We start from the raw sequence: 72089 nt of genomic DNA, 5'->3' as shown, positions 1-72089 counted from the left end.
ACAGGGTTTGAAGCAGACAAAGGATGTATATTCACTTTTCCTTAGGTTAGCAGGAATATTCATGTGATATCTTTCTCCCAAAGTAAAAGAGCTCCTTAGGTCATTCTTTCAGTGCTCTAAGGTTGGAGCGGCAGATCCCTGCATAGCTGCTGGGCAGAGGAGGGTGAAGTCTGGCACAGGGAGAGCATCTGCCCTGAGGGCTCTGGGCTGGAGTCTGGGAGCCAAAGCTTTTCTGGGAAAGTTAAGCAGAACCCTTTCAGAAATGCTGCCAAACCTGAAAGCTCGGGGGGGGGGGGTCCTCCAGCAAGTGTACCTGCCGGGCACGAGCTGCTCAGTTGCCTGAAGAGTCTGGAAGGTGAATAAAGAGGGTGGCCCTCCTGGGAAGTGAAGGCATCTCCCCCAGCAGTTTCCCAAGGGACTTCTGCAAATCCGCCACCTTGTCACCTTGAAGCTACAGACCTATTTTAACATCCTCCTGGTTCTTGCCCTGATCTTCCCTACAGGCGCACAAGTTCCTTTTGGATACAGGACTTAACCAGAGAAGAAAAGGTCTCTGGCTGAATCTGGGGTCATCTAGACATGAGCAAGTTTTATTTGGAAGCACATTTCTCCATTCTGGCTCTGACTGCATTGGTAATTTTTGAACTTCGTCTTGGAGGGGGCTGTTTTTGCGAGTTAAGCTGCAAAACACTGGAAGGAAAAGGAGCTGCCAGAATATAGAAGTGCTCTGACACAGAGGTTTTAATTCTGAAAGAGGAACTTGGTAAGGCTGGTAGGGAAGCTGGTGGAGTTTTTCCCTATATGCCACATTGTAAGATAGTAAAGCCATTGCCTTGGGTGTTATCCAGAAAGGAGTTGAAATCTGACATTCACTTGTGGTATTGTGAGTATGAAATCAAAAGCCAGCCAGCTCAAGGCCATGTTGCAAGTGATGTTCACTGCTGGAGACAGGGTACAGGCACAGACAGACCATTTACTGAAACCACCGTGGTCCTTATATACTGCGTAGCCACTGCAAAATACAGTCTCTGTGGGGAACGGTACCACGGAGAAAACACTGGGCTGAGAAAGGAGGAGTGAAGTAGCTGGGGGAGCTCATCTCTTGGGCTTGTCCCGAGCCACATGAGTTGCATGTGATGCCCATGAAAGGCTGAATCAGCTTTAAGCAGCTGTTAGGTAAATCTCCTCTCCCCTGAGGGCACACTCAGCCTGGGGTGGTTCTGGCAATCAAAGGCTCCTCTCTTCTCTTCCCTCGGTTGAGGGCCTTATCATCAGCATCTCAGTAGGGAGTGGATCTTCTGCTGAATAGAAACAAAGGCTTGGCTTTGATCATATGGTCTGGACTAATCTTCCTCTGTCAGGCAACTGTTTTTATTTATCGCTGCCTTCTTAAATGCCACTATCTCAATCACAACAATGTTCATTTAAACACCTGTGCAGAAAGGCAAATTATTTTCCAAAAGTAGGAATCTGATACTAAGTTTAGGAAAACACGTAATCAAAAGCTTTTCAGACACTATACATTTGGCACTGATTAAGAAGTACTATTTATAGTGCCAAAAGGTAATCGGTGATAAAAGGTATCTTTATTCCCATGTTATAAATGAGGTAACTGAGGCATGGAAGAATTAAGTGACTTGTTCACGGTTTTATTAAAAGCTTTGGCCATGGCTAGGAGCGGACACATTACTAACTCCAGCGCCAAGCCTTTTTAGTGTCTTTACTACTTTTTCCTGACAAAAATTCAGCCTCAGTTGAAGATAGGAAAATTCTGTGAGAACAACTTCAGAAAGTTTCCCGTAAGCAGCGAACTATCAAATCCTGTGGATTTGCATCTTGAAAGCCAAACTTCTCATCCTCAGCAGGCTCCCATGACACCAGCACCTTTCTTCCTCCCAGCTCCCTCCCACATCTGCTTCTCCCCCTTGGCGCAGCCAGAGCCCTGGCAGCTCTGCTGCTGCCAGAGAGCTGCTGGCGATATCCATCCTTCTCTTGGGGAAGGAGGTGACTTTGGGTCTCTCTCTTCTGCACAGCAGCTGACCTTCATGGGAAACTCATCAGGAGAGTTGCCTCTTTGCAAGCCCTTCTTTGAAATGTGGTTGGATATGTTCAATGGTACCCGAGAGATTCCAGCAGGCTAAAGCACCATCAGGACTGAGATAAAGTGTCTGACACTGCCTGGAGTGGTGGGAAGCACTGCAGATGTCCCATTCAGCAAGCTGCTAAGAGGTGTATTTTGTAAATAGTGTGGTTTACTAGCGCTGGCCCTATTTATCTTCCAGGAGATGGCAGCAGGGACTGACCTCTGTTGTGGCACTGCTCCATGGATGCTGCTCAGCGGTGTCAGCTCCCCAGTGTGTGTGTCACTGCCCGGAGGCCACAAAGCCATGACTACCCTCAGCCACAGGCTGGTGGCCATGTGGTGGAGTGCCACCTTATCCCAGCACAGCCCCTGGGGCAAGCTTCTAGCTGCTCTGAGGTTTACCTCTCACCTTTGCAGGAGTGGCAATAAATTGCAGTGACAACCAGGATTTAATAGAAGTCATTAAAAGGCTACTAATTATACAGTTGTTTTCACTGCTTTTCATAGATGTCTTGTTTACTGGCTGAGACAACAATACTGATAGGATATATACAAAAGGGGGAAAGCAGCTTGGATTTATCAGCCTGCTCAGCCATGGACTGTGGTCCCAGCAGAACACATACTCTCTTCAATTGTATTAGTATTACCTATACCTGCTAAAGGGTTACAGTTACAGGTACTCTGATGTCTTTTTCCCTTGTATATCATTCTGTGTGGTTAATTATATACATTAGTCTGCCTGATGTGGGAAGCACAGCAGAATATGCCCTGGCTGTTATGAAAGAATCAGGACATTTAAACTAAGTAATACAGCCTGAGCAAGAAGCCTCAGTTCATCTTATGGCATCAGCACAGCTGCCCTTCTTAAGGTCTTTCTGTCTACATTACACTGAAAATAGCACACTGCCAAGTTCAGTCCAATAGTAGAGACTATGACAGCACTTCAGACATGTTTTCTGAACAATAAAGAGCTTCTTTCCATAGTAAAAATTCACATTTCCTTCTTTTGCACACTTCGGTAGCGACAGTAATTGCAGTAGCTAGGGGCAGGGAAAGTTGATTGCCAAAAACTTGAAAAACATTAAAACAGAAAAGTGTGACCTGGCACCTGAGAAGCTGGGAATGTTGGATCAAGATCCATACATAGAATTAAACTACAGAACAACTATGAGACATCTCTGAAATGACCATGGAAAAGGCAAACCATGACCACAGGATGCATCTACTGAGGTACGTCCAGGAGACAGAGGGAAATGTGAACACCATACTGCAAGGCCTTGCTTATGCATCCTCTGAAATCATAAATATTACTCTTTTCACCTGTATACACGCAGTGTGATTTCATACTAAAACACATAAAGAGAGGAACTACCATAACTCTTCAGGCATGGCAGCAGAAACTCCAGCTTCAGGCAAAAGAAGTCCATAAAATGCAATTTGCACAGCCTGGACATGTGAAGCTTTATCTCCTTATATTTTTTAATCTTTTATCTATTTATCATCTTTTCCTCGTTTTCTCATTTGTTCTTCCACTGCTCTCTCTCTGTCTCTCCTCTTCCACCCCCGCCACCCCCCCCACTGCCATCCCCCCAGCAAGCGGTGTCACTGCTCACCTCCCGCTCTACCTGGCCTCATTCCCCAGTAAGAAACAGGACAACTGAAGAGCAAAGGGCCCTCCGTCATGCAAAGGGCCAGTAAGGAAATGAGATTCATGGAACAGAAAGTTCAGAGGAGGCCTCTGCTCTGGGCTGAGGGCAATACTTCATGAACGACAGTGCTGTACAGCCTGACAGTGCTGCCTATGCTGCCGCACAGCAGTGAGGCAGAGACTCAAGGAAGGTGCCTGAACTCCTCCTTTGTAGGAAAAAAACATTATGAGTGAAAACGTGACAGGCTTGCCTATGATAAAAGGAGTTACATTCAGAGACACAGGTACTCCCTCCCAGTTGTATGTTTCTTCACTACCTCTCACATATCTTCAGCACTCCCAGATTTGCAGTCTACGACTACCATGAAGCCTTCAGTTTAAGAGGCTCTACCTTCAGTAATTCAGTTATTAAGAACAAAACAAAACAATGACAAAAACCCCACCTTGCCTTTGGGCATGGGGTTTTCTTTAATGTCTAGATACTTCTCAGATCCTTCTGACAATCTTGATAGCAATCAGCTCATTACTCATCTAGTGTTTCAAAGTTCCTGCCAATAGAGAAGAAATCCAAGCCTCAAAATTACGTAGTCATCCTAAACTGCATTACCGTAGTTTGGAAGGGAAAACTAGTCTGTACCAGACCTCATTTCAAGGTGAACTGCAATAACAGCTCAAAGTAGCATTTAGACCCACAGCAAACTAAACTGTGGCTGAATGCAGTAAAGCATGCCTTACAGCAGAGGATTGCCCCAATCCCTTGCCCCATCACAGCAGCTTCACATGATCATGATGGGTTCAACAGGGCCCATTAGCTGTGATCTATTTCAAGGGTTATTTCCACATATGTATTTGAAAGACAGTTCATACGGAAGTAATCAGGTACATTGCATGACTCCCCTTTTAGTTTCTTTGTGTCACCTGCAGTTCATAGTCACCCATATGTTTATCTTAGTCAGGTGCTTTTGATTAAATGGAAGGACAATGCTGGACTGTGTCTTCTGTACAATGGTGACAATAGAGCCCCTACAACATTCTATCAGCCCCACCGCCTCACTTTAAATCACAAATGGGCAAGGTAACCATTTACACATCTGGGGCAGATAAACAGTTACATCTGCCTGAAAAGAAGATGAAAACCATGAAGGGTCATTCTCAACTATTCACAAACGGCACTCAGTGCCTCACTAGAAGAGGTTTTTCCAGCACAGCATTTATTAGTGGGTAACTCTGACCTCAGAATATCCAGAATTACCCATGAAATTCACCAGTAACCTCAAGCACCTTAGAAGGGCTTGTTAAAGGCTTGCGCTGCTCTCCAGCGCCCTGCCCCAGGGTGTCCTCATGTCACAAACAGATTGATCTAGTACGTCTTTCCACTTTGAAAAATAGTCTGTAATAGAAGTAGAAGGAAAATGCTTAGAATAATGTTTCTAATTGCTGTTTCAGCATACTATTGTTTGTTTGTTTGCATTTTCATAAAATTTTTAACATACGTGGCTTCTTTCTTAGTTACTCCTTTCTCATATTTCCTCTTTAGAAACACAAGTGCCATTTTAGCCACAGTTTGTGGGCAAATATTTGCTTCCATTTCCTTTTGTTTCATAAATAGTAATGTTGGTTTGTAATCCAGTTTTGGTTTTGTTTTTATGTTTGGTTTGTTTTGTTTTTACAAAAGAAATTAAAAAAAGCAGGAAGCCCCAGATAATCTTGAAATGCATTTCTTTATGACTATTTCTTTACCCAAATATCTCATTTATCCTATTTGTGTACATTCAGAAGTATTTAACACAACTGGGATAAGGTGTGGGATAAGGTGGTTATTTGCACAGCATTTGCCTTTTTTTTTTTTTTTAAGTTTTATGCTTTCTCCCAATTGACATGAGACATGTAGATAAGACATCAACAAAAAGCCAAACAGATCAGCTTTCGGCTTAGGCAGCTTGAGCTCTTCCAAACTGAATATATGCATAATTTTTGCTAAAGCGTCTTGCGAACTGAGGTGGTTCTACTGGCTGGGAGTTTAAAGGCAAGTTCTTTACAAGGGTCAGCAAGTGTGGAGAGTGCATGGCTGTCCTTTCTCTTTCACCCACTGCAGCCATGTACAGAAATCCACTACCTTTGTTCATTCAGTGGTCAAAGATTCACTGGATAAGAATTTACTGTTGATGAATCTTTAAGCCATTTGCTGCCACTTACTGGATAACTAGACATCCTGCTTCATAAAAAGGGAAAAAAGAAGCAGAAATGGGCTTAAGATGAAATCCACAGTAGGCATCGCCTCAGGCCAGTGCCAGTATAAGAAAAATGTCAAGGGCAAAATGAACATTAAAGTTGTTCCACTCACTGGAGACTGAGTTCTTTGTTAATGAGTTACAACTATAAAATGCTTGTGAACTATACTGCCCTATTTCAGTTCCTCCTTCCCCGTGCTGGCTGTGCAACTCTCTTGGGAGTGGAAGCAGGCAATCGGTGCATCTAAATGAAATTGGATCCATTTGCAGAAGACTTCAGAGAGAAAGTGGCACCTACCTGGAAGAAGAGAGTACCTTTTCCTCCCATTTTTGTTTTATTTCCACATGATTTTGTTTCCTGAGGATGCCAATGCTGATAGTACTGCAATTTGCTTAATGAAATGAGAAGTTTGTTCTGTTTTCGTGTATCAGCTGGAGAGTTTTAATCCTAGCTGCCTTTAAAAAAGAGATGGTTAAAAGAACATTAGAGGCTGCAAAGGCAAATATTTACAAATAGTAGCCAAGACTGAGAGGATAGAAACAAGAGAGTGCATTTACACTACAGCCTAGTCTTTAGTCATGCAAGAGCATACTGTTTTGATGGAATCGTTCCATAACTGGGAACTTGATGGTGAGGTCCAGCCCATGCGTATTTGGTTTATCCTCACTTTTCAGTCCCTCTTCCCTTACCTACTACGCATTACTGAAACCTTGATCTGAAGGCAGAGGTATTGATTTCTTCCCAGGCTGTCCTGCAGAAATGTTACCTTATTATCCAAGCACATCACAATCAAAAATTAATTTATTTTTCTCAGCAGCTGTCTGGGAGGAAAATAATTGCTGTGAATTTCTCATTTCACAGCTGACAGCTGAGATGTAATCAGCAATGTCCACAATATTTTCATAAATGAAGCAGCCAGCTCTCAGGCAGGCAGTCTGGAAAAGAGAAACACCACTAGTAGCTGCTTTTGAAGTCTGATTTTAGCAGCTTGTACAAGGTTTCTGTGACAGAGCCAAGGACTGAGCACGGTTCTGCACCACAACACCCGTTTCCTTGGCTGTGCCTCTTTCAGCTCCTTCAGCTAGTATGGCCAGGGTCCAACAGCTTCCTGCAGCCAATAAACCTGATCCATGACCAAAACAGATCTATGACGTCCATCAGTTGAGCTGGGATCTCAGTACAATACAAAGTGATCATATATTTAAAACTTATGGACTGGAAAGACAGCAGGTGTCTGAATTTCCCTTGTGTATAGTAGCTTTGGGACGTCGGCATTTCCATGGATCTCACTAGCCACATTTTGAGGTTGGCTTTTTCTATTTCTTCCATGGCCTTCTCAGATCCAAGCAAGAGCTTGTCCAAGGAGCAGGGAGCCACCCTGCCTGTGCTGCCTGCATGGGCAGGAGAAAGCGAGGAATGCTGCAGTGTGGCTTGGGAACAGGAGATGGGGAGATAACAGCAGCTGCTAGGGAGTATGTGCTGAGGGAGGTTCCTTCTCCTCCTTTTTGGGCTCTGGGTGAGGACAGCCTGGTGTATAAACAGCCCATGATGTCAAAGGTGGTGTTTGAGCTTTGCCTGAAGGCACAGCCATTGTTAACAATACTGCTGGACTGTTTTCTGGTCATAAAATAGAGTAGGTCTTACAATGTGACAAGCTTTATCATTTCTTGGATGCAAAGAAAGCTGCACACTCACTGCATGGGATGGTGCTTTTCCTGCCTCACTTTGCATTGACTTCACTCGTTGCATGATCAAAGAGCACTAAGAAGAAAAATAAAATTTAAAAAATCCAAACCCTCAGCCCTTCGAAACTGTCTTCTATTTACCTTTTTCTGCTGCTTTTTAAAGTAAACCTTGAATGAAAAATGAATTGCTGCAACTCCACTGAGCTTTAGCTTTTCCTTCTGCCAAAGACATAATGGAAAAGTGACTCTTAGCAGGGAGAGGCCATGGTGTCCAAGGGGAACAATATGTCCACTGCAATTCCCCCTCTGAGATACCCTTAGGAAGTGTGTTCTGCCAGCAGATGCCAAAGATAAACCATACAAAATGCTTGACACCACATCCACCTGGTTAACAGCTTAGGATCAAAGCAGAAGAGACAATACATACTGAACTACATACATACACAGATGGAAAAGGGTGTTAGGAACAACCTAACTGGTTAGGGGTATCTCTGTGCATCAACTATATTTAAATTCCAGATTAATATGCAGCTACATTAACCTAGAAGCTCAGGGACTAGAGGAAGGATGCATTACCTACAGAATCATAGGCACTACTGATGTTTAGAAGAAGCCTGAGGTTTCTGCAGTGATATCCTAAATGCCACACGGAACTATTTCAAAACCACATGAGGTCTGAAACCCATGGCCTGTCCTCCTGCAGCTCATGCACCGGTGGGAGGGTCTAGCTGTCATTAAAACTGCAGACATCAAATTGGCTGCCATGTCTGGCAGGCTGTGTTTTAAAAACCCTTGACACAGGAAGGTCAGCATGAACTAGGTTTGATACAGATGTGGTTATGGACGTGCTGTGAGCTTCAGATGCAAGCTGCTGTAAAGCTAGAAGCAGATGCAGTCAGCCCTTCCCAAGGCTGAGCTTAAAAGCCAGGTGAAAAGGCAGATTCAGTCATTTAGCTGCTCCATCTTAGTGTGAGGCCACTAGGACTTGGACTCAAACCTCTAATCTGAAAGAGGCCCTGTTGGGCAGCTGTGCTCAGCATCTGTACATCCATCCATCCAGAGGCAGGAGACTGTGAACAACACAGACATGGGGAGCCAGGACAGAGACACTTGCTGTTCTTGGGACTTTCAGGCCTCTGAAGGTGGCCCTGGGTTTCTCTTATCTGGGACATTATGCAAAGGAGAAATTTGACAGAAATGGGACAGCAATGTGTTTTGTTAACCTGTATGACTGTGATGTTTGTCTTACCTTTTCTACTTAAGATAACAACTCTCCTTCAGCAATTGCTTTCCTTTAGTTCTAGGTGGATTGGTTTGACTACAATGAGGAAAATACAAACAAAAGTTTCTCAAACGAGTTTTCTTCTGCCTTATTTGCACTCCAGGTCTCTGCCTTGTAAACAACTTTCCCACTCCAACTTATGCATATTCTTGTCAGAATCGATTTACTTTGTCACAGTTATTTTCAGGCCTCGGATTTCATAGGGAGACGTGCAAGATGAATACACAGCTGTTAATTTGGGAATTGTCTTCTTTGCAAACACTGGTCAGTCATTTTACATGAATTTGCATTTAAAACTGAAAGGAAAAAAAAGAGCAAACTCTAACTAAATTTGTATCGGAACTCTAATACATATGTAGAGAATGATTTGTAATTTCTTTTAATTTTGAGGGCCAGTTCAGAACGTGATCACGACCATTTGTTATAGGTTTGTGTCTCCTAATCTCCTCACAAACAGGTTTTAACATAGAACATTCAGCTGATCACTGCTGACTGGCATTCCCTTATGTCCTTGATCTTGGTGTTTCCTATGGAGAAGCCATCCCTCAAAGTTCAGGGGCTTGGATGGCATTTAAATCACCTGCACATAACTGCTGGAGCCAGGTCTTTTGCTTCTCCGGGACTTGTTTCTGCTGCCCTGAAGTTGCAGGAGTGCTGTAAGCCGAACACACCGGTCCCAGCTGCATTATTCCATGTCAGGCAGCCCTCCAGTCCCTGACCAACCCTAAGCTCTGAAACGCACAAGGACTCTTTGAATTCCTCCTTCTGCAGGTGACTCAGACGATGGGAATTCAGCCTCACGGTAATTCACGCTCAGTTGCCTTTCTAACTTGTCCTTTAATTAACTGATACGTGCGAGAAAACTGTTCTCCTAGCCATTCAAAATGTGGCTATTCAACATTAATCCATGGTCTTTTACTGTATCAACAGTCACCAGCAGAAATTATTGCAGCTACCTGACTTGGATCGGTTTGGACAGAAGTGAAGTCACTGCAAATAAAAGAACACTGTTTCAGACCAGCCTCTCCTGTGATTATAGATTTAAGGCCAAACCAGTCCTGAGTTACCAAAATGTCATGGGACACGGAGGCCTGTTGATTACACGCAACCTGAGCTGGTGAGGGTGGTTATCTTAAAGAATAAAACAGGTCTGTTTTCTTGAGCTGAACTCTGGTGGGAGTATTTGCTAAAACATGTAGCCCCAACCCAAACTAGTGAATAGCAACATACCCAGATAATAGACCTGAGTCTCTTCCTTCAGAATCAGTTAGATGCTCCCTCTCCTCCTAAGCTCTGATTTTGTACAGTGTTATTGAATATTGTTAACCACCCACCATATTTAATTCTGGAAATGACTGTGTTTTACTTATGGGTGAAAAACATACGATGTTGTAGTTTCGTGTTTAATTTTCTTCACCAGCAAAGCTGGCTGACAGGCCTGTCCGGAGCTGCCTGTTCCCACCCCCGCGCTGCTAGCGGTTGTGCCAACACTGACAGTGTGCAGCGGTGCCTGGCAAACCGGAACACTGAACTGCTCTTTAGCTGCATTAAAAGACCTCCAAAAAAACCCCAAAACGAAACACATCCAGGGCCATACTGCTCACAAAGAAAATGTAATGTGAAACTATGGCCTCCCTCAACCCCACCCTCAAAATAACTCCAGTTCTTTGATGAATAAAATACACTGAGTTTCCTCACTGTGACTGTTTTAATTCTGTTTCAAGATGGAAAATGTTAGCACACCAGGTTTTTATAAAGAACAGACATTCCATTTCCTTATTGGGGTCAATTAAACAATTCAGGTTCTTTCAATGCAGTAAAAGCAGTATTTTTAATGGCAAAAAAAAAAATGAAAATAGTGATTTTCAGTTGTAATTTTGAACCCTATACATTTTTTTTCCCCTCAATATTTTCCTTTTTCCTTTCCTTCACTTATTTTGTGGGGGTAAATAAAAGCTCAAAAACATGCAAATATAAGCTGCCTATCTGACCTGTCTTATCTCATCTGGAGGGTTTCCCCATCTTTGGCAGAGCTGAACACAGGAGTGAGCCATGTCCCTCCAGCCTCTCCCCTGCTGCCTCCCGAACAGTCAGAGAGAGGGATGCTGGCATCTCACGAAGAACCAAACACAGATGGACCTGAAAACCTCACCTGTCACCAGCACAACTCCTCCCATCAGAGGAACCCCTGTTTCGTCTTTTCCCAAAACGGTTTCCTTCAGCTCTCTTGCTCTCCTAGTGGAATTGCAGGTTGACTCTATATCTCTGTCCTCCAAAGTGACACAGCTACAGGCCCTCTCTCCCAGCTTCCAGCACGTTTTACCTCTTCTCCCCAGAACTGCATGTGTCTCCACCCACCCACCCGAGACCACCAGGCACCAGGACTTCTGCTCACCCACTCCACCTACAGCCAGCACTCTTGAAATTATCCACAAATCCTGGCCATTCCCCACCCAGTTCTGGGGCACCAAAGAGCAAACACAGAAACGCCGGATGCTGCAGCTACCCATGGACCCCCATACCCCCACCCACCTTTCCCTCAGGATATCTGGCATCCCCGGCTGGAACCCATTCCCACTCTGCTTCCCCAAACTCCACAGCTTTGGGCAGCCAGTTGCCTGCCATGGCTCTGAAAATATGTATTTACTGCAAGCAGAGGCATATGTTAATATAAATTATTAGCAAATCTACACATTAGTTCCAAAACGAGTGTAAGAGGTCACACGTGGAGCTGTGCAGAATTTATCAGCCGGACAAGTGGCAGCAGCCTGCCTCTGTGGACAGCAGAAGCAATAGGTCCAAGTGAATGGCTTTGGCCATCTTCACTCTGAAACCTGCTGCCTCCTCAGGGATGGACAAAGCCCTCAGGTGGGAGTGAAGCCCGGCACAGGCAAGGGACAAGTTGGGTACAATGAAATTCAAAGCAGGGAGTGCCCTGGGCTTTGTTTTGCTTTAAGTCAGACTTGCTGAACTTGGTTTTCCACAAGTCCTCTTCCTTCAAGATGCCTTCACTCCACCTAGTTCTGGGGTAAGGAAAAAACCAAATCCAAAGGCCAAGCTTTTCAATGTGTATTACAGAACAGGGATTTTTACATGAAGAGGATTGACAGAGTTTGGAAGTACATCAACATGGAAACAAGGACCTTTTACCTTCCAGCAAGAAAAAACATCTTCCAGAGAAATATTTAACTGCCTCTGCCTACAGACAGACAGTCCAATGTGGGTGAGGATGTGCTTATTTTGGCAAGACGTTCCCAAACTGAGCTGTTTTGTGTGTGGTTAGGAGTGTTGGATGCAAGCTCAGTAATTTGCTAGTGGCATCTTGTAAGTAGTTCTTGTGAGAAGGTTGACTAGACAGCCAAAATGTAGGTCACCAGTGGGTGGAGTTCACAACCTCCCAGCTCTGCTGGTCAGGATGCAGAACTTACATCTCTCACAGAATCTGAAATAACCAATGAAGCCTGAAACCTTGGGCACTAAAAATAAGCTTTTAGGATGATAATTTAATTGGTTACTCACGTATAATGGTATATAATGCTCAGTCTGTTCCTCGATTACCTTTTATTTAGGAGAGCTTTAGGACATGCAAAGATGTGGGTCTTGCTCTACAGGGTTTAAATGTCCATGGGCACTTGCAGTTAATAAATAAAATTTTCATAATTCGTTAGTCATATATCCAAAGTGTGTCCTTCCTATTGCACTCATGACAAGCTACTGAAATCTGATGGCCATTAAACTGGTGGGACTTTGCAACAATGATGGGTGACAGCCATGTGGTTCTCCATCCATGCCTGCCACTCAGCTTCCTGGCCAAGCATTTAGCAAGTGGAGTCAGGGGAGGGCACTAGCTTCTCAAACGGACATTTAAAATAAATTCTATATAGCAACGTGCCAGTCTTTATGCTTCCTGCTGCACGTATTTCAAGAAAAAAAAAAAAAAAAGCTTAATAATTTTTCTAAACAAAGAAACCAAAACAACACACCCTTTTATGTTTGCACACCCTCCATAGCCGCCTTAACTCCAGGCTAAACCACTTCTATATATCTCCATAATCTTAAACCTTAGCAAATTAGAAAATAAATATACGTGCATGCATTTGAAATAGCACATTCTCCCCCAGGCTTTATCTCTCTGTAACTGGTGAAGTTGTCTGACAGGGATATTCCTCGGAGTTTCATCACACAGATCTGTGGTGAAAAGGTCTCTTGCAGTGCAAGATGTATCCTCAGGATTGTCACTGGGATGCTTTGGGGGGACCTGTGAAACACAGCTGCCCTCACAGAAGATTGCTGCACACAAGCAAGTGTGCTCTGAGTGCACAGGCTGCACAGACACGGAGTTATTGCATATAGCACCTCTGATACATCAAATATCAGACTTACTGCCTGAAAAACCAGTAGCTTCAGTTGTCTCTGCAACAGCAAAACTGACCAGGCTAGGTAGAGAGTGGCCTATCTGATGTCTGTGTGAGATGTACTGGTAGGATTCATGAAACAAAGCTGGCAAGGATATCTGCTGCTTAAGGCTTTAAAAAAGCAGGACTTTTTTGATTCTGACCAAGTAACATAAATGGAAGCTTGTACCATAGGACTTCATGTTTGTAGTCTGTTACTCTGTGGGAAAAGGATTAATTGCAGACAAAGGTATTTCATATAAAAGAAGCACAACTGGGACCAATGCCAGCCCCGTATCAGGATACATTTTAATGTGAATGCCTGTCCTTGCTTCTGACCCCGAGTGGTCAGTCTGCATTAGGCATAATCACCTATCAGACTGGTCCCTTCGAAGGGCAAGGGTGCTTGGTTCATGTGCCCTAAACTGGAAGTAAAATAGCAACAAGACAACCAGCATGGACTATCCAAGTGGGACTCAGAGAGTCATAGAATGTCCTGTGTTGGAAGGGACTCACAAAGACCATTGAGTCCAACTGCTGTTCCTGCATATGACAACCCCACAGTTCACACCATGTGTCTGAGGGCATTGTTCAGTCTCTTCTTGAACATTGTCAGGCTTGGGGCCGTGACATCTCCCTGGGGAGCCTGTTCCAGTGCTCCGCCACCCTTTGGGTGAAGAACCTTTTCCTAATGTCCAACCTAAATCTCCCCCGGCACATCTTCCTGACATTCCCTCGGGTTCTGTCATTGGTCACTAAAGAGAAGAGATTGGCGTCTGCCCCTCTTCCTCCTCTTGTGAGGAAGCTGTAGCTGCCATGAGGTCTCCCCTCAGTCTCCTCTTCTCCAGGCTGAACAAAGCAAGTGACTTTAGCTGCTCCTCATGTGGCTTCCTCTCCAAACCCTTCACAAACTTTGAAGCCCTCTTCAGAACACTTTATCCTGTGGCACCCAGAACTGTACACAGTGCTCCAGGTGAGGCCACACCAGTGCAGAGCAGAGTGGGACAATCACCTCCCTGCCTGGCTGGCAATGCTGTGCTTGATGCACCCAGGACACAGGTCCCTTTTGGCTGCTAGGGAACACTGTTGGCTCATGTTCAACTTGCCGTTGACCAGAACCTCCAGATCCCTCTCTGCAGAGCTGCTCTCCAGCAGACTCAGGAAATAAGTTATTAGGCATCTAAGAAACTTTACAAGTAAAAACACAGGTGTTCCAGAAGAGGTGGGTATTGCAGGACGAGGCAGGTTTGCTGTCACTTGGGACTAGGCAGCCAAATTCCACCTGGGTTGCACATGAGGCATCTCATGGCTTTTCTGGATTGGGCTGTATATTGAATTTACACAGGAAATCTGTGGTGGAGTAGGAGACTGACCTCTGATTTTCCAAATCCCAGTCCAGTGACTTAACCACAAGCTTCTTGTCCTCCAGTGGCTCTGACCTCATATGGATGCTACCAGGCCATTGCTATTTATTTCACTGGTGTTCTTCCAAATTAGCACAGACACCAGAACAAAAATAGGCCCTTTCGGCAAAAAATAAACACGAACAGTCCATAAATGTTGATGATACGATGTAAGTGTCACTGTGTTTGGTGAGTACATCCTCACACTGCTAAGTGCTGGCAGCTGGAGTTTCTTTTTTTCTGAGATCAAACACTGGTTATTTCAATGGGCTTTGTCTCAGTAATCTATGTTAACATTATGGTTAATATCTGACAATTATGCTAGATTAACATCCAAGAGTAATGGAAAGACTGAGGTAAAAGTATTCAGAAGAGAGTCACCATGAAGTTCAACATGATGATGTTTGCTGCCAAAGAAAGGCTTTCTATTATAAACAAGTATGTTATTATTAATGCTGCTGTATAACTATCTAGGAGTAGCAAGTGGGCCCTTTGCCACTTCCAATGTCAAGTAACTAGCTCATGCAAACGTTAAGGCTTTAAATGTAAAAAAGTACTGGAGCTTCTCCTGAAAAAAAAAGAAAGGGGGCGGGGGGAGGAGATAAAAGAATAGCAAGAACCTGCAATGCTCTGCCTCTTCTTGTCTCCCCATCATGATCCCAGCCTTTGTAGTTACCCCGCCTGTCCACTCAGTACATACATGCCCAGTCAAAGATCGAAACCAACAGAATCAGATTTCACAGGGTGCTCTGGTATCTAAGGAATGATGTGAGGGTGAGACAAGGTACAGAAAGGAATTTAAACCTCATTGAAAAATAACAAGAAAGAGGCTCTTCAGCCTGAGAACACACAATGTGAAAAACAAGGATACACAGGTTTTATTTATATATTTATGGTCCACTAAAATTACATTCATTAAAGTGTGTAATTAAATATGTCCCCAAAGGTTCCAGGTTCCTTAACTAATGATGTTTCTGCCCCATGAACTACAGACACTGAAACACTGCAGAACTTCCACTGAGCTGCACCCAAGAAGTCACTGGCACAATGCACATGTAATATTTTAAGCACAATATTTCACGGTAACCTTTTCTCTTAAAAAAAAAAAAAAAAAAAAAAAAGTTTCTGCTGGTTTCACTGCTTGTATTTCGTGAATGGTTATTCAGGAAAGAGTTGTGTGTACAAATACTGAAGCTCAGGAGAGTGTCAAAGGCACAATTTCCCTCTTCTGTGGTGTGACAAGTGTTTTGATCAGTACACAGAACTATTATTTTTCTGTGTTATTTACTAGTGATCAAATCCTACTCTGTAGGGTCAGAAGAGATCTTTGACCTGTTGTTTACCATGATTCTTCGTAAGTTATTTAACGAAAGCATTATACCACATCATTAATGCAGGACTTCCAGTGCGCACTGATGCCTTTCAGCATTCATCCTGTGGCTCCCAGACTCTCGCTAGGGTGATCTGGCTGTCACTGCAGACAGTGCTGTCAAGGCTGCCACATTTCATCTACTTTGGAAGTGGATTTCACAGAGCCACAGAATCACAGAGATCATCCAGCTCAATCCCCTGCTCCAAGCAGCATCACCTAGAACTGGCTGCCCAGGACAATGCCTGTTTGGGCTTTGAATATCTCCAAGGATGGAGACTCCAGAACCTCTCTGAGCAACCTGTGCCAGTGTTTGACCACACTCACATTAAAAAAATCTCTTTCTTAAATTTAAACAGAATTGCTTGTATTTTAATTTGTGCCTATTTTGTCTCATCCTTTCACTGGATACCACTCAGAAGAGTCTGACTCTATCTTTGTTATTTGTTATTATGTCTTATGTCATGCTATAACATAATATGTCATCACATTATGTGATTATTAGTCATGTTATTACGACTTACGTCATCTTATTATGTCTTTGTTATTAAGTCTTGGTTATATCCCACATCAGGTATTTTTCTGTGTGGATAAGACACCCCTCATCACAAAAACCTTCTATTCTCACAATTTGTTTGCTTTCACTCTGTGAACTTGGTGGTTTCCTAAATGCTGGCCCTAACTTCAGCATGCACTTGAGCTCAAGGGCTGCCCTTCTCTTTAAAGTTACTTGTATTAATGCTTGATGGGACAGTAGCACTGTCCTTATAAACACATTGTGGGATGAAGTCTCAGGAATGACATGACAAATAAGAATACTCTGTTTTAATGAAGTTTATTTTTCTCCTCACACTGAAACCCATACATCTTTTAAATACAGAAAAGGAAACTCCTTTCTCTTTTTGGCAAATCTTGCGAAAATGGTTCTGTGGGAAGGAAAAAACCAAGAGATGGAATATAGATGCCACTTCATCATAATGTTAAGCACTTGGCCTTGGGAAGCGATCCAATCTGTATGACATATTGCTCAGACACTCTGTACAATCACTGGAGAGTGATTAAGTTCAAACACTTCCCCCTCTCCTCCGGCAACCCACCACCAGCACTATATGCTCCCTGGTAGCAACTCAGTCTGCTCAGGTGTGTTGTTTGCCTCCTTCATTAACAACATATGGAACTGGGGGAAAATTAATGCCCCTTCATCCATTTTGAATGGAGACCACAGAGCCTCCATCAAGGACAGGTGCCAGAAACACCACAGCTGGAGCTTAGACAGTAGTCCTTGTGTTTTGAAGTATCTGTGTAGTCCACAGGCTGAACCCCATGTCAGCAGAGAGCTTTAACGACCTGGGCAGGACACTCTGGGTGACCATGCTTGGGGCTGATCTTTGGAAGCCAGACAGCTATTGAAATCTGCAGGACAGGTCAGAGGGATCCTCACCATAGCCTGGCAGTTGGGTTGCTTTGCTTATGGCAAGGCAAAATTGACGTTCAGAGGCTGCTTTCTGCATCAGACTACTTACCACAGGATAAAAGATTGTTTCTTTTCTGCCACTGACACGATGTCCTGTTCTCCAAATGCATCAATCTTTTAAAAACTGGAAGAAGCCTCAAATATCCACCTCCAGCTGTCACCACCGTGGCTGTGAAGCTTTCTGGCACTGTTCTTAAGAGGCTTCTCTGCCTTTCTCTGATCTTGAGAGCTTTATAAGCTGCATTGACTCAGTCAAATCCAAGCTATTTAGAAATAATGTTGTTTGGATGCAAAGTCAGGCAGTTAGAAGCCAGGAAATACTAGATCTGTGCAATTGCGTTTTGTTCTCTTTTGAATTCATTTTATGCTGTCCTGTCAGTGAGTATGTGAGGTACTTACTTAAATTACAGTTCCGATATTAATGTCAGCACCATCCTGAACAGTCAAGGAGGGGAAATAATTACAGTGGCACAAGCAGTCAAATAATTTCCTTTTCTAAGAACTTGCCTTTGTAAGCTAAATAACAGTAAACCAGTCTTCCTCCTGCCCTTTCTCAGTCCCTCCCCTCCCTTCTCTCTTTCTTCCTTCCTCCCTCCCTTCCTCTCTTCCTTCCCAGCCACAGCAGCCCTCCTCATTGAAATATCAGCAGCATTTGAAGCTCTGAACTTCGTATGTTGTACATTGAACTGAGATTCAAGACTAAAACCAACCAGCAAGGAGGAAAGCTCTACTCTTAAAGCCATGGAGAGTTTGCAGAGCTACAGCTCAAGACTGAGGGAATGTCATTGTGAAGTCTGAGCTGATACTCCCTCTCCCTTGTGCAAAAGTCAGGGAACTTCTGCTATATGTGTTGCTGATGGCATACACAGTAATTAGGTACTAGATCCGTGGGCTGTGTCCACTTGATGTTAGTCTATGCCCCTCTTTCTGCTTAGGAGTTGAAGAGTTAGAGAAGGGTTGGTGTCTCCAGTATCATGTCATTCCTGGAGAAACCCTAAAACAGAAGCATGTGTGCTTTGTGAAGGAGGTAACCCAAAATATCTTTCTTGACCTTCAGTTTTTTTTCCCCTCAATATACAGTCTGAGTGTCTTTGTTCTACATTAAAAAATTCAATGCTTTATGTGTGGAGAAGAAACATACTCAGTTGACAACATGTGGTTTTCAGCAGTAAAGGAGGTCCTGGGCACTTATTTTCCTGAGTAAATAAGTGAGCTAGTTTGTCTTACAATTGAGTACATACAGTTGGCCATTTTAAGCACCTTTCTATCTCAAAATCTGTGGGGGATATTACAGGTTAAAAACTAAGATCTGTGGAAAGCCAGACAGTTTGCAAAAAACTAATGATAATATTGTTTAAAGAAAATTGTTTGTTTCTTGATTTCCTGCCTTGTGTAGATAAAATCTTAACATAATTCAGGGTTTTCATGGTACACACGGTTGCCAGCAATGTGCTCTCTGCCAAGCTCAGCTGTGTGACCCAGCCGTCAGGGTCAGAAGTCACTAGGACAGATCTAGTGCTCAGTCAGACTCAGTTTTCTCCTGTCCCTGGACATGCAGGAACATAATTGTATATCGAGTCATATACCCTTATATTAAATGCAGTCATAATAGACTGAAACATGTTAATGGGGGACACAGACAGACATAGAGGTGATCACACAATCTTCCTTCCCCATAAATGGTGACAAGTTGCATATTGCATGCTGGTGAAGAAACAGATGGAAAACACCATTGGAGAGGCTTAACATTTGATCGCTCCTTTGCTTCCAGGGGTGTCACAGCCAGCAGTGGCTCCATGGGCTGCTAATTCCACTGGCAGGGCTCCTGCTGCCAGCTCAGATACATCACAGCCATCTGACAAAAGGCGTTGAAGTGGTGCAAAATCTTTCTGCCAGTTCAAGTGTGTTCAAAACAAGTTTGAAGAAGCAGTTTTGTCCCTAAAGATTTTTTTTTTTTTTCTGATCAGGTGTAATCTGTCCTCATCCAGATGTCATTAACATTACTGTTCTGGGTAATTCAACAGAAATACCATCATGTCCTGATACAGAGTATAGTGTCTGCCCATGCAAAGGCCTGAGAAATAATGAAAAAGAAGCTCTTATTTCAAGTTCTTTCAACTATTGTCAGCTTCACCTTCGGCAGATTGCTGAGTCTCTTTGTCTTCCCTACCTGCAAAATTGGAACTATAATTACTCTCCATGGAATGAGATAGGGATGACAAATAGGAAGTTGTAGCTACTCAGTATTAGTTCACATCCATTAATCTGTTCAGGAGCACCTTGTTCGTCTCGGGAGTTGCAGAAATTTTTGCTTCTGCTGTTATGTGTGTGGGACTAGATCAGGATTAACTCTCCTGAAGTTAATAATAAAGCTGGGCTGAGTAGATGCAGAATCAAACCCTCCCAGTAATGAAACACCCCAGACTCACTCTTATAGGAGCTGAACTTTCTCTAGCCATTTTTAGCATCTTTGCAATCTACTGTGACAAAATAAACCTGTTTCACACTTCCACTCCTCCAGGAGCTCATACAGACCTAACGTTTCTAAATATGACCTGTTTCCCAAGCCAAGAGTTTAATTTTCTCACCTGGAGAGCAGTTATGTCACTGACCTTGGTGTTTTACTCCCATTCACAGACACTTTGGAACAAGAAGCTTGCATGACCTTTACCAGTGATGAAGACCACACACCGAACCACTCCAGCCACTTAATCTCTGCAGTATCTGTTTTACTCAGCTGTTACTGAATGATGGTGACTATTTCAAACAGAGAATCCGTGGCTGTACAAAGGACAGTGAGCACCAGCTCTAACATCTTCCCTGCCCACACAACCCCGCTGCCTGAAGTCAAGCAGTCCTATTGCACATCGTACCTTCCATGCTCCTGCTAAGTTTCATATGCTGCCTTTAGCATCCAAAACATGTCTGGCAGAAATCTGTTACTACCCATTTGGCCTCTCAACATGAGGAAGACATAAAATTGCAAATTTAGTTGCAGTTACATTACACTGTTTCAGAGAAGTGAAACATAATAAGTAAATCTCCTCTATGATTCCCACTGCTTATAGATCTTGAATAGTTTTTGCCTTTTTTCTTTTTTTTTTTTTCTTAAATATGTACTATATACCACTCCCAAAATAAAGAAAATTGTCTTTGTAACATTTTCATGCTTCTTGTAGGCTTCCAGCCCAGACTGAAGTTCAGTTAAAAAATGTTTCTGCTTTGGTGTAAAGTGGATTGCTTTTTAAGGCATGCGTTATTTTCTGGGAAGAAACCAGGTAGTTTGCAGCTCTGGACGTTCTGTACATCAGAAAGGAGCCCTCGAGACGTGCAAGAGGAGGGGGCTGCTCCAGAACGTGGATGCATGCAGAGTAACTGTGCCACTGCATCAGGGACAGCAAACTTCTTACGGTGACTGGCATCAAATATGTTTCAGAAAAGACTGCAGCTTCTGGTTGCTGGGATCAATCCAAGTCTGTCAGTGACAAAAATAGCTCCAACAGTGCCCTATAATGCCCGCCTATATAAGTAGCTACAGCAAAGGCTCAGGGCAGAAGACAGCAAGCCAGTTGCGCGGGAAGAATTTAACTCCAAATGTGGCGGGCATCCTGGCTTCCCTGCAGCTCCAAGACCACTGCCATAGCAACGCTGATACCGCTTCACTCAGCCTCTGCTGCTGCCAGGAACTGTTGCAAACTCCTTTTCCCTTTTCTCTCTCAGCTCCAATCCAGCCTTGGCACCACCTGCATGGTGGCTGCCAGGACTCTGACCCACAGGATCCTGAGCTCCCCCTCACCCCAAACGGCCCAAGCTTGCTCCAGTGTCTACACCCGGCTCCTGCTATAGTCACCTCACCCAGCCCCCCAACCCTACTTTTCCTGGGGGGAATGAGCGCAGGAGACACGATGTGCCTCCACTTGTCACGGCTGCAGGGACCGTCCCAGCCAGCGCTGCCTCAGCCGCCCCAGAATCGTTGCCTTATAAAGACCATTTTGCCTCTGGCTCATGCCCATGGCCTGTATACATAAAGAGAAATTGAAATGTTCCAGGCTCCACTGTCATCTTATGAGCAAAGTAAGAGTACACTGCCCCACGTTTCCTTTTCACCAGACCAGCTGCTTTGGTTGGGTTCCTCTTCCCACACGTGGTTTCGGTGGGAAGGCGGGGAAGTAGCTGTGCTGGCCAGGGTGGCAATCCCAGGGATGGCTTTGCTCAACCTTCACAGTTGTCACTGCCCTTTTTTCCTAAGGTAATTGTTGGTCTAGGGTCTTCATAAGAAGAGACCTCAAATTCCTGGTACAAGCAATAGACCATCTTGCCTTTACAACACACAGACCATTCCTACAGCCCTGGTAACAACCACTCACACTTTGTCAGCTATCTGATAATAAAGCTGCACAATTTTCTGGAAGGAGTTGTAGTGGAGGCTTACTTCAAAATTACCTTTTAGAAGGGAGTGTTATGACAGGATAAGGGGTGATGGTTTTAAACTAAAAGAAGAGAGATTCAGGCTAGACATGAGGAAGCATTTTTTACAATGAGGGTGCTAAAACACTGGCCCAGGTTGCCCAGAGAGGTGGTAGATCCCCATCCCTGGAGACATTCCAGGCCAGGCTGGATGGGGCTCTGAGCAACCCCATCTAGTTGAAGATGTCCCTGCTCATTGCAGGGGGTTGGACTAGACCACCTTTGAAGGCCCCTTCCAACCCAGACTATTCTATGATTCTATGAAATCTCAGCCAAGACAGCTCACATCTTTCCACTTAAAAATCTACAAAAGCACGGAAGGCCAGCGTTTCACCCTCAGCAGCTCATCATGTATTTCAGGGCAGAAGAGCAGCATAGCCAGAGGTTGGATACACCAGCCCTCAAACCATAACTCACTAAACCAGCTCAGGTTGGCAAAAAGACGGCTGCCACCGAGAGAAATTAATGTGGTGTAATTTCTGTTCAAAACTGTGTCACACCGGGACTGTAACAAGGAGGGGGATGTAACTGGTTTTGGCCCTTCCTCTGCTTCCTTCCACAATTACAGTGGCTTGAAGGGAAAATTGGGCTCAAGGGCTTTATGTAGTTCCTTTCCAGTGAGAAAGATCAGGAAACTCTTCCTTTATTTACAGAAATTCTGGGCAAAACCTGTTTCAGACACAAGAATATTTGGCTACTGGTGGTAAAGAAATCCTTCTGTCCTACCAGTCTGTTTCCATTCACTCCTGATATGAAAACCTTGTGAAGACTGTGATCTAAACTTCTCATAAGCAGAGATTTAGACTAAATATGCATTATTCCCCTTAGCCATATTGCTTTGTGTATGCCAGCATATATCCTGCATTCAGTTCAAATTATACAAGTAGTGACCTATTTACAAAAGGGGAAGCTGGTCACCCAGGCATTTATCTTTTTTTCCCGTTTTGGCTACATAAGCTCTTCTGACACAAATATGCTAAATGTTTCTAGATCAGTTGGTTCACATTGAAAGCTCTGCTTTAGCTTCAGGCTTACGTCAACTAACTCCTATTGAAGCCACTCCTGTTAGCCCATCAACATCATCTTTCCTCAGTAAAGATGTTTCACAATAAAACACTGCTGTAACATCCTATATGATCCTTTCTGTGCTTCCCAGGACAGGATCTGCTCTGGGACTGATACCTGCAAGGTTTTTAGTGTCTTTCCTCTGTCAGGACGGAAGCTGTCCATCTTCTCCCACCCATTTCCCAGTGTGAGAGGTGGGCACGCCAGGCCAGAAGGGTCCAGCTCCTCTCACATGGGAGGTAGCACAGAGAAAGCAGAGACCCCACAGGGGTAGGGAGAGGAGATCTTGACATGACACACCCTCTAATAGTCCTAGAAAGACTGAACTTGATGCAAAAACATTTCTATGTTTATATATTTGTATAATATATATATAATATTTCTATAACATATAAATAGAAACATATAAGAGGCAAACACTTTCAGGACATTTAAAACAGACTAGCTGCTTCTTGGTTCAGTGGCCTCAGAAGATCTATGGCATCTGTAGCAATAAGAAAGAGAGAATTAAATCAAAAAAAAAGCTCCTGACTTAAAGTTGGATTTTTTTTTTTTCCCTACACAAAATAGCCATGTGTGTTCTGCAGCCTGGCAAAAGACCAAGAGCAAATTCTGGAGGACAAAGGAGATAAACAAACAGTGGTTTAAATTAGCAAACCACAGGCTGATACACAGCACATACAGCTAGAGCAACAGGGAAGGCTAAGGGAGAGGCTTCGAAAGGCGAGAAGACTGTTTTGCCAGAAGCAGGATAAAGACTTGTCTGCAGCCTGGGAACAAGCTTGGATCTGCAGCACACAGCTCCACACAGCTGCTATATTTGCAAGACTGTTTTCTACAAAAACTTCAGACAGGTTGATGTGGTATGTGCAGTTACGGTCTAGACTTTGCAAAGAAAATCTACACGTGCTGAATATAGACTAGTAATATCCTACCTTTTAGAGCAGGGAAAAACAGTTATTTTGGGAAAAAAAAACACATTTGTAGTCATTTCAGCTAGTGGGAAGGTTTGAAAAACATAGGCTCAATAATAGGGATTCAATTCAGTTGCCTAAGTAAGTCATTTACTGCCCTGAGATGCCTTAGAGAGTCCTGTCTGACCCCATCTACTGCTCCAGCAGGGCATGGGTCTCCTGTAGGCCCCATGTGTACATCCATCAGTGTACTGGGATGTCAAGATACTCCGGGGTACAAGCAACCCCTGTCCAGCAAAATGACCCCGATCCCTAGGTGTCATTAGCAGAGCACTGAAGATAGTCAGGTCCATGAGGACAATTGTTAACAACACTAAATAAAAGTATAGAATTATGGGGAAATTAAAAAACTCAAATTCACAAGAAGCAGATTAATAGCAAATTGATAAAATTTTTCTACTACTAAGTGTGATTTGAAAAAGTTAGCACAAAGTCCAGAATCCAACATTGTCCTACTGTAACAAAAATATATTTGTACTGATGGATGTAGATTTGTCCCTTGGTCACAACCTCGGCTCAGAGGGTTGTGATGGGAGGCACAAGCCCCAGCTGGTCACTTGGGGTACCCCAGGGGTCTGGGGCAACCTGCTCTAGCTGACTCTACTTGGAGCAGCAGCTTGCAGCACATGATCTGCAGAGGTGCCATCCATTCCATGGGTGAATGTGGAAAAGAGTTACATGCTGTGTCTAAGTTATGATTTCTTCTATCCAGAAACATATAACTCAGCTGAAGGGCGTATAGTCCAGCTATTTGCCAGAAACAGCATACTGATAATGGCAGTGGTAGACAACAGACCACAGCTTGATTCTTACAAATAAAAAAATCAAAGCCTTCGCAAAACATTCAAACATTTTACTTCAACTGCAGGATATTCACGATATAAATGTATTGTGGGTAGTGGTGCTAATCATCTAAGGACACTATAGCACGCAGATTTTAGGGAAGCCAGATGTTTTGTGAAAAATAACTAAAAATATATAGAAGAGCTCATATGAATGATAGAAAAGAAAGGAATATTCAAGTGACAGTAACCTATAAAATAGCTTAAGGAAAATCTGGAGTGAGTTATACCAGAGGAATGTGTGTGAAGGGAAGAAAAGAGAGGAAACATAACCACATAGAGAAAACTTTGCCAGTGCAGGCCATTCAGAAGGACTAGTCAGAAATGCAAGATGGGATCTACGAAAAAAGTGAAGATTATCCAGCTACGGAAAAGGTGGACATAAACAGACCATGACAGGCAGCAGCAGCTGAAAGATTGACTAGGATATGAATAAATGAGAAAGGAAAATTATCTAAGGAAGGACCATAAAAGAGATGCAACCACATCTTCAGCAGAATGTTTTGAAAAAATGTCTTGCTTAAGGGGAGCTCCAAGAGAAAATCACAGAAGACTGAAAACTGCAAAGCCTCTAACCTGAAAAGGAAGGAAGATTAGGCAATGATTGTTCAGTCTATGACTGACCCTTGGAGAATCTAAGAGCTCATCATTCCACTCCGTCAGGAAGATGAAGACAGGGCAGAAAAGATTCAGATGGACATACAAAATAAAGTTTAAATTTTGTATAGGGCAAGACTCTGAAAAAAGGGAAAAGCGTAAAAACATATGCTGTCCATGGAGAAGAAAAACTGTCACAGGACACATGGCCAGGTTCATCTTCGCATTTGTACTGAGCTTGCCACAAAAACGAGAAGGTGTTTGGGGAGTCTGTCAACTGTTCAAGCATCTGGAACACAGGAACCCCTTCCTGACAAAGGTCTTTGTGCCAGGACCCCTTGCAAGGGACAGACTGTTACCAGAACTGCTACACTGATTCTGCCTGCTGAAGACTTTCTCAGAAGGATTTCTTAAGCAATTGTGGGTGGTTTATTAGCTTATTCACACAGTAATGTCAGATATGGGACCAGGAAAACCCAGTGAAATACAAAGGACAAATTCTGTAGCACAGGCGATAAACAGGACATGAGATCAGATAGTGAAGGATGAACAGCAGTTAAAAATGTAGCAAAATGCATCTGCACAACAGGATACTGAAAACAAGAGTCATACCTTGGAAAAGAAAAAAAGGTAGAAAAAATTTTTCTAAGGCAACACGTATCACTGTTAGCAAGGCTGGTATTGCTGTCTTCATTAGCCAAAAATAAAAGCCAAAAACAAACCTGCAAAAATGGATTTGATTTGAAGAATTAGGCACTCAAGAGAAGTCTGGACTTTCTCCAGCTCCATTCAGCAGCCAAAGGTGTGAGCAAGATGAAAAGCAGAAACCAGTCAATGCTAAGGAGTGTCACAGATGCCAGAATGTGAAACAAGAAGAGTGAAGACAAAGCATTAGAATAGTAAGACACACAAAGTCCATAGCCAGCTCAGGGGAAATGCTCCCTGCCCCAGATCACTGCAGTATTTGCAGGAAATGCTACAACAACAGGGTTGATGGAGTGTTGCATATGGAAGATTTTCCTTGTTCATGGTGTCACCTAAAAGGGGCTGAATCAAACGTGGTCTGATTTAATGGCCAAAACTCTTCCTGAAGAGATGCAGCACTTTGTTTCAGACCCTGCAGGTCACATGTCCCCAGTGCAGACCATAAGTCAAATGCCACAGATGAAATATAATTCACCAGTTTTGCTAAAGACCTTTTGCAAGAGCCCATGGTAAAAAAAAAGAAAGGGGTGAAGATTTTCTTTCCAAGCTGAGCTCCTGCATTTTTCCTACAAAGAATTAGTACTGTCCATGCTTCTCTGAAAGAGATGTGACTGAGGGAACCTCCTCTGCAGAGTTTACCAGGGCAGGCTAACAAGCATCTACCCCATCTGCCAGTGTCTGCTGTAAGTCACAGTATCCACTGGGACTTCTGGAGAAAACATCTGTGCTCATTAGTACTAATCTAGTGCATGTTAGGTGTTGTGAGAGAGCTTGTCTACCATCACTGATCCCAGGTCAGAGGGGTCTTAGTCCACCAGTGCTTGCTGACACGCTGTGCAGGCTCGTCACACCTCTTTGCTCCCTGCTGGCCCACGTGTATCCAGAATAGGGAGTTGATCTGTTCCTGCATTTAGTTACCCTGTTAATTTGCAAGGATTTAAATCAGACATGGAAGACCCTGAAGAGGACATGTCAGCAACTCTCTGAGGACAAGTTCTGCAGTCACATGGGTTTGTTGGTGATGTAACAGACTGAAGACATCTGAAGCAGGTTGTGAGATTTTTGTCCATGCTAATTCCCAACTTTGGTGCAGGGTAACAACCACAGACAAGTGCAATTCTACTGTTCTGAGACCTTGAAAGAGTGAACAGCATCTCCAGAACTTACCGGTGAGGCATGTAACACAATCATCCAACACCAGAGCAGGGGACGAGGAACACCCTCTCACCTCAGAAGCAGGTTGCTGCTGCTCTATGGAAGCTTGCTGACCTAAACAGCTGTAGCTTGGTGGCCAACCAGCCCAGCATTGGCAAGTCAGCTGTGGGTACTATGGTGGAACATCATGGTCACTTTTTAAAGTACAGGCCTGAAAACAAGAATGTGAACTATGTAAACAGAAGCATGTGTGCTTTATCCTATGGTACAGACTGGGACATCCAGTAAGAACATCGGAGTAACTTTGTGAGTCCACATGCCCAGTGATGAAGGTGTTTCACATTCACTGCAGAGTAAGAACACCCACAAAGGGCTCAAAGTGCAGCTGAGGCATTGTCAGTTGGTATCTTAGTTTGTTTGCTGTGACATGAACATCTGCCTATATGTTGCATTATGCGTTCATGCCATTGAATGCATAATCGGAACAAGACACTCAAACTGGTAATTTAGTTTCTCCTGAACATGATAGTAGGTCCATAACAATAATAAAAACATTATTCATAATCGTCATCATCAACAACAGCCTCCAAGGATACATGTATTTGGAGGAGAAGGAAAGCAGGGAGCAGCTATAGGGTTTACAGTCCTCATTTCCCTATCAGCACCACCTGGTCTGACAGGCGCTCCAGGCCATGTGATGCCAGAACGTTCTGTGCCTGTGCTTCCGGCTCTGACAGCAACTGCATTCAGCCCCAGTTCAAAGGACTGAGTCTGCATCTGTGTTTATTGGGTTGCACACGGTGGCCAAAAGCCTTCTGGTAATAAGTGTGAAAGCACCTTTGCTGGTAGGTGAGGGAGTCAGAGTAGGAATCTCTGTATTACTTTTATTTCCTATGTAACTTGACAATATGATTTTTTTTTTTGTAAGATGAGGGTAAAACCAAAATTATATTAGATTTTCAGGAACACTCAGCCATTATTCTTTTCCAGAGTCTGAAGCAAAATTTTCACTGTTGAAAATCCTACTACTACTGAGTGTCATTTACAATATAGTTATGCCAAATATAATTTTGATTAGATTTTCAGGAACAGTCATGGGTTACTGTAGTTCACAGTAGGTAGTTCTGTCTTGAAAACATTGCAGAAGTATGAATTAGTAAATTCATTCAAAAGAGAAGAAAAAATCAACAAGTGCATTTGTTAACTAAGAAATACAACCAAAGAAGGCTAGTGGTTATGTTTTGGGTGAAAATTTCAGAAAAAAAGAGACCTGTTTCTGTAACAGCCACTTGAGCAACATGGTAACTCTCGATAATAATAACTAATTTCTTCAGACACCCTTCTAGAAATACTAGAAAGTCATACTCCTTCTAGTCACAAATCCTTCAGTCTGCTTGGATCACACTACCGCTTACTTTTTACTGTAACCTTCTACTTTCAAAGTTAACAGTTGCTCAGAAACAAGGTTTAATATATTCAAGATCCAAGTAGTTCATACTAACAGAATTCATCTTGCATTTTTGTTTTCCCACATGGACATTTGTTTGTGACTTCTGTGTCTGTTGTAGATTTAGAATATTGGTTTTGATATAAAACATGCATTATTTATGAAAGACTGGACAAAAGGGGAGTTGCTAGTATAGTTACCGAGCTAGTACACAAAATACTATGGAAGTATTACTAAAATGCCCTACTCCATACTCAGATCACCTTTAGAAGAAGCATTTAATGCCTGAGAAAAGTTAACTGATAGGTTTATGCAAAACTTGTCAGGGAAGATCTTGTTTTACATCAAGCTAAATTCAGAATCCCCTTCCCTTGGGAAACTGGGAAGTGTCAGTATCCATTTCCATCCCTTTTTATCATCTCAAAGAAAGTGGACATTTCAACATTTCCTACATAAAACCAGCACTTAGTCATCACCAAGAAACAGGCTTCAGCAATAGGCAAGATGTGAAATTGTTAAAGCTGGTCTGGAGGAGGGAAACTAAAATGGTCAGAGGCTGGAGCACCTCTCGTGTGAGGACAGGCTGAGAGAGCTGGGGTTGTTCAGCCCGGAGAAGAGAAGGCTCTGAGGACACCTTATTCCAGCCTTTCAGTACTTCAAAGAGACTTATAAAAAAGGTGGTGAGAATCTTTTTACCATGGCCTATAAGTGACAGGACAGGAGGCAACGTTTTTAAACTGAAAGAGGGTAGGTTTAGACTGGATATAAAGAAGCAATTTTTCACAATGAGGGTGGTGAGACATTGGAACAGCTTGCTCAGAGGAGTTGTGGAAGCCCTGTCATTGGACATGTTGTGGGTCAGACTGGATGAGGCTTTGAGCAATCTGATCTAGTGAAAGATGTTCCTTCTCGTGGCAGGGGATTGGACTAGATGATCTGTGAAGGCGTCTTCCAACCCAAACCATTCTGTGATTCTCTGAATCTATTAATCTATGTGAATTCTACTGCAGTTTTATTTATTGTTATACTAATCAACCAAGTTGTTTGTATTTTTCACCAGTGGTTACTCTCCCACACTCAAAGATATCAAGAGATGCACTTGAATGTTTAAAGATACTATTTCAAGGTGCAGCCTAGGGAGGCACAGAACACAAATTCCAAAAGCTATTGATTTAGGAAACATCATGGTAGGGAATCATGTTGAAACAAGGCTCAAAATCTTTGTTTCCAGTTCAGTGTTAAACTTTCATTTCCCATTGTGGTGAAGCTCCACAGCTTGAAAGAGCTGCTTGTTTCAAGGGAAGGTGCCCTGTTCTTTCCCACAGGCATGGCAAGCTGGTCAAACCACATCTTCCGCAACATACCAGCCAGGGTGGTCAGAGGGAAAGCACTGTGCTACAGAGAGAGATGTAATTTCCCAGGAACATCAGCCAAACTGAGATACTGTGACAAAACAAAAATTGCCTATAAAAATTCCAATCTTTTTTCAGAAAGTACATTTTCTGATGTAAAACACCACTTCCTAGCCAGCCCTAATAACTTCTAAAACCTAGGCTTTCTTGACGTGATTAGGAAAGCAGCGCATGAAGTATGAAGTTAGTCTTTACGCATTCCTACATGCATCTGGAAACTAGATCAAAACTGAGTGAACAACTTGCTATAAATGAAGTAGGAGCATGCAGCCTGTCTTTTCTAGTACTTTCCCTTGTGCAAAGCGGGGACATGGGGGCAGAAAAAGTCTTGACTCCAGGTTCATCCCAATTCATGCAGTGACAAGGAGAGTTAGCCAGGCACCAAGGATGAAATAAACTTCACCCTTCAAGTAAAACAGTAGTGAACCTCCAGGAAGGCTGGGATTCACTGTCCGGTATGTGAACTGTATTTCTGACTCAGAATGCTTCTTTGAACCAATTTTGGAAGCAAGTAATTTATATAAGTAATATTCAGATTTGTGCCAAGAAAGCAACCCAGCTTTACTGAAATATGACCCAAGAAAGCCTCTTGAAGTGAGCTCAATAAATCAGTGTATTTTACGGCCAGACACAGCTTGAGTCAACAGTTTGTAGTCATTTACTCACAGTTCCACAGTCAAGACACCACTGTGGAAGGAATAAAACAATAGAATAATCCTAAGCAAGTAGTATCCAATTAAAAAGGAACATACAATGCCTGTTGATCTGAAATGAACATTTATTTCACATTGGTGCATCTTTTTAATCGAGTGGGAACAGTAATGAACACAGTTTTCTATCACACACTAGTCTATTCATGCTCTCACCGCATTGCAGCAATACCCAATTGCTTTCCTTGCTTTCCAGTACTGCATTAAGCAACACACGGTTTATTCTCCCTTCCTCTGCCCCAGGGGAAAGGCTTGTAGAAAGATTTGCTCTGATAATTTGGGTGCTTTTCTTTAATGTATATGTTGCAATGTATTTATGTCATAAAGGCAGGTTAAAGAAATCTTGTTTGAGTTTGGATGATGATGATGATTGTGATAGTCTTTAGCTCCTGAGGGAGTTCATTCCAGAGTCTTGGACCAGACTTTGAAAGTCTTTAACCTCATGCACAGAGCACATTAAGGCCAAAGAGTAAATATTTCTTCCTTGATTTTTGTCTTTTTTTTTTCCTTGAGCCCTAGCACGTCTTCTAGATCAGCAGTTTCGAAAGTGAGGTGTGCACACCTTAGGGGTGTGCAAGACAATTCACTGGAGTGCGCCAAGAAAATACATTTTGTGCCATTAATAAATAAAATACATTAACAATGTGTTTATTTTATCTTTAGCTTATCCTTTTTTAAATTCTATTTTTGTGTATGTTTTATAATGTGCATAATATACTAGGACAGTAGTACGTGTATATTATTTATAAATAAAAATATATACATATATTGGGGGTGCATGCTTAAAATCTTTTTACAGATGGGGCCACACTGTCAAAAAAGTCTGGAGACCACTGTTCTAGATAGCAGTTCCCTGATGATAGTGCACCCTAACAATACAGACTGAGATCCTTAGTTTTGATTAGTATTCATAAGTCAATGCAAAAAAAAAAACCTCCCAAAAATATCTGTCAAGCATACTTAAAAGAACCACTGCTGCTTTGGAGAGTTGCTGCAACCTTCCCATACCACATGGATTTCTCTGGTGCCAAGAACCTCCCGCAGAAATAGTGTGTAGCTGCTGTCTAACCCAGAATTGGAAGGAATACGAGAACAGGGCACAACAGATCTGCCAACACACGAGTCTCCCGGCCAGAGATGACTGAACATTGTCAGCTCCTGTTTGGGTATCAGCAAGAAACACAAAATTGCTCCCAGACTATGCACTGAACAGACTGTGGGTTTGTGCATTCACACAAGGGAGACTACAGTGGACACACAAATCCTTAAAAAAAAATCTCTGTGAGCATCTCTTTTGTCTTGCTGAGATTTCTGACCCAAGAGCTGATACCATTATGTTGTGTCCTTGAAAACTCAACCAAACTGCCAAAATGAGTGTGTTGATGTAGCTGGGTGACCAGTGCTAAGTGCTCTGGTATCAGCACGTGGTTTTGAAAATGTAGCCTTCCTAGATTAAATGAAAATATTACAAAGGTGTCAATTGTAATTTTTTAAATCTTTGTGTACATATGTGTCTGCAGGGCTTTTTCTTTGTTTACTCTAACATAATTATTCAACTATGATATACGCCTAATTTCTAGGAACACTTACAGAATACACTGACAGAAAGTCAAGTAGCCACTTTGATTTAATGTCAATAGTACTATACCTTCATCCATTCTCTCACACACAAAAACAATTAAATGTTTTCCAGTTTACATAAACTTTCAGAAAAGCCTGAGTAGTTACACTGAGAAAAGGCTGAAGTTTTCCTGACTAAACCGGGTTTTTAGATAGCATTAGGGTTCACATTTTAGAATTTTTTTTTCCTAGAAAAAAATAGACATGCCTTTCTGAAACATCCGTTTGGCAACAACAGTGTTCCTCGTGGCAACATAAGGTTGTTAAGATTCAATAGATTAGGACAACAGCCCATCCATACCACAAAGAGGAAGAAGAGGAGGAAAGCAAAGGATGTTGAGCAAGAATACTTCACATAGGCACCAGAGGTGCTGATGCTTCTGGGACATGCTCCGGGTCCATGCCATGGTGAAGGGACCAGCCACCAGTGTTGAGGCAACACTTTCCCAGACACTCAACAGGGTCTCCAAGACAGCCATGGGCATTACTACTATAATTATAATTTAGGCAGGGGAATGCAGTAGACATAAGGTTATCAACACTGGATGTGGGAACCCATGCAGAGGTTCCCTGTGTTGGCAAGGTTAGGGCTTTGATGGTTGGGAGAAACATCCATTGGCGAGAGGGATGGCACGAGGACCGTGCCAAGGCAAGTCAGTGGCGTTGTGGACTCCTTCCCTTGCTTGCACCAGAAAAAAGGGAGCACTAGGCCAGGGAATGGCTGGTGAATTGGGCAGGGGACTTCAGCAGGGGCAAAACAGAGTGTCAGGGCCCAGAGCCCACTCTCACCCCTGGGGTCTGGCTGCCTGGGCTCAGGGCCATCTGGTGACCTTGGGAAAGGTCATCCCAAAAGCCATGCAGGGAGATCTGTGCTAGGTCTGCCCCTCCTTCCCTTAGGACCTGCTTTGAAATTGAGTTTCTTCCCCTTGGTCCCTGCCAGAGTCACAGTGCGGCTGCCCTGCAGCCATGCCTGGGCAATGTGGCCACAGGTTGCCAGAAGAAAACATCTGCATGGTCACATCTGGCTCAGCAACAGCAGAAACTGCAACATCCTCTAAGGAGTACCTGAGTAATTACCTTTGAGAGTGCTAACTGATCTAGCATTAGAATTTTTGCTGACAGATTTCACTCAGTTTAAGGAATTTTGGTTTAAATTTGATTGTCTGAGTGATTAAATATATCCTGTACAAACATTTTTAGGAATCACTTGAATTCCTTCTAGCAAATAGCCATAATTATGGCTGCTATATAGAACTGCAGGATTAGCAAATGGTGCCACAATAAATCAGTTTGTGTTGTTTTCTTATTTCCTCCCAAGACAGGGGTTCACATTGTTATACAAGGAGGACATTTTAGTAAGCAAAATTTTCAAGTCTCACTCCCATTCACCACTGCATGGACTAACTCTGCCTAGCTGAGATTCTGCAGCCCATGATAACTGTAATAACTGCTTGGTAATTAATACGAAGATGTTTTAATGGAGATAGATGCTTTCTATGTACTTTGATAATGTAAGACAAAGAGAGTACCATTGGCCCACTGGCAGACTTAGAAATATGAAAAATGTGTAAAATCATCTAGAAAAAAAAAAAGAGATAGAAAGTTGATATAACAAAGAGAGGGCTAAATTGGATTACCTGAAGTAAGCAGTCACAGGAGGAGGCTGCGACCTGGCTCAACAGGCACTGATCAAAGTCACAGGGAAAGTGCAGTTGCTTGAGCACCCAGAAGAGGATCCTCATTCCCTTCCTGATTGGAGTGTATCTTTCACAGCTGGTCCATTGCACTTCAGTCCTATCTGCAGGCTGAAAAATACATGACAACTATGGAGGACCAACAGAAAAACCCCAACCAACCAACAAGCATGAAATACCAAGACTATACTATATATTCAGTCAGATAAAGGTTGAAATCCAGTGGCTTTTGGAGCTGACCTCCATTCAGAGTAGACAACTAACACAAAGGCAAACGAAAGGATGAGAAAGATGTGAATAAGAAAGACTAACAAATCTTAGAAACAGGCTACGATACTTTAAAAGAGGGCTGGAATGAAGCAGAAATGCCTTGCATTTGCTAAAGCTAAACTGGCCATAACTAGAGCCATGGGAATACAGAAAAAAAAAATCCCTCCATCTCCTGAGCGCTTGGCCCCAAGGAGTGAGCAGATTTCCAGCTCCTGCAGCATGCTTCACATCAGCTCTTTCAGTCCTACTTCAAAAAGAAAATATCTTTAGCAAAACTCTGTGTCCTTTCTTCATGGAAGCACATGAAAACACACTTATCTAGAGGTAAACACAGGTTCAAGTGGTTTGCTGGGAAAATAAAAATATTTTTCATTTAGACTACAGGTGACTGACTCAAACAAAAGCAGTGCTGTCAGTGTACAGAAAAAAAAATAAAAGAAACGTCAAAAAACAACTGTGCGAAGCCACAACATTGAGAAGATTGGAATAAGCTGAACTTTTTCCAAAAGAAGCAATATAGTTAGCAGTCATAACAGGTATAACAACAGTGGATAAAGCATGATCCATTAGTAAGGATATCTAGAAGCCCCAATCTGAAAATACAAGAAAAGACAAGCTAAAGAGATTAGGAAAATACTACAAAGGAGAAGAAAACAGAAAGCAGGAGATAAACTCTAGAGTGAATCTGCCACACAGCAACAGTTTGACGAAGACAGCGGAGGCGATCTGTGAGAAGAAAGAAGAACACATCCCCTGGCTGCTCCAGGCAAAGTGATGGTACAGCTGGAGAAGGCTCTACAAGAGGAAGGACCCGCCTGGGAAGATTGGGTGACAGGGACATCTGCTCACAGCCAGGCAGATAAAACTCTTCTCAGAGCCTTGTGTGCAACTGGACCCCTCTAGCTTTATGACTAAGGGGAGCCATGCACACAGCGACTGCGAGAAACCTGCTAAGTGGGAATGAAGGCTGGACCCCACCCGTGATGTGAACTTCCCTCAGCAGTGTCACACCAGTGTGAGACACAGCCCCAGAATGGACCGTCCCTTGGCCGAGGGGCAGCAGTGCCACCCCGCACCCAGGGCTCCCCGTGCATCTGGCAGCTTTAAAGGAATAGCCCAGGTTCTGGATAAGAAAATTATGTTTAATTCTGCCAGACAGTCATTGATATTCATCTGTTAGAACTTACACCATTTTGCAGAATAAGAAGGCTTTAACACCTTTAGATGCTTTCAAATTGTTCTGTATTGCCAGAGAGATAGAAAAATACTTAGTATAAAAGAGAATTAAGCCAGGAATGTGTCAGAGAAAAGGCACAGACATGTTTGGGAGAGCTATAATACCCAGAGCGCAGGCAGGACTAAGTCATGCTCTGGCACTCCGCTCGCAGACAGGTGTGCCGGTTGGTCACATTATCGTTCTTCCAGTTGTTTCTTACCGCTCCTTTGCCGAGAGTTTCCACCCCCGCAGCTCTGTTGGCAGAAGGAATTAAGTGAGCGCTCCCTCGCGTGCTTCCAACAGTCAGATGGATTAGTCAACCAAGAGGGTTTAAACCAACCTGCTCGCTTTGCCTGAAGCAATGAAAGAGCTCTTGAACAAACCCTTTTACCAGCAGCGCTGTGGCAGCAGCAACCGCAGCATCAAAGGGGTAGCGTGTAGGTGCAAACTGGAAAAATCTTCAAATGGCGCAGACAGATCTGGAAAACCGTGGCTGTCCATTGCTTTACAAGTAGACACAAGCTATAGAATCTTACATGCACAACACCTGTCCATGTATTAATTTTATTCAGCAGCAAATACAAAGTTCATGCAATTACGCTGAAAATTCTTCTACCATGGGCTAAGTTAAGGCATGTTATCTCATACTCGCTGTGTGCTAAGAGTGTGCAAGAGAACAGTTATCGGACAATGGATTGTAAGTTTTAATTCTTGATACCTTCCTAACCTACCTAAGGTCACAAGGTGTGATTGTGAAAAGTTAAATAATTGACCTGAAAAACATTGTGATTTACCTTTCCAAATGTCAGTTACAAGGTATTCCAAGAGGAATAACTGCACAAACTCAATCTGAATTCACTTTACTGAAGAAAAAGCTACTGATTGTAGTCCAAAAATTCTGCTGACACTTTACAAATGTGCAAGTTTCTATTATTGGGAATTACACTTTCAAAAGTCTTCTCTAATTGTAATCTGGAAGTAAGGATTGTGACATGAGCAGATGTGCCTGTGCCATGTTGGACACCAATGAAATCTCAGCACACAAACATTCATCCCAAAATGCTCAGTGCTCCTTCAGCAGCTGAACCCGCGCCACCAAGATCGACTTCACCTGCACCTGAGCACACAGCACAGGCATCACCTCAGACTAGGGATGGCATCAAGGTTTCCAAGCCCTTCCTCAGCTTCAGTCCCTGTCTTCTCTCCCTACTACTTGTTCTGTGGAGCAGCACAGTTAGTACTATTAATACAAAGTGATGGCTTATAGTATTTATTTTCTGCTACAATCTAATTTTCCACCTTTGGTATATCAGGACAAATGTGCACTCGTTCCTGCCCCAGTAATAAGGCTGATTCCCACATGCTTACTTTGCTGCATGATCTCCACAGCAGATCAACCTATTCTGCAGAGTAATGCTTTTGCTTAAGAGACAAGAGAACCCTCTCTCCTATCAGTGAATTTTGAGCTTCCAAAATCCCTCAATAAGCAGGAGCATTTCAAGTGAAACTTCATATGCCTAAGAATACAGATTTCTAGTAACACAAAAACCATGCTAGAGAAACTTGAAGTATCTTTGAAAAAAGTCTTGAATCTTCTCTATTGAACGAACATCCATCACAGAGATGTGCTGTAGGGATCAGACAACATCCCACTGTTTTCAGAAGCTATCTTGGAAGAGTCGTCCTCATCATGAAAGTGCAGGAATTTTGGGACACAGATCTTTCCAGATATCACATGCTGTATCACCAGTATTTTGCTGAAAATGTTATGACTGGGATATACTAGTATACACTGGTATACTGACACATGTGTTTTATCAGCAGTATTTTGCTGAAAATGCTATGATTGGTATACACTGTTTTACATATACATAAAATATATTTATATATGATTGGTATACAGTGATATATATATATACACACATGATGTCTCTCCTGGCATGATCTGTTTCTCACTCATTTCTCTGAGAGTTAGATCAGACTTTAGATACTCTCCTCAGCTACAACACAAAGAAATGCTGGATGTACGTAATGAGCTACCCCTATGGATAACACAGCGTTCCTGATCAACAGGATACTCTACACCAGGCACCACACAAGCATGAGAATTTAATCCTCAAAGTCTTGCACAATGGGTTTTATTACCTAAAAGCAAAAGATTCTATTGTTTGTACAGGAGCTTGCTATTTTTTCATTGAAACCCTAATTGAGCAAAATATACAAACACAGGTTTAAATGTTTTGGTGGAATGAGCTTGAAGTAGTATTAAATATAGACTTGATTAGTGGTGATATTCACCCACAGAGGAGCTTTATAAGCCATTCTTCCCAGATATACATACAGCTGGAGTGATAAACAGGATTTTATGTGATGTTCACTCCCTTCCACAGCATTATGCCCATTTAAATATTTTTAAATATTGGACTTTTAGATCCTGGAAAACAAAAATAAGTGACAACTGATGCAAGGGTGTCTCCCTTGCACAAAGTACTACCAGTAACTGGCATCTGCATAGTTTAGATTTGGGTTATTCTAGATTTGGAGCAAAATGCCACACTGCAGCAGTGTATATATCATGATGTGTAATTAATTCCGCTGTTTCATGTGAGGCACTAGCTTTTATTTTGCAGGAAGCCAAACCAGTTTATGATTCTCTCCCAATGAGCTGTGGGAGATTGTTGTGTCTGTAACATATGGGAAAGCAGCAGAAAGAACCAAATGAGTTTCAGAGAAATAAGGAAGTTGCATGTTGTATCTGGAGACTTAGATTTCAGAGTGAACAAAACAGCATTTGCTATCTACAGGACTGGGATGGTTAACCACTGGAGATTTCTCTCCTATCCTATCCCATCAAAGAATGGAAAAGGAAAGAGACTGGAGCTGATTGTCCAAATATATGAACTTCAGCAGTAAACAATGACTTGAGAGAGAGTATTGGTGAAAAAGGTATATTAAAAAATTACCATGACGTGTACATCAGTGATTTTTTTCAACTATGAATCTTAGCATGCAGGTTTGTCAGGGGAACTGAAAACCAGTGATGAATAAACAGCAAATTACTGTTTGTACAAAATAAATATATTTTTGCTACAGCATCTTAGGATGCTTTCTGAAATAGTCCCATCACAAATATAATATAAAACCTCATGTACACTGAAGCAGCCTGAAAACAAGAATTTTTGTGATGAAGATTAAGCTGTTCCAAAATCTTTGCAAATTACTCAGTGACAAAAAGTGTCTGGGGAAACGTGTGTCCATGAAGGCACTCAGTAAATGGAATTATCAAATAGACCAACACAACCTCAATTCTGCTGTGACAGAGCCATTACAGAGCAATTAAATTAGCCAAAATGATTTGGTTAAGTTCCCTTTGTTGAGTGCACTGTGCAGGGGTGGAAGCCCTTGTAGCAAACTGACAACGCGAAAGTGTGGGGAGCAGATTTGGGAGGAGCTATTACCAAAGGTCTTCTCAGCAAACAGTCTAGGGGAGTCCGAGACATTGTCTCTGAGTGTGACTTTGAGGTTGGCTCTACTTTGAACTCAGTGAACTCCAGAGGTTTCCTCCAATCTAAATTACTTTATGATTCTCTATCGATACGTTAGCACTCGAGGTCACCTGCTGCAATCAAATGACACTTCTTTGCATCTCGTAACAGGAACCCTGTGGCTCACTATCTTACTGTCCCTCCTATGTATCTTATCCCAGTTCATTCGAGGACATCCACCAGGTAGGTTTCTTTTAAAAAAACAGTCCTGGGTGCAGGTTACATTCCCTGAGATTTGAAGAAGTCTGCTCCATAAATGTGAATCCCAGGAGGGATTCTTAAATTAAACTTCCTGTATACTTTTAATGCAATCTGCACCAATTGAAACATACAGTGGGAAATAATCCACAACATCAAACGTCTTTCTTTATAAGCAATATAAAATGGGTAAGCAATTCTAATGTAGGTAAGTGCTAAGGCACAAGTCAGCTGACGAATGCTGACAGGCAAGGATCGAGCACCATGGGAATGCAAAAACATCGATACACCACAAAGCCCAAAGGTTTATTAAATACGGGTCAGTTTTGCATTTTATGGAGGCTGTGTCATGGGAACCCTTTGCTTTGATGGACCCAGATCTGAATCGCTATCTCCACCCTCCCGCCAGGCACAGCAAATTTCAGAATCCTTCAATTCCCATCACTCTTCTGCCCCCTCGTCTAAATTCAGACCATCTTTGCTCCTCTCCTGGAAATGCTGCCTTTTAGAGTTTATCTGTTTCTCCACAACCAACTTAACTCTCCCTCTCCAAATTTTAGAAAGATTTTGCTAATCTTTGCAGAATGCAAATTAATCTTCCACCAAACATGTCCTTTTCCCAAATAAGTCTTTCGAAGGATGAAAAAATTCTTGCTTACAGCATTATTTACAGCATTTTTATAGTATTCTTGCAAACTCTTCTCAAAAGATGAAGTCAGCTCTCCCAGATCCCTGCATGTTTCCAACCCAAGATACGGAGGAATCTTTTTTACTACTGAATGTATGTATCTGCGTGACACCACAGTGACAGCCACACACTTCTCCATCTGGAAAACTCTCTGACGCTTTTTGTTATCTGTTGTACTGGGTCTGGCTGGGATGGAGTCAACGTTCTTCTCAGCAGGTCGCGCAGGGCTGTGGTTTAGATTTGCGTGGAATGGTGTTTGCAGAGCATGAAAGCCTTTCCTGTTTCTTACCCTGCCCCCTCAGGGAACAGATCAGGGGTGCTGAAGAGGCTGGGAAGTGATACAGCTGGGCAGATGGCCTGAACTCACCAAAGAGATGGTCCATGCTGTGTAACATCAGCTCCACAGCCGAGCAGAGGGTTGAGGGCAGTTAACCGTTTCCTTATCAGGAACCGGCTGGGCACCGATCTACCCGCGGGAGGTGGAGAGCAATCGCCTCAGCATCACTTGCCCCGTTTTCCTTCTTTCTTCTCCTACGTCTTCCCTTATTAAACTATTTTTCATCTCGACGTACTAATTTTTTTTGGCTTCTCCTGTCCTGCTGCCGGTGCGGCTGGGGGAGAAGCAAGCGCGGGAGGTCCGCGGTGCCGCTCCTGCCCGCCGCGGTCACCCCGCGGCTCCGGTCCCGGTCCCGCCCCGCGCCTCGAGCCTTCGCCCCGCGGAGGGACCCGCCCCGCCGGCACGTGCGGGCCGGACGCACGCCGCGCGCGTCGCCCGGCAGCCCGCGCTGCGCCGCGCCTAACGGTACCGCCGCGCCCGGCCGCCCCGGGAGACTGCCGCGCCGCTGCCGCCGCTCATCCCGCCGGACCCGCGGGGTCCCGCTGCGCGTGCGCGGGGCAGCGGAGGGAGGGGACGGAGGGGGAACGGTGGCCCCTCGCGGAGGGGGTCGCTCCCCCTCGCCCCAACCCCCCCTCACCGTGTGACGGGCGGGGCGGGGCGGGGCGCGCGCGGCGGGGCGGGCGGGCGGCGCAGGGGCGCGTGACGCGCCCCAGCTGTCGCGCCCGCCCCGCTGGCCCCCCGCCTGCCCGCCCCCCGCTTGCGCTCCCCCTCCCCTGCGGTGGCTCTCCCGGTGCATTGTGGGAGCAGTCCGTTGTTCATTTGCCATTCGACCTGATCCGGGGCCTGTCGGGACGGAAGCGCCGCCGAGCCGGATCCATTGTGGGGAGCCCGCGGCGCTGATCTAGGCCGGAGCCGAGGCGGGGGGAGCGGCCGGACTTGGTTTCTCGCGGCCGCCACCCCCGCCCTTCCCGCACGGCAGCCGGCGCCTCCTTCCTCGTTCCCGGGGACAGAGCCCTCGGCCGGGCGGGGAGCAGCGGGCCAGGGGGGCGAGGCGGGCGGGGGTCGCGCGCGCCATGTTCGCGGAGATGAACCGGCGGACGCTGGCGTTCCGGGGCGGCGGCCTGGTCACCGCCACCGCCGCGGCGGCCGGCGGCGCGGCCGAGGCCTGGGAGCGGCAGGACCCCGAGCCGCTGAACGGGCGCGGGGCGGACGAGGAAGTGGAGCTGGAGGGGCTGGAGGCCGAGGAGCTGGAGGCCGCCGCCGACGAGAAGGAGCTGCTGCTGCCGCAGGACGCCGTGTCGCCCCCCGCCGCGGGCCCAATGTTCGCCGAGAGAAACCGCCGGACACTGGCCTTTCGGGGCGGCGGGGGGCTGCTTGCCGCCCCCTCCGCCGCTAACAATGGCTGCGAGGCCTCGGCCTGGCCGCGGAAGCACTTCAATGGGCGGGGGGCGGACGAGGAGATGGAGCTGGAGGGCGCGGAGGGCCTGGAGCCGGAGGGCCTGCTGGAGGGGAAGGAGCTGGTCCAGGACGGGGGCTCCCTGAGCGACACCAGCGACGAGGAGGACGGCGAAGGGGGCAGCCTGGGCGACGGCAGCGGCGCCGAGGGCGGCAGCTGCAGCAGCAGCAGGCGGTCGGGGGGCGACGGAGGGGACGAGGCGGAGGGCAGCAGCGTGGGCGCGGGGGAGGGGGAGAGCATCAAGCATTTCCCGCTAGCCCGGCCCAAGTCGCTGCTGCAGAAGCTGCACATCTCCTTCCAGGGCTCCTGGCTCAAGGAGTTCCCATGGCTCTACTACTGCCAGGAGACCGGCCTCATGTCGTGCGCCTGGTGCACCGCCGCGGCGGCCGCCGCCGCCCCGCCCGAGCTCATCATAGCCGGCGGGGCCCTGCCCGGCGGGCACGACGAGCTCTGTAAGGGCACCCGCAACTACAAGCGGGCCCTGCTGCTGCGGCACCACCTCTCCGCCGAACATCGCCTGAACGAGCCCGCCAGCGCCGAGCAGGTAGGGGATGCGGGCGGCGGTGGGTGGGGGAGAGGCCGGCCCCTCCTGTTGTATAGTTAGTTTATTTGCCCACGTGTGTTAATTTTAAAAGGCTTCCCGTGTTGTGGTTGCCCGGCGGGCTGGGCACACAGAGCTGCTCTCACCCGCCGTGTCTGCGGAGAGTGCGGTTTCCCATGCGGGCCGGCTCTCCCGCTGGGTCCGGGCAGCTCAGCGCTGTCCGGCCCGCTGTCGTGGGGCCCGGGAGCTTTTGCACCAATGGTTGCGTGTGGCTGTACCTGGTGAACGTGGCCTCGCCGTTCGGACGTGACGGGTGCCGTTTTCATTAGTTTATTTGGTTATCTCGTGAAGATAAAGCGGCGATGTGGGAAAAAGTTGCGTATGCATGCAAGTGTTGCTGCAGTGATTTAAAAGCACTCGTTACAACTTCCTCCTGCGGTACCGGGGAAGGGAGGGTAGTGTCCGGCTAACGACTGCGTGTGAACTGGTGCTTGCCAGCGTGAAATTAGAATTACTCTGCTGTTCTTAACGGTATGGTCCCTGTGCAGTAGTCGGGTAACTCTCTAGTCAAAACCTTCTCAGTTGAATCTTTTTTTTTTTCCCCCGATTGTGTTGCTTTAGATTGAGCTACTGAGCAAGAAGTCTGCAATTGCTTGGTGTATGTCTGAGATAAACATGTGGTTTCCTGAAAGCCGTGTTAATATGCCAGCTCTCCTCTAATGCTTTAGGATTAGTGAAACTCTTCATGTTCTCCACTTATTGTGTTTCTTGGCTAACTCTAGAACATACGTGGATGAAAAGCTCTTCGGGAACGCTCACGTTGAATCACCAGCCTTCTGCAGCCTTTCCCCCCTAAGGATGTCTGCGCTGCGAAAGTTCACTTGGATTGCCTGGCTGGTGATTAGCTTGTTTCCCCTGGCAAGTCTATGTGCTTCAGGTTAGGCTAGTGCTTGAACTGTTGGACTGAAATCGAGCTGTTAGCTGGAATTGATCCCTGATCACCCTCTCTTCACTATTCAGAGCTCAATTAAAACACCCACCTTGGTTGTATAGATGTATCTGGAGTCCAAATTGTAGTGCAATACTGAAATTTGGCTTATTGGTTGAATGCTTTAAGCAGCTCAGGGTACCTTGGACAAGAGCTGCTATTCTGTTGTTTGAGTTAGGGTATAAGGATGACACGTAAAATGTTAGGGTAACGTAGGTTTTTCTTGGAGCTAGTTGAAAAAGGAATGCAAGTTTTATGGGAAACTACTGCAGTATCACAAGGAAAACCTTATGCTGCATAAATATCAGTTATCTAAAATATTTTGTTTGGATTTATAAATGCAATGTCCGCCTTTCAGATGACTAATACTATCTTTTCAATAAGTGTTTTTCTAAGGCAACTACTGTTACAGACACCTTATGGCCGTAGGTCATCTTATTAGTTTCCTCCCATCTGGGGTTTGCTATGCACTCTGCAGTATCTTAGCCCAACTTGCCTTAAATAACTTGGTTTTGATTTTGAAGCTTTTATTTTTAATTTCTCTTATCTTTGACTGTGTTCTTTTTGTTTAATGTTATTGCAGTATATTCCTTAACATCTTGTTGCCTAGTTTCTAACTTTGAGTTGTGAATGATTACTCTGTGAAGATATGTCCTGTCACTGTATAACCTTCAGTGTCAGTAGATGTTGCTAATTTGTGCCACACTTGGAAGTTTCTCTCTCTCCCATTAAGCCATGTGTAAATAAAATGTATTCCAAGCAGTTTTTCCTACTAAACTTACTAGTTTTTTCTTTCTGTTGTCTTATTCCCAGTCTCACCTTACTGTCATAAGACTATTTAATACTATGAGGGTGAAAGAGGGAACAGAGTACTTGCTTTCATGTCAGAGTAGCCTAAAAGTTAATAAAAGTGTTGATTTGAAGATTAACCTTTCATTGTTATGGGAATTTTTATAAAAGTGAGTTTCTGATTTTATACCATTGGTAGCTTAAGAAAAAACATTTGTAGTAACTGTAATAATAAATGAAACAGTAGGATAGATGAGATGTGTCTGGCTCTTTTGTACTGTACTAGAGATACAGAAGCTTACTTTGTCCAGACTTTAAGGTAGCTGTACAGAGATTGACATTTTCAAGTGGAAAACAGTGCTGGATAGATCTTTGTGCAATTACATTTCAGTTTAAAATTTCTCATCAGGGAGGGAATTGCAGTTTTTCAAGAGTTAGTGTAGTTTTGTGTGTGGTGCACTTTATCACAAATCTGATTAAGAATCTTTGTTTTCTTTCTGCTTTTATGTTTAATTTCCGTATCCTTTCACACTTTTAATAACACTTGAATTTCTCTTGATACATATGTTTAAATTAATACCAAAACAAGAGCCCTGTTTTTTTCTGAGCGCCATAATACCAGATACTTGGAACAAAAGCAGGTAATTTGTAGCCTGACCATACATAATGAGGCAGCAAAGCTGTTTAGATTTAATGAAACTTGGGAGAGATCTTTCAGCTTTTGTCTTAGAGACAACACACGTGTATCCTTGACTTGACAAGCTTCAACTGCAGGGCATGTTTAGCAGCTGTTAATAAACATATGGCAGAGTGCCACTGTTCAAGTGCGAAAAGGAAACTGTAGGCGTTAAGACACTAAAGCAGTGTAAGTTTCTATAAGTCTGTTGGATATTACACTCATGAAGAAATGAGTGATGATTTCAGTTTATTTTTGGGATACGTTTAATTAGGAATGCCAAAATATATTGCAAGTGGTTGCAGCTGCTGTTAATGCAAGGGTGTTGAGCTGTCAGTTGGTGCTTCTTTCTAAGACAAAAATCTTGTCTCCTTTTCTTTCTCTTCTAGTTTTTGGAATAACTTGTCTCCATATTAAAACTCAATGAAATATATAATCAGCCTGCAAGAACCTTATATATATATATATGTATATTTTATTTTTTTTTAATAAACAGGCTATTGTGTTGCCAAAATCTTAAGAAATAAACACTTACTGGGAAATCACTGCAAAATATTTTAATTCTGTGATGAATTTAGATCCATGAGATGCAGATTTATTGGCTGCTGGGGGTTCCTTCCCTCAAAGCTGCTGCTTAATACATTTTCTCTCTGGACATAATTTGAAGCTGAACTTTGGAATTACTGCCAGAAAAGCTTTCTCCAGCCTAACAGGCATGTTGGTTTAAAGCAGAAGCTCTCCAAAAGGATGAAGGCCTTTGATGTGTTATTTTTTCCATGTGAACTGTAATTGTTTGCTTTGTGTGAGTGGTGATGAATAGAAGTCATGCTTCAGATGTAAGAATTACATTATAGTGTTCTAAGTTAACTTCTTGAATTACTTTTAGTAGAGCAAAAGAGTTGAGTAAGTCAAACCTTCAGAGTAAGGACTATCATTTACTGTATTTTTCTATAGCGTTTTTACCAGACCTTGAACTACTTGATTAGATACTATGCACTTAATGAAACAGTTTTAAATTGCTGAGTTTTCTGTGAGTGATTCTATGGCATGTAAAATAGCAGAACATCATATGTGCAGCTGATAGGACCATCTTTTGAGATAATTTTCTTCTGTAGCTGCATGTGCTTAAGAAGTTCCTGATAGCTCACTTTTGGTAGAGGATCCATTTTCCAGGGTATAAATTAATTTGGGGGTGTATGGAAACTGTTGTGGAGTATGATGTGGTAAGGGGAAGGGATTACAAAAATGTGGCATAACTACTTTTCATATGTGTACAGCTGAGATGGAATCCATGGTTAGATTGGTTTGGGTTTGGTTTTGTTTCGTTTTTTCTTCTTCCTCCCCCCCACTGTTCTAGCTCCCAGGAGACAGAGTATGCTGATGGCACAGAAGGAAAAAGAAAAGCAAGTTTCTAGTAGCAGTTTTTGGTCATCTGTTTCTGTTCCTATTAGCTTTTAGGCAAGTTTAATTAGTGCATTATACATATGAAACAGTAATTTATTTTGGGGTGTGTTCACATGAGTCTAATTGAAACTGAACACAGTATTGGTTTCCTTGAGTAGTCTCTATTCTGTCACTTTTTAATCTCACCTACAGATAGAAGATTTTCAGCCATACAATGCTGTAGATTCCACAAGTAAAACTGAAATGGTCCTGATTTTTATTCTAGATTTCTTATCAGGTTTTATTAAAGGAGAAGTTGGTTTGCTCTTGTAACTTAAGTAATGGGGATACTTGGTCTGTATTCTGAAAATGTAATTGACATCTAATCAAATATCATTACTTTGTGGTTCTCATCAGAAAAACAGTACTCTTATGATGATGTACTATGAGCATAACATAACAGAAGCTGAAACTTTTTAAAATTTTTTATGTAATGATTTTCTGCACCCTACCTCCTATGAAACTCTGAGCTTTTTCAGTACAAAGGGGAGATGTTTAAAACTCTTCAAGGTTTGTTTTTTTTTTTTTTTTCTCATGGCAAATGTTAATTCTACTTGACACCCTTGGTTTACATAGGCTTGATAACTGTTCAGATGTCAGGGCTTTTGTTTCATTTGAGGTGTGGCATTAGGGTTAGCTACTTCCATAGCAGCAGTTGTTTCCAGTATTACAGTTTTAAAAATCTTTCTGCACCCATTCTCTTTTCCCCCAACACATGACCCTATAGCTTAGATGTTTCTTGCGTAGTGTTTCGTATTTTCACTCAGTCTTCTGGTCTTTTCACAATGGAGACTTCGGTCTTGTGTTTCTGTAGCATGTTTGTGATCCACACCTCACCTTTACCATGTTTTCTTAGAAAAAAAAATATTGTAAATCTTGATTATTTTTATCAGCTTTATTGAATGCATCCACATGCTCAGTTAAAATGTACTCTATCTCAATTCTTTAATCAAACATTTGTAAAAAGAAATTTGTAAAAAGAATTATTACTGCGGATTACTTTTGAATTTTATGTGGTGTTTAACGTGTTCTGAGAGAACGGAATTGTCAGCTATCATTACACCTACCTAACAGTGACTGTGTGAGATGTGACTGATGACTGACTTTGTCTGGAGTGACAACACTTTAGGGTATGATAATTCTCATCTTAATCTCAACCAAAGTCAGTGTAATTGGTGTTTTGAAACTGTGCAGTGCCTTGCTGCTGGAGTGGTGGAAAACTAGTCCAGATCTGAAATCCACTGAGAATTTAAAGAATGGTAGACTTAGTTGTCACTGATTTTACTTTCTGTTTCAGAGTTCTGATCTGAGGGAGTACTTAGGTATGCCAGAGAGCACACAGGAAAAATTAAGCTGAGGTTGGACAAAGATCTGTTGCTTGTTTTCATATAAAAGCCCAAATGCTTTTATTTCTACCTCTTCTTTTCACTGAAGTGTTCTTCTGAGAAGGGTAGAAATTTAGAAGCAACTTGAATGTGACAACAAACTGAAATTTCTCTACGGGAGATGCTGAAGTGGTGCAGTTTCTATTTTGGTTACGCTGGGCGTTATTTGCTATTTATGGGTGTAAATACCATTTTAGAGGATGTAGTTGCAGCCTTAGTTGTCATCCCAGTAGTCCACGCTGGGATTTATAACTTGAGGTGAATGCTGATTTAATGCACTAATTCCTGTGTGGTAGAAAGTGATTGTTTTTCATATAGCTGATTTCTGTCATAGTCCCAAATTAAGAGTAGTACTTTTCTGCAACATATACTTTAGCCCAGTATAGATCACGTGCTCGTGACAGCATTAATGTTACCTTGTTAATGCTGATTTAGACCTGTAATGTTGAGGCAGTTGAGGTTCAGTGATACGTCTAGCCCCCCAGTCTGTGAATGGTTTGAGAAAATAGTGACATACATAATTTGCAAAATCTCATCTCTTATCCTAAACCATATCAGAGCCAGACAATTTTGAACTGTCCTTATTTGCTAGGAAAGAAGAGTGTCTTAGAGATCCAGTGTAAAACAGACTCTGTCTGTCATTGCTGCTCTTGATGACAGCACATATCAGTCAATATGGTCCGAAATACGCCAGTCTGTGGGGTTTTCTGCTTTGTTCTAGATGCTGCTTTGTAGCAGCTCTGAATCATTGTTGTCTGAACATCACTTATAAATTTTCTAAATGCTCTAAAATCCAGTTCAGATCTCTTGTTAATTATCAGCCTTTCACTGTCTGATCTAATCTTCACTAACAACTAGTTTCTTGATGTTGGATTGTCTTGATACTATTTTTAGCAAAATTTTCAAGCCATGTTTCGGATCACATCTTATTATTGTAGGAAGATGCTTAAGTACATATTGTCTGTGTAATAAGTATGTACCAGTTAAAGGTGCTGCTACTAGAAAGTTTCAGTGAAGCTTGTTTCAAGAAAGTCTTGGTTAAATAACATAATGGAAGCTTAAGTTTTGGTCACCTGCAGTATTCTGTCTGCCTGTCATGTAGTACAGCTATTAATTCTAAGGCTGCCACAGTTAGAAAATAAAGAATAAATGCCTAATTTGTAGAACTGTATAAGAAAAATATCTGCTATTTGAAGTACTTCAGTAATATGTTTTCTAAAGAAAACACTAAGACTTAGATTGGGAGATACAGACCTAAGCTTCATGTATTCATCTCTCAGCACAAGAAAATGCTCAATCAGTTGTCAGGGTTCTATTTACCCATTGAAGTGGAGGTTTCTAGGGAAGAACAAGGGTTTAGATATGTGAGAACCATCTAGTTAAATCTTTGGAAAGAGAGACTCCTGAATCTTTAATATGTGGGGGTTAAGAACAAGTGCTTCACACTCAGCTAAATCTTTTTTTTACAATTGGCTGAAATTTCTTTTGCCCTCGAGGCAGTTCTGCTAGTTCTGGTGTTCTGAGTTTGGAGGTGGGAGGGTGCAGAATGAGATTGTGATTCTTAGTTTTCAGAAATACTTTTTAAAATTACTTATTTCAGCCTGCCTTTATGACCAAGAACGTAAATAAAAGAAGTTTAAATAACATTATCTTAAGTTTATTTTCATATCCCTGTTATAGTCTTGGAGGACTAAGGAGTGCATTCACTAAGAGCTAATTATGGTTGTGGTTTTTTTAATTGCAGGAGTCAGAGTTACCATCAGAACTGAATAATGAAGGATACTGTGATTTTAACAGCAGGCCAAATGAGAACTCTTACTGCTATCAGCTCCTGCAAGAGCTCAACGAGCAGAGGAAGAAAGGCATTCTTTGTGATGTTAATATTGTGGTGAGTGGGAGGGTCTTCAGAGCTCACAAGAACATCCTGGTTGCAGGCAGCCGCTTCTTTAAGACTCTGTATTGCTTTACAAACAAAGAAAACCGTAACCAAACCACTGTTACCTATTTAGACGTTGTTGCTGTTCAAGGCTTTTCTGTCATCTTGGACTTCTTATATTCTGGTAACCTTGTGCTTACGAGCCAAAATGCCATTGAAGTGATGTCAGTGGCCAGCTACCTTCAGATGACGGAAGTTGTCCAGTCCTGCCGCAACTTCATTAAAGATGCCTTAAACATAAGTATAAAATCGGAAGCTCCAGAGACCGTTGTAGTGGATTACAACAGAAGATCTGTTAGTAGGGATGGTTTGTCTCCAAGGGATCAGAAAGTTGCCAGTTTCTGGGCAACGCGAAACCTTACCAACTTGGCAAGTAGCATAAAAACTGAGAATGATGGTTACTCTATCGATGAGGGCCAAATGGAAAGCTACCAAATGAATGACTGCAGTTGGGTCCAGGACAGCTCACCTGAAATGGCTGAAAATGAATCTCAAGGTGAGGGAAAAGTTTTCGTATGGAATGACATGGGTGGACAGGGACAATCAGTTCAAGATCCTGGAAAAGCAAGAAGGAAAAACCAAACTGCAAAGAGATTTATTTATAATATACCACCTAATACTGAGGAGAACTCAGAAGATTGCTCGGTGTTGCAACCGTCAGTCCCATACCCAGAAGAAGATCTGTCATTTATTAAAGAAGAAGCAGGTAAGTATTGCTTAATGTCAGCCGTGTCATTTGAAAACTAAACTATTGAATAAAGTATGTGAGAGTGTAATTTTTATAAACAGATGGTGGATAGGATGTTTTAGTGAAGTCAGCACACCAATTCAGGTCACCAGATCAGTAATCTGGTTTTCCACCTTGGCTGGAGAAAGGAGTGATAGTGCTGTGCCATGTGGTACGTAACGTGCTCTTTGCATTTAACGCTTGAGTTTGGGATCCTCACCAGCTGGTAGCAACTGAAACTACTATATTTACATTTGATCTGTAGCTACTATTAGGCACAAAATCAAGGAGTGATAACTGGTGGCTAATGATAGCTAGTTGTAGAGAGAGAAGGGGCCTTTATTATTCCCTTCCTTACACTAGCAGAAGATTTTTGTGGCAATCTCCCTCACTTGTGTCTCCAGAAGCAGAAGTCAACTTTCTGCTGCTGTTTATTGTAGGGGTATGTGGGAAGCTACAAAATGGAGTAATACTGGCTGGTATAATAGAAACTCATGAAGTAGATTTGATATACAGATGGGTAAGAGATGCCACAATGACATAGGGTAGAGGGAGTATCTTCTTGTTGAACTATTCTTTAAGCAAATCTTGAGAATGACTGAATTAATAGGATTTTTTCCTTAAGGACCTGTGGTTGATGTAAATGCTAGAATAAGATTAAATATCTGTTTGCTAAACAAATATGGTCCCACAAAGAATTATAAGCACTGATCACAATGTAATTGGGATTTGGGGAAATATAGTATAACAAAAAAAAAAAAGTTAATTATATGAATAGTTTGAAGTATATATTTGAAGTGCTGCCACTTACCTCTATCTGTTTTGGATGAATTAGGAGTTTTGAGAACTCACCCCAATTTAGGAGTCCAGTTAAAGGTGGATTTGAGACAATAACTGGAACCAAGTTCTTTAGATATATCTGTTTCTAAAGCATTTAAAAATGTATGCCACCTTCAAACACTAAGGGACTGTGGATATTCTCCACTTTCCAGGTTCAAGAGGTAGAATTAAGAGGGAAGTGGAAAAACAAAAAAAAAATCGTCATTTCCGCCTGTGGGTATAGACTATTTCCAGATAGTTTTGTATTCCAGTGACAGAAGAGAGATCTGAGAGCAACCTGAGTTCTGGGAGGGCCTGGGAACCTGTGTTTATTCTGACGGCAGGAAGGATGCCTTTGGTTCCTTTCCACCCCCAGACGTGTTTACAAACACGGCTGACAAACCCCGGAGAGCAGCAGCCCGGCAGGGGGCGCTGTGCGGGCAGGTTCCGTGTCCCCGTGGGTTCCAGGGCCCCGTGGGACAACGGCAGCAGCTCTGGAGAAGTGGCTGTGCTGCGGAGCTGACATTCCTTCTGTAGATGCCTCAGGGGGTGTGCTTATCTCTAGTCTTCATCTCTGAACTCCAGCTTTGCAATTCAGCTTGGGAGTGTGCTCTTGTGGATTTCCTCATCTTCTCTTACTGTCTAAACTTTCTTAGACTGCACAGGGTTTCTTCTGGCTGAAATGAAAGTAGACGCTGTGTTTCAGAAACATGCCTGTTGCTTGCCAACTGCTAGGAAGCCATGGGCCCACAGCACAGGGTTAGATCTAGCCTTTCAGCACCCTGAGATATGTACAATGGGGATGTTGAGTCCTCAGCAGCTACACAACAAATCTGTGTTGGGATACACTACTTGCTAATATGTACTTAGTTGCAGCAGCATGAAAAAGAACATCAGAAGGTCTAGAGCAGGAGCTGAGTACCTGTATATAATTGTACAAAAATCAAATTTCTGACACAATTTAGTATGTGATTTTTATTTCTGATTTATGTGGGGCAGATATTCAACCTCTTTTACTGTTGGAAGTAGCACAGAGAATATGTCTACTAAATTATGTCCCCAGCAACAGAAATGAATACTTGTTTATATCCTGTAGAACTTGAATATCTGCTGTGGAGCTTTCTTGAAGAAATAATGGAGGATATGGGCAGTGTAGTAATGATTAAACAAGTTTAGTCCTTGTTCATTTTTTTTTGGACATAAGCACCAAGGTTTCCAGTAACTTGTGCTAAAGAATTAAATTACAAAATATGTTCATGCAACATCTTGATGAAAAAAGCTATATTAGAGTCTAGGGGCACACTGAATTTGTGCTCTGATGTCTGTCTGAAACCATTGCAAATTCTGTGATGGGGGGGTTGGTGGTATTTTATTGAACTATAAAATAATGTCATCTAATTATCTCTGGTGCTTTCAGAGCACAACATAAGTGATCCCAAGTAAATAATTACGTTTTCTGTCAGTGGTAGAACTATTTTGGAAGCCATATCTATTAAGACTTTTACTTTCATGAAGTTTTTTATGTGCTTTCACACTGTTTGAAACAAGGGGAGATATTGGAAGCAGGACTTGGTATAGCTTGCTTCTACCCATAGCCTGTGCTTCAGCATTTGGTGGTTTGTCATCTTTACTGCTGGCTAGCTTTTGCTTTGCTCTGCAGGTAAATTCCACTCTTAAACATTGTTCTTTCACTTTTTCCCTCTGTGCCCAAGAAAGGCGGAAGGGGAAGGAGTGGAGAATTGGAAGAATGACAAGAATGAATTGTAGAGCAACCTGCAGGTTATATGGTAACTCCTTAGTTGTGGATTAAATTTCTTGAGGAGATGAAGAACTATAAAAAGTAATAGGCACTGAGAGTTAAAAATGCATAAGGAAATGTCTTCTGGAATAGATGTGAGACAATGCTGTGAGAAGAAAAAAGGAAGAATAGTAAATTCTTAAGACAAAAGCTAAGGAGTGGGATGTCTCTTTGGTTGCTAGAAGAGAATGAGCTACTACTATTACACTTTGTCATGTGCTGATGGTGATAACCAACACCAGCTGTGGTCATGAGATGTCCAGTTACATGCAGAGTGAGTTGCTGTGTGCTTGATTATGGTTTTGGGTTGTCTGGTGTTTTCGTGAGGAGGAAGAAATACCATAGATATGATGGAAGGGGAACCTACTTAAGAACACTTCTCTCACTACAAAAATATACCCTGAAAGCCACTACCTTGAATTAAATGGACTTTCCACTTGGGTATTGCTAGGTAAGTGTTCTGGTTTTGCTGCGATCAATTTGAGTATTAGATAATCAACAATAAAAGCTTTCTGAACCATCTGCTACCCCCTTGTCCCAGTAAAGCAAACATGTCAAACTGCTCTTTGCTGGATGTGAGTTTTCCTACAGGTATTCTTACTAAAGCTTTCAAGCTTTCTGCATTTGTGGTTATATTAACTAAAGTATCTGTGTTTCTTCACACTCAGTGTTACCATGTCTCTTACTATTTTCCTTTCTAGTTGATAATTTTCTAAAAAATGTCTTTACTGTTTACAGCCATGGTGCATGTGAAAATTAACCATTTACCATGGTGAAAATAACAGTGCAGTCAATTAGCATCTTAGTTTCTGGTTCATAAAAGCTCAGTGATTCTAATTCATTATATTCCTAATGTTTGTTCATAGGGATTTTTTTGGTAAAATTTATCGCTTCTTGAGTTTGTTTTTCATTTGGGGCTGGCTTTTGTAGTGTAAGTGTTCTATCCTCAGGCTTCAGAACACAACTGTGAAGTATTGTTGATGCTTTCCAGAGCTGACCATGTTGATTCTTAAAGAGACTTGTATGTAATATCCTGATAGCTTTATGAAGCTACCACTGGATTATTTGTTACCATTATTTTCAGGCTAGATATTGCTGTGTCATACAGTGTGTTGGTTGTGAGGGAAAGGATGAAACCAGCCCTTTTGTGGAACAAGACGGTTTCTGGATGATTTTGTAGGGGTTTTTAAGGAATTTAATGCAGCTTACCAAAGAAGCAGTTACTTTTTGGAAGGATACAAGCAGCAGCTAAACCTGCTTTAGAAAATGTAGTGCTGGCCCACAGTTTTCCTCATGATGTGTGGGAGCAGCATAAAACAACTTGATAAAGACTTTAACAATAAAGACAGGTAACTTCAAAGAAATGAAGATTGATGGACTTGTCTGGACATGTATCTATTTCTTGTAGTGGTGACCCTTCACTTGACTGAGTTACAAAAGAAAAAACAAAAACTAGTATAAGAAAATTAAGCTTTTTTTTTCCTACTCTTCCTTGGTAGTATGAGTCTCAGATCTTTCTCAAATCTCCAGCTGATACCATGATTGAAAGATTTAATTGCTTAGTGGACCTTTAGCCTCTTTATTTGCCCCAGTCTATGAAACCTGGTATTGAAGACCCCACAGGTTTTTAGCAGTTGTATAACAAGAGTATAACATCTAGGGATTGACCTCTTTCCCATTTGTTAAATTTACCTCTCCTCAGGATGATTCTGGAGGCAAAGTAGGTCTTCTCATTCTCGTGGTGTGGTCAGCCACTGACCTTGCAACTTGAAGGTGTTCTGCATATTACTGTTGTGTTGTGGTGGTGTTTGTTTCTTGTTGTTGTTGGGGGTTTGTTTGTTGGGGTTTTTTGTAACAGAAGGAGGAAAAAGCAAGCAAGGTGGGTTGATTGGGGAGGAAGGTTATGTGGTATCTACTGACTTTTTCTGCCTGAAAGATTTTTTTTTTTCTCAGTCTGATGGAAGTGCAGGCAATACATTCACTTTTAAAAATTATTGATCCAAAGTGCCAGTTTGATTTTTCTGCTGCCTCATTTATGAAATAGTGATCATGATGGCTGCAACTCCCTAAATAAAGAATATCAGGGGCTGTGTTTCTTCTTGATTCATATGGTGAGCATAACTCTGGCTACAAAAGTTAGCTGAGCTATTTCTTCAGCTGGCTTCCATCCTGCTTCTCAAAGATATAGCTCAGTAAATCAAATCAAATTAATTTTATTGTATGCTGAGCAGCGAAAGTGTTTTTATTCCAGATGTTTTAGATACTTTTGGTTTGTAGCTGATTTTCAGAGTAGTATGGAGTTTTTCTAAACTATCATAATTGGAATACAACTTACTTTAAAAAGATTTTTTTCCCAGATAGTAATTACCCTAGAAAGTGAAGTCTTGTTTTTATCCACAGCCCCTTTATCTCCTACGTGCTTGTCTTTACATGCCTACCCATTCCCATGTGATATTTATGAACTTTAAAGACCACTAAAGGACTTTTAAAAATATCCTTTATGCTTTAGCTGACATATGGTATAGAAAAACAATGTTAAGTTTCTTATTTAACCTGTAGGTTTTCTGCATTGGTGAGTCTGTTTGATTTGGTTACATCACCGTAACTCCCTGTGGGAGCACTCTTATGCTGGGGTGACTTTGTCATGTAAGAGTTTATGGAAGTATAAATTGATCAATTGCTGTTCAGTTATTCTGGGCTTCCAGGTTCTCTGTCCTTGCAGAGTTGTTTTGCTCACTGCCCAACCATTTACTCTATGTGCACATTCTGGAATTCTTGTGTACAGAACTCCGAGTTGTTGGTTGGGGTGGAGGAGAGAGGCAGACAGCATTTCTTACTTTCGCCATTTTCTGCCAGGTATCAGTAAATATACGCAACCAGAAATACGTTTATAGTGTAGAAAGTTTATACTAAATGTAGAATACTACAGCATAGCAAGCTTATAGTCTACATTTACCCTGAAGGTCATGTTAGTACTTGCAGTACACCTGTTGGTAGGACCACAGCTTTAGCAGGCAATTTGACTTTCACCTCTAGCCCTCAATGGTGCAGCTTTATTAGTTATTAGCTTCATCCCGTCATACTGGGAACAATGGAGAGGGGAGTTACCATTTTTACTGTAAAAATGTAGCCACAATTGCAGAACTTGGGTAACTTCTGGTATTCCCAGGGCTCAGAGGCCATTGAGGGAACATTTTTAAAAATATTATCTTTAAGGCTGGAAAAAAAACACCTTTGTTAAGCAGCAGTTGTTTTTCATGGTCTGTCTACAGGAGTGTGAGATGTGTCAGAGTTCCAGTATTTTATACATTTGCTTGATTGTGACTTGAGCTGATCCCCTTTCTTTAGGGTGCAGTGTTGCATGTTACTTGGTAAGGAGAGTGTGACACCACCCTGTTAAGCTTAGTTTGTCATGTACTCACAGATCTTACTATTCAGAGCTCCCAAGGGAATTGTCTGGGGCTTTGTGGGGATTTTTGTTTGGTTTTAGTGGGTTTTTTTTTTTTTGCTGGTTGGTTGGGTTGGTGTTTTTTGCTTTTGTTGGAAGGTTTGCATTTTTGTTTGTTTGTTTGTTTTGGTATTTTTACAGATTTGTGTCTGTCTTGTACCTTTTCTTCAAAGCCCAGGGTAAAGATAAACTCCCTTGTTATTCCTGGACGAAGTTGGTCCTTGGCAAAGTAAATCTTGAATGAATAATAGTGAGATGCCAATTCAGCACAAGGGTTTTGGTCAATTATGTTATTGCTTCTTTGACCATGAGGGCAGTTGTGTTGAAACAGATTGCTTAGGGGGTTTATAGAATCTCCTGTCTTGTAGATATTTAAAACTTGGCAAGGTCCAAAGCAACATACAGTCCAGCTTTGAAGTCAGCCCGACTATGAACTGGAGGTTGGACTAGGTGACCTTCAGAGGTTCCTTCAGAACTAAGTCTTTGTTTGGGTCTGTGGTAGTCCCTGAGAACAGTAACTCCCCCACAAATAAGTTATCTGGGTGAGGAAAGCTCTTACTGTCTTGTGTTTCACTGATGTAGTTGTAATGGGAAGGGAGCAGCAAAACAGCTTTCTTATGTGAACGGCACACCTTTCTCAGGGAGGGGTTTCTCAGGGAATACATGATAAACATTGAAAATGCATGTGAATTATATATTTGGCATCAATTGGTAGTCATCTGGCAGGGTTAGTTGGTGATAAATCTGCCTCTGTAGTCAAGGCAATAAGCCATTTTTTTCATGAATGAGAAATAGTAAAAATTATGAGCAATGGGGAGCAGTACATAGAGCATGATTGCATTGGCGAAATGTTTTAAGTTTGTCTGGGCCTTCTGTTGCAAGAGGCAGTTGAGAAGTAATATGCTTTGACCCCTTTCAGAAGCAAGGTTAAAGATGTGAGTAATACTCTGGGAACAAATGGACTACAATATATTTTCTTGCCCCCACCTTCCCAGCATGTCAGTCTTGGCAGTGCTGTCTTTTCTGTCATGTTACCTAACATAAACAACAAATCCAGCTCTCCGAACAGCAATCCAGATTGGATCAGTAGGTTACCACTGCTCTCTTTACAGTCCTTGAAACGTGTGGCCTAATTGCTTATCCTGTCTACTTTCTGTCTTTTTTAATTGATCTGAATGAGCAGTCAGTGTTAGAAAACTTGGTGGAAAAATAGTATTCCCATTTTCTCGTCTTTTGGCACTGTTTGTGGTTGTAATATGTATAAAGAAAACAGAAGTTCATTACAGACAACTGTATCTAATGTGAAATTTTGTATCTTCTCCCTCAGTGCACCCTACATCCATATCCCTTTCTACAATGACCTGTTCAATGACTGCTATTGTTGATCTTCTCATTAATCTTGATCAACGCCCACTCAGTAGTATCTCCTTTTCTTCCCAAAAAATCAGCATATTTCTGGTTACAGAGAAAGAGCAACACTTGTCAAACTGAAGATGTTTCTGCTGAGATGTCTTCTCTCTTTCTGGTGATACTCCCCTACTTTTTGCCTTTCAAAACTGAAAATCAGCGTGTCCGACTTCTGCTAATCCTTTTTCCTGAGATCAAACACAGTAGAATGTAAAAGCCTTCCATAAAGTTTTTGTTAGTTGTGTAGAAGCCTACACAAACACTTCCTTGTGTATTGGACTTTCTGTATCTCAGCTCAGCTTGACATTGAGAATTCTAGAGCTGATAGTTAATTGGCTTATTTGTATCCTGTTTTATTATTTTGTGGAGTTTGAGTGTCGAGGGTTAAGATTGTGGGGTGACAATCAAACCCTGGCAGATGTATTGTTAACCTCCTCTCCCCCCACGCTTCCCCTTTTTGCCCCTCCCTCTCCCCCCCTTCCCACTCAGGACAGGTGATCGGGAGGGAAAGAAGGACAGAGAGAAGTGAGTTGGAAAAATTAAAGATGTTTTACTAATGCTACTAATAAGAATAGAGAAAATAATACAAAATATACAAAAGCAATCTTGAAAGTCTCAGCAACTGCAGAGCCAGCACCCAAAGTCCTGGATTAGACTCTGTAGCCAACCGGAGCTGGATTCAGTCTCTCACTAGGCCTCAGTTCGCAGGGACAACCAGCAAGGTCCTCTCCTAATGTCAGCCACGAGGAAAAAGGGAAAGGAAAAGGGCAAAGGGATGAGATCCTCGTGATCTCCCGCTTTTATATGAAGTATTCACGTGAATGGAATGTTATACACCGTTGGTCAGTTTCTCGGTCACCTGTTTCTCGTTGCCCCTCTCGCAAGATGTCCATCCCTGCTTATCAATAAGTTTGCATTCCATTGCTAGGTTTACCAAAACCTGTGTCTGGTTCTCCAGGAAAATGCAGCTAATATGAAAGCTTTAGCTGACAGGCAAAATTCACTCAAAGAGAAACTTGGTTTTTTTTTAACAAAACCAGGACACTGGGGTTTTTTAAGATCAGGTTACTGATAGAAACCTCTTCTCCAGAGTAGAAGAATTGGTAGGTATTGGAGGCTAACTGACATTGGAATTATTAACTTACACCTCTTTTAAGAATTGACTAAACTGTAAATAGTTATCCTTAGATCAGAGGAAGGTTGTGGTCAGATGGCGTGCTCTGGAGATAGAGAACATTATTGATTCTAATTAGCCTCTATTTTTTTTTTTAAAGATCTTTCTCACTGCTGTCTGTATTTCCCCCTTCCTTACCACTAGTCTACCAGTACAACTGCAGATGTAGTTGCTTTCAGTCTCCTAGCAAAATCATCTGGGTTTAAATTGACAGGAGCAGGATAGGTGGTGACTGTATCGGTGGTTTTGCAAGCAGGTTTCAGGGGGCAGTAGCCTGCATGGGAGGAGGAATGGGAGAAGATGTTAGGAGCCACAGGGGTCCATAGCATCTTGTACTTGGCTCAGCTACAGTCAGAAGATTATCTGACTGTAAGCTGTATGTACACCTGGAGAAACCAGTGGAGGCTACGTATCACACTTCCAGTTCCCAGTCTATGTGTATGTAGTTTATGTCCTCCCTATATGGATGAACCATTAGACATTAAAATGGCCTTTTTTTTTTGTTTTGAATACATTAGATGTGTGCTTAATCTAGAAAGGAGATTTTCTAGGTCAACTAATTATTCTAAGAATAAGCATTAGGTTTAATTATGATCTACTTAGTCCTGTATTGCGAAGAGACTGCAGTGTCTGTAGCAACCTCTTATCTCTTGTATCTGTGCCGATGTTCTTTCATGTTATAGCAGGCCTTCTCTTCAAATTGGAAGCTATTATCTAGACTAGACTACAGCTCCTAAGTCTGTTTGACTGTGTGCAGACAGAGTCTTATGCTAAGATCTAGACCTGTGCAGGGATCTGAGCTCCTGTCTTCCTTCAAACTTCAGTACCAGCTGTGAGCATAAATGTTCCTAATGAAATTGAATTGGTGTTCTCTTAAATTGAGGAGAACTGCCAAAGTGATAGTGTTACAAATGTGCTCAGCTTGGTCAGTATTTGATGTCTGCTGATTTTGAAGGAAGCTGTGCAATATTGCCTATAGACAGCATATACGTTACATTTGTGAGCAGTCAAGGTTTGGTCTGTTGAGCTTAGATATTCCTCCCATAAGAGGGAGAAAAAGTGATTAAAATACTTCAACCACTCATTTTCCACTGGTTGACTAGAGACAGGACAGTTCTGTTAGAGGGGAAAGACCTATAAAGAAAAGGTCTAATATTTTAAAAATATTATAAAAGTTGTTTTAATTTTTCTCTGCTAGATCCTGATGCCTGCTTTAATTTGGAGGCTTTTAGGCTTGAGGTCAAGTCATCTTTGCTCTTACCCAGACCTGTACAAGAGTGCTTCCTCACTAATCCTTTCCTGTGTATTAATAAAGGAAGTTTTACTGCTCACCTCAAAGGAATGTATAGTTGGCATGTCTATGGGGTATCTGTGTTATATTCTTTGAGCTGTGGTGAGATGCCATTGCTGGAGTCCTAGCTTCAAATTAGTGTGAAGAGTTCTTGCCTATTTTGGACATAACAGCTATTAGGGTCATTAATTTAAATAATTTTGAAATATCTTCCTCGCTTCTTTGTTTTATAAAGAAAATGGAGATTTATTCGCTTACCCTCCCCCTTTTTTCTTTTCTGTACAAAATAGCTAGGTGGATGAGCCAAAATATTGGGAATTCTCTTCCTTTGTCCACTCAAGCTCTGCTTTTTAAAAGCTCCCATGAAATACCAAGTGTGGCAGTTGTCATCCAGCTTTGCTTATCATTTGCCACTGTGTAACAGATAGGATAGACGTGTAAGCTTCCTATTTGTGAATTGATTTCCTTTTGAACTGTTGTCTTATGTTGCAGATGAAACCACTGCTGCCAACTGTAATACTGCCTGAGCCATAAATGAAACTACTGTATATGTCTAATCTGTACTCTTTTTCCAGTAAAACTGTAAGTTGCAAGTGTTTGAGTGTGCGGCTTACCACTAGCTGTGTGAAATTCTAGTTTACACTAAGAATTTCCTTTCCTGGAAAAATCCTTAGAACAAGCAATATAGAGACAAAAAGTCTTTGGACTATTCAAATGTGCAGTCTCAGGCTTGAAAGCAAAAAATGTATCTATTTGCTATGAAGCCCTGCTTGAGAGTTGTCCCAACAGTGACATTGTGAATCCAGTGTGAGGACCCGAGCACCATCCAGACAAACAAGAGCAAATTGCCCGTTTCCACTGCAAGCTTGTTTATTTAACAACTGTGTGCCTGTGAGGAAAGTAATGGATTTATGAGTTCATGTTCTCCAACAAACTCTCATCTTGGGGATTGGGGGGGGGGGGGAAGATTGATTTGCACTCTTGCCAGAAGAATCTTTGACCCACAAATATGATTTTGTTAAATGCCTAGTGCAGCTTTCTTGTGTACTATTTATAGTTCTCTGTGCTGTGTAATAGTGATTACATGTTCACTTATGCAGTTCCTACTTATTACAAAAGTTTAGAATTAAACAAGTGAAGATCTTTATAAGGCACTGTTCAATTCTGAAATATTTTCTTCTTTTAAAGAGGGGGGGAAAAAGCTACAAAGACCATGTAAACTGCATTAAGAGATTGTCTAAAGACCAAATGTAAACACACTAACTAGTCTTTTGAAATGGTATATTCCAAGTAATTGTGGTCTTTTGAATTGATGTAGTTATAGAATAATGGAGATGATTATTCAAAAAGGTATTTTAGACTTAGCTGTAGGATATTTTATATAAATAGAGGTATTTAAAGCACTTTAAATACCATGAAGACATTTTAAGGCAATAAAGAAAAACATACCTCCAGTAGAAAATGTTTACTTTTGTACCAACTGGACTGCCTGTGGTAGACAAGATGAAGTCATTGCACAAAGCAGTTGTAAAGAGAATCCAGTGAAAAACTATTCAGCCCTGTCGTGATGATAGTGAGAGAATAAATGTTCGTACCGTAAAAATTCTTGTAGTACGGAAAAGGCTTTGGAGTTTTCTCAGGATGGAGAGAAGTGTGATGCTGTGGAGAGCAGTTCAAAAGGTCTAATTTCATTGAAATTAGGAATGCAGTTATTTCTTCACTATAGAACATTATGTGAAAAAAAAAAAAAGATTATAATTACTATTTTAAGGTTTGAAGCTTTTTTGTCACAGTTTAAAAAGGATATGTATTTTGCTAAACAGCATGACTGATCAGAACCTGGGAAGCTAACATTTGGTTGTGTCTGTAATAGGTACTTCAAGTGACTTCAAGTATGGACTGATGCCAGGCACTTCAAGTGACTTCAAGTACGGACTGCTGCCGGGCACTTCAAGTGACTTCAAGTACGGACTGCTACCGGGTACTTCAAGTGACTTCAAGTACGGACTGCTGCCAGAATCTTGGCCAAAAGAAGCTTGGGAAAATGGCAAGTATATCTGATGAAGAGGAGGAGGTTTTTTGCCTCTGACAGGGATTCTTTATCTTCTGTGTCACTGCCGGCAATATTTGATAAATTTGTTTAGAGATTTAGATGATTAAGTGTTTACATAATCTTCTTCCATATTATTTGCCTTTCCACATAATGTAAATAGGAGCACTTCCTTGGAGGGAGAGAAAGGAATTCAAATGTATGGAAAAATAAAAACAGAACATGATTTATATCAGCTCTTGTATTTGACCTGAATATGAAGGTAACTGAGGTCTTCTATGATCTGAAAGCTTTCCCCCAGTTAGTAAGCTAACTGCAGATATCTGGGCTTTGAAATTGAACATTTAGATGAAGATATGAAGTTAAATAGAATTTAAAAGTAGATCTCGGAGCATACTTCTTGCTATTAAAAATCAAAAATTCTTTGCAGTAAAGGCTTTGAATTCAGTGCAGCCATAACTAAAAGCCCTCTTCAGTCAAACCTGTTACGTAACCTACCTTTTAACAGCTTATGTGTTTTGCTTAATAGTACAAGCAAACAATTATCTATAAATATTTTTCTGTTTGAAAACATACCAAAAAACCCACCACATCTGAAATAATTACTGCTAGATCCTTAAAATACATAAGGTCTTCAGTAAAAAGAGGATCTTAAGGACTGGGTGATAGTAATGCCTACCTCTTTTCTGTAATGCTTTGAGCTACTACTGGGATGTGGTTTATGGTTTACTTTAAATATTTTGGTTTTTACAGTGGAAGAAATTGGGTCATCAGAAGGTGAAATTCACTAGCAGGCAAGGGATTGGAACTCCAGTCTTGGGAGATCTGCCTGTTCTTAAACTGTTAAATTTACAGATCTTACTGCTCTGACATCTGCCTGTCATACCCCTGTTGATGTGTATAAGACTGCAATTTACAACCTTTTTTGAATTTACTTTTCTTCATGTAAACTGTTATGTGACATGTTAACATGCAGCTTACGTGAGTGCTCCAATATACCAAGGGAAGCTGTTGAATGTTAACAGAGTTTAACTTCCATGTTATGATGCATTTTGAAGCTGGGAAGAAGCCTATTAGATATAGGCATGCAGACCCATGCCCATAACACACAATGACTTTTGCCTTCTTCCTGCCAGCAAGAACATGAGAAACTCTTACGCATATAATCGTGTAGCCTTAGCCTGTGCTTTTGAATGCTTCTAGATGGTTATGATCATGTTCATAAACTATCTCACCTGTAGTAAATTGAGTCAGTACCCTGTTCTCAAAATAATCTTTGCGTTCCTTTGTGGCCTTCTTCATAGCTGTCACAACATCCTGTGCTTTCCTGTTTCACACAGTAACAGGCAGTTGTAGTGGGTTTGCACTTATTCTTTGAGCAAGTTATGTTATTCTTGGTCCAAGGATATGTAAATAGGTCTCTTCCATGATAAGGAAGAAATGGGATATTGCCGCTTCCACAAGTATTTTCTGCCTTTTTTTTTTTTTTTTTTTTTTTAGAAAAAAAAAAAAACAGACCAAAATAGATTTTGGGTAGAGAATAGCAAAGATCTGAACCAATAACTTCACTTTTTAGCTATTTCAGAATTATGCTACTTCTTACTGTCCTACTTCTTTTCTCGGTATTTGTTCTTGCTTAGTTATACTTTCTTTTTTATTTATTTGTAGAGTCAGGTCTTGGCAGGCAGCTCCTGTACATGGTTCTAAATAGAATGTTAGGAGAGGGGGTGGTAACTGTCTAAATACTGCAGAGCTAGAGGGTTTCTAATGCAGAATAGTGTTTTCTGGTATAGTTGACCTCTAGAAAATTAAATATTGCTAACTTGTAGCTAGCTTACTCTGTTTCATGAAATAAGAGTTCTTTTCAAATAATCTGTACTTTTGTAGTAAAAAAATCATCGGTTGCAAGTAGATATTTTTCTAGCAAGATCATACATACAGAACCTATGAGTATTTGTGGTGTCTGCAGGCAGGCATTGTCCCGATTTGGCTGATGAAGAGTCATGTGGGTGCTTTATTGTTTTGGCACCTGTTTATTTTTGTGCAGCAGGCAGAATATATTGAAATAGGGTTTTTGTTTCATCATCTTTTCTCCTGATGGCTCCTTTTCTTTTAGGTGATTCCTCTGCTTTAATCATGAACAAGTTGAAGTGTCCACACTGTAATTATGTAGCCAAATACAGAAGAACACTAAAGAGACACTTGCTCATTCACACAGGCGTGAGATCTTTCAGTTGTGACATCTGCGGGAAGCTATTCACTCGAAGAGAGCATGTAAAGAGACATTCCTTGGTGAGTAACCTGAAGTGTGTGTATGTATGCACGTGTATGAGTGGGGTTTTATGGGCTTTTCAGATGTTTTGGTAGTTGAGAGAGACACTGTTCTTTGATTTGCTATCATGTCAATTTGTTTAGCTTAATCTGAAATGGATGAAGATAAACATCTCTTTGTGATAACTATACCTCTCATATTCTTAATGGAAAATGCAGCATCAGTTAAGACAGTTAGTGGAATTCCAATAGTGATAATTTCAAGATGATTTTGAAAGTGACATGATAAAGAGATCTGGTATATGTAAGTATTCGGTGGATAATGAAAGGAAATTTTGATGGTAGAGTAGCACAGCTTGTTCTATTAATATAATGCTACATCACTATTTGCCCTGAGGACAGTTGTTAATCAGCAATTGCACAATACCTTGGGGAAGTTCTGAAATACTTCTTTCACAATTAGACAAAGCTATAGTATATAGTATCTGATTTAAGACTTCGGAAAGAGTGAAAAATATCTGAGATGGAGAAAGTAAACATCCTTCTGACTTGCATTCTACCAGTACCATCGTCAGCAGTTGAGCTTACCCTGTCTTGTGCATGTTGCGTAACTCAGGAATTGACCTGAGTACTGTTTATCTGAGGATCCAGAGAAAGTATTATCTCTTTGGGTATTTTGCAGCTATTTTGTGTCTAGTCTGTAAGGAAATTAAGACTTCATTGTATTATTTACTGTATAAAATCCAAGGTGTGTTTTAGGGGAGTAACAAAAGCAAGATCATATTGGTGGTGAGAAGGTAATAACATTTTTCCATGCTGTGATTGTAAAAAACTCGTTTCATGACATGTTTTGCAATTACTCAAATTAGGTTAGTATGTAGAATGGGGTAAATTGCACTTGTCCATTTTGGTAGCTTTCCTCAGTCCTTTTAGAATCAATGAGCCACCTTCCTCCCTTATGAAAGTGTTCTATAAGCCTCCATAGCTGCCTCACAGTTGGCTTTTTGTTCATCAGTGAGCAGAAAGTGCTTGTGAGCTTCCAAGTGTTATCAATGCAGATGCAGAAAGAGGTATAAGTCTTCCTAACTTTCTTTTCTAGCTTGTGCTATCAGGAAATGTACTTTCTGTTAGACAGTAGTAGTATTAAAAGTAAATAATAATCTGAGTCATATCAGGATATAATTGTAGAAGATATTTACAAGACCACTGTAGTAATTTTAAGTATTCCTTCAACTGCTCTACAAGTAGGAAAGACATATATTAATAGCTCCTACATAAATCTTAGAACCAGCCTCTTTCTTATATTCCACTGGACTTATCTCATCGTAGATATACCTTGTTCCTGCTGCCATCCTTCCTCCTCCCACACCACCTGGTGAAGGCTTAGATGCCCAAAGGGACAGGAGTACCTGTGATGTTACGGAGTCTGAAGGTCATTTTATTCTGTAGTGTGTGTAGGTGACTGTGGTGATGGGGCTGGGCAGAGGAGGTTAGGTCGTTATCACCTTGGTGTTGGTGGTGATACCGTGTAACATGTCCCAGCAGCTACTCTGCTGCTTCCTCTGTGGCTCACCAGAGAAGGGAGCAGCAGTGGGCGGTAGCTGGTCTACCAGGAATAATAGAGTGGGACTCAGGTTTCTGTCGTGCAGTATCTAACTGGGTCTTGTAGCTGAAGATCTCGTTTTTTTGTTTTTATTTTTTTTCCCCTCCAGGAAAGGAGATGCAGTCAGAATGGGTGAAAATAGCTATAGAATGAGCTCAGCCCAGCCCTGTGCTTTAACTGAAGTGTGCTCTCCCTGATGGAGTCAGAACATATTTGGTTTTTGCTTTTCTCCATTCAACAAACACTTCAAACATTCTGCTTTGCGTGAAAAATTATCATAACAAGTCTAGAGGCTGGTTAAAAAACATGTAGTATCAGCTCTACAGATTATACAGAGACACTGAAGTAACTATTTGTTTCTTGACCTTGGGATATTTTTTCCTCAGCTGGGTGGTAATTTGTTTTATTTAAAATGGCAACTTTTTCAATGTGACCTCAAATGAGACAGTTACGCACATAGTTGTAGTCTGCTGTAGGGACACAGATACAAGAAACAAGTCTTCAACTTAATTTTTTCCAAGATGATAACTATTATCTATAGCTGCTGAATTCAGCAACGTTGTACAAGTAACATTTTCTCAAACGTATGGTTAGTCAATAGCAGACTTGTAATTTTACACGAGCTCACTCTACACATAAGATGAAAAATTCCCCAAAGGGGCATGGAAAGATCATGTTGGGTGTAGTTGTGTTGGGAGGGAGATGTTGTGGAAGGAGGATTTTGCTCTTTGAATCCACATAGAATTTAATAACTCTTGCTTGCTTAATGTTTCTAGGCCTTAAAATTATAAAGGCGATTTTCTAAATGAGTGTTGTGTGGAAAATAAGTGTTTGTACTGTTCTCACTGCTTTTCAGAGTCTTGTTTTGTACAGGGGGTAGTCAAGCAGTGAACACTCTCCTGCTTAGGGACAGGCAGCTGGAACTCAGCTGCTGCTGGGCAGTGAGCAGCAAGTCTGGTTGTGGGCAACAGCTCACATCATCAAAATGGATCTCTAGGAGTACTTCTCTTTCTCTGAATAGCACTGGGGTATCTTTCAGAAGAGTTAAAAAAAAGAATTTTTGTACTAGTAATTTATATTAATAGTTTTCTAGTTCTATATGAAAATACAACCTGATATATGTATTTTCAGCTGTTAATATTTTTCTTCTGTAGGTGCACAAAAAGGATAAAAAGTATAAATGTATGGTGTGTAAGAAGATTTTCATGCTAGCAGCCAGCGTTGGAATAAGACATGGATCACGACGTTATGGAGTTTGTGTAGACTGTGCAGATAAATCTCAACCTGGAGGGCAAGAGGGAGCTGACCAGGTGCAGGACACAGATTTCCCTAGGGATGAAGAGTACGAGGAAAATGAAGTGGGAGAAGGTGATGAGGAGCTTGGAGATGATGTAGAAGAACAGAACGACCAGTCTAGATGGGATGAACCTGGGGAAGTTTGTATGCCTTTAGATGACTGATGGAGCATATGACTTCATGGTGCCGTCAGTGGACACTATATGGATTGACTGTTTGGATTTCTGGACTGAAGGCTTGCAAAATATGGTACAGGCTGGATGGTAGTTACGTTGCTGTGAAAAATGTAGGGTCAAAGCCTTATAGCAAAAAAGGATTATGAATTTTTTTATTATATTTACACAGGACTGTACAGCATACAACCATTTGGTTGAATTATACAGAGTCCTCACATCTACAGTCAGTTATCAAAAGAAAAATGTATTTTTTATTATTTATAGGATATAGCTACTTGGGTCCTATTCAGACATAGTAGTAACTGTACTTATGTTACACATTCATGTGTCTGTAAACATGAATGAAGAAAATTGCAACTTTGTGTGGAGATACAAAGACAGCTTTCCTAAATCCACTTGTATTTTGTCAGTGAACCAGTGAAGCTAATTTGGGCTAGTGGCTCCTGTTTCCACAAGCATGTCTTTGCCATACAAACCTTACCTCTCCTGTACTCTGATAGGTGAAAGCCAATCAATTAAATATGCATCACAGATAATGCCGACACCTTATTGAAATTTGGTTTTAAAATTGTTTGCTCTATGCTGGCAGGCGGTATAGGTGATAAGCACTGGAGAAGTTAATAATGGCATTAATTTAGTGTCTGTTTCTTCACAGTTTTGAATTTTCAAGAAGGTTGTTATTGATTCATCAGTTCCAAAATGTTCTTGCAGAAGAAATGACCAATAATGGAAATAATAGACTGATCAGAGCATGGGTAACTCTTCTGACTCTTAGTCAAAAGAGACAGTCATGCTAAAAGTATCTGATGTAATGATGTTTCCTCCCTCCTCTAAGCCCCACCTTGTCTCAAACTTTTTTACTTCCCTGGTTTATACCTCAGTCCCACAGAATAAAAATACCAGGAATGGAGAAAGTGTCATATTAAACAACTTTTTGGTTGATAATTTCTTACTTGTCTGGTTTTTGCCTAGATTATGTGGTATGAGTTGGACACTAGGCTGTTGTGCCCATTGTTCGTCATTAAAATGAACACAAACTATTTTTTATTCTTTTGTACTTAACGGGTTGTTGCTAGTGTTTAATATAAACCAATTACACTTAAATTGTTGACTTAATTTGCTGGATTTTTTTTAAGAAAAATGGAAAGTCCAAAGTGAAATAATGCTCTTGAGGTGTCTGCTTTTCAGGATGATTTACTCCCTACACTCTTTATTTCAAATCATCTAGGAGGCATTGAAACTTGAATTTTTGTAGCCATGTGGATACTTTTCCTAAGCTTGTAATATTGTACCAATGATTTCAGGCCTCTTTCATAAGGAGGGGAGGGCATTACACCTTCATCTTAAGCTCCTCTGTTTTGTCTGGTCTACAGCAAATGAATTCAGGCAATCATTGGAACAATACATATGATGTACTATTAAATCACGATGAGTAGATACGCAGAGCATTTATCATGACACATAGCTAGGCCAGTGTGACAGTACTGTATAAAAACCAGTTGAGGGTCACCATATTTTTCAGCTTTGTTTAATTTTAAAATGAATATATTTTTTCCTATTTTATATCAGGTAACTAAATTATGCTAGTTGTGTGGATAACTTTGAACTATGCTTTGACGGACAGAATCTTAATGGTGCTCCATCTGATCAAATTTGGTATGTATTTTAAAGAGACAAGCTTTACTGTTTTCCTTTACATCAGTAGAACAGTAACACAATGTTAAGGAATTGTTTTTGCTGATTGAAACTGAGACGAGTTTGAACTACAGTTATATGGGAATTAAAATGCTTTTTTTTTTATCATCCACTTGTTTCATTGGTAGTTTCCACATCATTGTAAACCTGACAGACGATTAGGTTTTTTGGGGAGGGTGCGGGGGGTGGGGTGCCTTTTTTTACACTGAAGAATACATCTTATTCTCATTGTTCTAGACTGAAATGAGTAATGTGTAATTCTGGTGGGGTCCAAAGTAGAAATTAGTTGGGAAAAGATGATATGAATGAAGAAGTATTTTAAACGTTAATGTTCTGCTTTGTGAATATGTAAGTATAGCATAAAGATTTTTCCATCCCATTTATCCCCTTTAAAACCATAGTTTACAATTGGTAGATCTGTCTATATATATAAATATATATATATATATCTGAAATTCACCTAAATTAGAATACTGCTCACTTAATGCTTAGAAACTGGACCTGGCTCTACATTCTTAATGTATTTTCTTTTTTTTTTGTTTTGTTTTGGGTTTTTTCCTCAAGGTATGAACTTATTCTCTTGGAACTGAATCTTCTTTTACTGCTTAAATCATTTATGTATATCTGGTAAATTATGACCAAATTTGTTGTTAGACTGCATACAGTAAATTGAAATATACACTTGGTACACTACAGAATTGTTGTGCTTTTGTTCTGGTTATATTTGGAAAAGCAGACTTTAATAGAAATCAGTGTTATTTATAAATATTCAGTTATTATTCACTGGCCTTAATATTCTGTTGCATTGTGACAATCCCTTTTTCCTTGGTAATATTTAACTGCTTGCTTTTAGAAGTTGCATGTAGTCACCCTTGGTAGGATTGAAGAGAGAGAGGGATGAATATTGAAATATGCTACTAGCTCTTCAGCAAAGAGTGTAAAATAGTTTAATGGACATCTGCTGTTTTTGTGTTGGAGAACCAAAATAATTTGTTTGAATGCTATCTACAGTCTGGATTTTCTGAGCTGGTTATTCAGAAGTTATTTTAAATATGTTACTTTTATTGGAGAGCTCTAAATTAATAAAAGTAAATTTCCTAAGAATTACCTTAAAAGGGACAGCTCAAGTTTCTTTACGATTACAAAAAGTAAAAAGAGATTTCTGCTTGTACTAGGAGGTATCTTCTTTTAATGCTGGAGCTCTGCTGTAGTAACATGGCAGGGAATTTTAGACTGGAGTTTGGGTTGGTTTTGGTTTTTAAAGGAGTAGTGCCCTTGAACAGGCTTCCTTATCAAATCAAAAGATATCCAGATGTTCATCTTGTGTTCTGATGAAATACCCCTCCAACTAAATGTCTGAGATTTTTTTACTTGGGGCAATACCATACAAGAGTAGTTGTATGAAAAGAATTGTATATGGTATGAAAACAGACAAACGCAGAGTTCTGATGTTGGCATTCCCCCTTTCTATGGGTTTTTGTGTGCTTTCTGGTCTCTTCAAGAAGTGGCAGTTATCTTTTAGAAATATACATACAGAGAACTTTCTGGCAGGGAACTGTGGTGCAGGATAAAATCCAATCAATAAGTACATTCACTTTGATTAGAAGTCCCTGTTGAAGGAGCTGTCATGTAAGGCAGACGGGGCAAAATGTGTTTGTCTCATGCCACTGTTACTACAATGCACTCACAAGCATTTTTCAGTTGTGATGTCTGATACATCTTACAGGCAAAATGGCATTTTTTAATTGTGTAGAAAATTTTCATAGTTTGGGTCACAAGCAGATCTTCTAATAAAATCATTTTCTGAAGTGAAACCAGTTTTGAAAGCCAGAAATGATACTTGGTTGTCAACACAACGATGCACCCTAAGAAGAAGTTGAAATTACTGGTCCCCATGGTGTACACTGTTACTTTTTGAGACATACATACTTCTGCAAAAGCATCCGTCTCAGGTGTCAGCATGTGCCCCCTCTTTCTTCTGAAAAGAATGAGCATTATCAGGTGAGGAAGAGTTTGGGGCAAGGACACTGGCATCTGGTGGGCTCCTAGTTGTGGGTCAGAGCAGTAATGCTGTTAGCAGAAGATGCTTTAAGTTGGTAAGGCTTTTAATCGGATTTTCTTTAATGAGGCCAATCCCTGTGCTTGAAGTTTTGTTTCACTTGACTTTTCCTATTCTTGCCACTCAGTAAGAGAAATCTTCCTATTCTAAAATATTTCCACGGGCTGCTGACTCCACACAGATGCAGAATTCTTTTCAAGAACTGTACTTTATTGGTTGTTCCTTTGTACTTTGTATTTAAATGGCTTTGGAAACTAATAAGGTAAATGAAAGCAAGATGCCACCACCAGCCCAAGAAACTCGTTGTGCCGAAAGAAAGCAAAACCAAAGACTTTTGGATTTGAGTTGTTAAAATTGCTCTGGTTTGCTACTTGAATGTTTGAGACAATTCACTGTCTCTCCCTCTAGCACAATTTGGTGACAACCTTCTGATGAAGCAGCTGTGCACGCAGCCCACTTCTGAGTTTATCCAATGTCTCCGGAATGTGGCTCAGACTCTGCAGCAGCAGTACTACTGAGTAGTTTTCTGCAGATATTTTACCTTGTACC

The 72089-nt window shown here is 41.8% G+C and overlaps 1 protein-coding gene across 1 annotated transcript; it reads left to right on the top strand.

Moving 5' to 3' along the window:
- Positions 1-41267: 41267 nt before the first annotated feature.
- On the top strand, positions 41268-70179 carry ZBTB10 (zinc finger and BTB domain containing 10). Its single transcript, XM_065831224.2, has 5 exons — positions 41268-42512; positions 49535-50432; positions 62264-62437; positions 64557-64732; positions 67469-70179. Exons 1-5 carry the CDS (start codon positions 41586-41588, stop codon positions 67772-67774), a joined length of 2481 nt encoding a protein of 826 aa, XP_065687296.1. The 5' UTR covers positions 41268-41585; the 3' UTR covers positions 67775-70179.
- The last annotated feature ends 1910 nt before the right edge of the window (positions 70180-72089 follow it).

The sequence above is a fragment of the Patagioenas fasciata genome, chromosome 2 (genome assembly GCF_037038585.1).
Source record: "Patagioenas fasciata isolate bPatFas1 chromosome 2, bPatFas1.hap1, whole genome shotgun sequence".
NCBI classification, from domain to species: domain Eukaryota; kingdom Metazoa; phylum Chordata; class Aves; order Columbiformes; family Columbidae; genus Patagioenas; species Patagioenas fasciata.
Note: the sequence above shows the minus strand (reverse complement) of the source record. Positions and strands in the feature narration are given on the sequence as shown.

What these genes read in the sequence shown, in the direction of transcription:
- ZBTB10 (XM_065831224.2), top strand. Translation starts at nt 41,586, where the DNA reads ATGTTCGCGGAGATGAACCGGCGGACGCTGGCGTTCCGGGGCGGCGGC. An exon ending in AGCCCGCCAGCGCCGAGCAG is followed by an intron (nt 42,513 to 49,534) that starts GTAGGGGATGCG and finishes TTTTAATTGCAG; the next exon opens with GAGTCAGAGTTACCATCAGA. An exon ending in ATGTAAAGAGACATTCCTTG is followed by an intron (nt 64,733 to 67,468) that starts GTGAGTAACCTG and finishes TTTCTTCTGTAG; the next exon opens with GTGCACAAAAAGGATAAAAA.